Source organism: Pseudochaenichthys georgianus, unplaced genomic scaffold (genome assembly GCF_902827115.2).
Source record: "Pseudochaenichthys georgianus unplaced genomic scaffold, fPseGeo1.2 scaffold_997_arrow_ctg1, whole genome shotgun sequence".
In the NCBI taxonomy this organism is placed as follows: Eukaryota; Metazoa; Chordata; class Actinopteri; order Perciformes; family Channichthyidae; genus Pseudochaenichthys; species Pseudochaenichthys georgianus.
This window is the reverse complement of record NW_027263517.1, coordinates 1-52548: the sequence shown is the minus strand read 5'-3', so window position 1 is coordinate 52548 and position 52548 is coordinate 1. Positions and strand designations below refer to the sequence as shown.

General features: G+C 43.2%; 3 long non-coding RNA genes, 2 other non-coding genes and 4 pseudogenes across 9 annotated transcripts; 1 reads left to right on the top strand and 8 right to left on the bottom strand.

Annotated features, from left to right (window-relative positions):
* Positions 1–17585: 17585 nt before the first annotated feature.
* Positions 17586–30475, bottom strand: LOC117444916 (uncharacterized). 5 transcript variants are annotated; one of them, XR_004551894.2, is made up of 5 exons: positions 30179–30475; positions 20427–20491; positions 20038–20112; positions 18600–18664; positions 17586–18485 (listed from the first exon to the last, which is right to left on the bottom strand). It is a non-coding gene; the product is annotated as an uncharacterized lncRNA (long non-coding RNA). The 5 variants fall into 5 exon arrangements; XR_004551892.2 differs by lacking the exon at positions 30179–30475 and adding an exon at positions 27149–27834; XR_011643080.1 differs by lacking the exon at positions 30179–30475 and adding an exon at positions 23732–23758.
* On the bottom strand, positions 18753–18827 carry LOC117444918 (small nucleolar RNA SNORD36). Its single transcript, XR_004551897.1, has one exon. It is a non-coding gene; the product is annotated as a small nucleolar RNA SNORD36 (small nucleolar RNA).
* On the bottom strand, positions 20198–20263 carry LOC117444921 (small nucleolar RNA SNORD36; annotated as a pseudogene).
* Positions 20576–20642, bottom strand: LOC117444919 (small nucleolar RNA SNORD36; annotated as a pseudogene).
* On the top strand, positions 28821–30136 carry LOC139433696 (uncharacterized). The gene is made up of 2 exons (XR_011643081.1): positions 28821–29082; positions 29610–30136. It is a non-coding gene; the product is annotated as an uncharacterized lncRNA (long non-coding RNA).
* Positions 30476–41869: 11394 nt separating the features above from the next.
* On the bottom strand, positions 41870–47327 carry LOC117444917 (uncharacterized). Its single transcript, XR_004551896.2, has 5 exons — positions 47008–47327; positions 46133–46197; positions 45744–45818; positions 42701–42765; positions 41870–42586 (listed from the first exon to the last, which is right to left on the bottom strand). It is a non-coding gene; the product is annotated as an uncharacterized lncRNA (long non-coding RNA).
* Positions 42854–42928, bottom strand: LOC117444922 (small nucleolar RNA SNORD36). The gene has a single exon (XR_004551898.1). It is a non-coding gene; the product is annotated as a small nucleolar RNA SNORD36 (small nucleolar RNA).
* LOC117444920 (small nucleolar RNA SNORD36) lies at positions 45904–45969 on the bottom strand (annotated as a pseudogene).
* LOC117444923 (small nucleolar RNA SNORD36) lies at positions 46282–46348 on the bottom strand (annotated as a pseudogene).
* Positions 47328–52548: the final 5221 nt, after the last annotated feature.

The window sequence follows — 52548 nt, the reverse complement described above, 5'->3', positions numbered from 1 at the left end:
CAATATAACGTGTACTGCTAAAGATTATAACAAAATCTGTAAAGCAATTCCTCTACCACTTATTGAAATGATTCATAATACTTTACTGTACTCAAATGTTGTATCAGTTTTACCTAATTTGGAATTTATTGGCGATACTCTTAAGAATAACAAATCTATTAATGCTTCTTTGAAATCCCACTTTTTTCACAATTTGAACAGAGGCTTATTTCCACAAGGGACCGATTTAGACACTTTATCTGTAATGGAAAAAGCTCTCACTTATTTTATAAAATGGCCTATTTCTCCTAAAGCAAAAGAAACTCATTTTAAAATTGTTCATAAAATCTACCCGGTTTCTACTTTTTTAAATTCAAGATTTAAATTTGAAGTGGAACCATGTTCCTTTTGTAATCTATCTGATGAATCGTTGGAACATTTATTTTTCTCATGCCCTTTTTCCAAATTGTTTTGGTCGAATGTGAGAGATTGGTTGTTACTTAAATTAACAAACATTCCGGCCTTCAAAATATATCACATTTTATATTATATGGATAATTTGGATTCTCCCATATCTGATTTGGTAAATATAATTATTATTTTGGGTAAATATCATTTACATTGTAGTAAATGGAGAGGAGGCAAGCCCTCCTTTCACTGTTTCATAAATGAGTTCAAGTACTTTTTTCTGTCCCTTAGGAAAATACAATCTTGTAACATGTCTATAAAGATTTGCAATGACATTTCCAAATGGTTATTATTTTAAGTAAACTTAATGCCTCTCAAATGTTGTTGTGCCTTTATGCTTTTTTCTCTCCCCCTGGCTCTTATTGGATGTATTTTTGTTGTCTTATTGTGAATGGATGTCTTGCACTTATGTTGATAAGTTGATGATATCCTCACCGAGCTTTTGTATGTTTTAAAAATGTTCAATAAAAAAAAAAAAATATTAAATAGGAAAATAAAAAAACTAAAAAAAAACTGCGCCAACTCGCCTCGCTCTCAAGGCTGCGGGCGTCTTTGTCCCGCGAGATTTCAAAGTCTCATGTGGGCGAGCCTCCAGAGCAAGTCGGACAAAATGACTAACCAACGCACTAGGCTTGTTTGAGACAAGCAAGACCTGCGCAGACCTGCGCAGTTGCGATCAACGTCTTGCTAGTGCGTTGCATGATGGTTAGTCATTTTGTCCGACTTGCTCTGGACGTTGATCGCAACTGCGCAGGTCTGCGCAGGTCTGCGCAGGTCTTGCTTGTCTCAAACAAGCCTACTGATGGGTCCTCCACGGCTGCTTCGTGGATGCATTTCCGGCAACAGAGATGTTTCAAAGAATCGTGACGCACGGCCGGACTTATCTCAGCCAATGACAGCTCTGCATGCATCCCCTGGATATTATTGTATTAACTGCTTTCATCGCGACGTGATGTTTACAGTGAGAACAGCTGTGAGGTCCGTGCAGAAAGCAGAGCAGTGTGTATAATATATATCACTCAGTATAACAGGCCTATCTCTTTATTTGCTTTAGTTTAGTAGATATCTACAAACAAAGAGTTGATATTTTTCTAAAAAACCATTTAGTGCTTCACAATAAAATACACCATGGCTGTAGCCTGTTTTATATGCGTGTGTGTGGTGTAGGTGTGTGTGGTACAGTGTGTGCATAGATGCAGCGGACAGACAGGTGTCAGTTGGTTTGGTGTACTCTGCTTACTTTTAATACTTGTAAATAAAATCTTTGGCCCGTAATTTATTTTCCACATTGTAGCGACCAGAGGGGAGAGGGGGGGGGGGGGGATATATCCAGTCTCTTACGTTATTATGAGAGTGCTCTGCTTGATTCTGAAATTGTATATATTTATATAAATATATACATATATATATATGTGTGTGTGTGTGTCCGCATCTGTAGCCATTACTGTCTCATTATACCGCACTGTGAATGAATCAAAGTAAATATATAAGTGGTCATGAACACATCTGTCCATCAGACAGAGGGCTCTGTGCCTCCTGTCATCATTAATGGACGTCTCTTTAAAACAGGGGTGGGGAACCTTTTTCCTCTCAAGGGCCATTTCAATGTTTTCAACATCCTCCGAGGGCCGTACAAATTATTACCTCAAAAATCACAGCCCATTAATTTGGCCTTTCTTTCATGCTGTGCAAAGAAAAAGCAACCTCTTAGTCCAGATATCTTGCCATGACTCGCGTATGCATGCACGGTTGTGGCATGACCACCAAACAGAAATATATGGACACAAGATGTGTGCAAATGTATTTAGTTTCCTATCCATGTAAACATGATTTAAGTGTGGGGGGGGGGGACCTAACCTCCTCTAGGGGGGTCCGGGGGGGCATGCTCCGGGAAGTTGAAAGCATCAATCTGGTGCACTTTGAGAGCAAAATGAAGAGATCTATGGATACATCTCTCAACACCCAGATGAAACAGAACTGTAAGCAGATTTACTTTTTCTTTATAAATATTTTCCAAATCACTCCTTTTAAACTGTATTCTTGTTTATTAATAACAACTTGTTTTTACTGTCATATAGTATTTTATACCTGGTTTTATACCTGGTTTTATTTTAAAGATGTGCCTTTACCTCACTGGTTGGAGAAAAAGCTTCTCATATTCGTTAGCATAGCTAGCTAACCAGATGCTAATAACAACACAGTTATTGACTATATGCTCAGTATTACTGAAGAGTTTATCGCCGGCCACAAGAGGGCAGCGTCACTGCTGTCGCTGCCCGGATATGCCGTGCTTTGACCCGGTAGTGCTTAGCGGCCATTTTAGTTCACATGTTGTTCATTCACTCCGCCTCGAGTTGAGACGTTCATCCACTCACTCATGTAAGACTGTTTCCACTGCTGTTTAGTGTGTCTTTAATATATGTAATTTAATATATGTGTATTGGTCATGACATGCATGTATGTAATACTTTGTCAGCTTATCCTGCGGCATTGCTCTGTTTCAGGGTGTCGTCATCTTTGTCAATAAAGTACCAAGACTGACATTGAGGAGTGTGTTTCTTCATGACGACACCATGGTCATTGTTGGATGCCCTGTCCCCGGCTGCGAGTTCGAATCCCAAGATTTGTCTGAAGCACTCGTCATTGCTATATTGACGATTCATGGATTTAGCCACCAGCACGCAGCGCCTGTCATGGCCGCGCCAGCCCAGGCCCCAGCCCCTCACGGCCCGAGACTCGGTCGGCCCAAAGTTGATGTGGGCGTGTCGATAGAGGAATGGAACGTGTTCATCCGCCGATGGGACGTATTCCGCGCCGGCTCAGGCATAGGGGATGCCCAGGCCCCCTTCCAGCTGTTTCAGTGCGCTGGACCTGTACTTGGAGACAGCCTGTTGAAAGCCGCTCCCGACGCCGCTTCCGGACCCTTGCCAGACCTAATCACCGTCATGCGTTCCCTAGCTGTCATCCCAGTCGCTACATGCGTCCTGCGCACCGAGCTACTTCAGCTCCGCCAGGAACGCGATGAGACATTCCGTGCATTCGCTGCCAGAGTGCGGGGTAAAGCAGAGACATGTGCATATAATGCGGTATGCGAGTGTGGTAAGGACGTGGACTATACCGACCACATCATCCGTGATGTTCTGCTCAATGGCATTTATGACTCGGACATACGCCGCGAGACGCTGGGGACACCTGACGTCCTGGTTAAGCCAGTTAATAACGTAATTGCACTCGTCGAGAACAGAGAGATGGCCCGTAACGCTCTCCCGTCGTCCTCCCTATCAGCCATGTCGTCATTCCGGCGCCTGAAGACGACTCCACAGACGAGCCCCGCCCCGAGCCCTGCGGACGGGGCTAAACGTGCCTCGTGCCCGGAATGTAAGAGCGTCTTTAACGTCTTCACGGAGGGGCCTCGCGGGTGGAATCCTAAGCCTTACCAGGTGTGCATCGGCTGCTATAGGGCCCGCCGACGACAGAGGCGTCAACAGCCGTCGTCCGACAGTCAACAGGCCGCCATGGGGTCGGAGCCGGTCTCCCAGGTCTCATCGGTGCAAGCTGGGGCCCGCCCTGGCCGACGTCACAGGACCCATCGCCGACGCCGCGCCCCGACGTCGCACGGATGTATCAACAGACAAGCACCTATCAGACTCGAGCACCACATCTTCTCCAAGGGCGAATGGAGACGGGCCAGGCTGAGAGACCACCCCCGAGCATTAATCACCATCTCGATGGACATGCCAGTCGGGCTGAGGGATGGCACCGGCAACCGGGGCTCGGCCGACGGAGCTCGGATATCCGCCGTCGCGGACACTGGCGCGCAGTCGGACCTTTGGTCGCTGGAGGAGTTCCTGGCCTGCGGTTTCTCGCGGGACGACCTGCGACCCGTCAGCCTCAGCCTGTCAGCCGCCAACCGCTCCCCTATATCCATCGAGGGGGCGTTCTTCGCTAGGCTCTCGACAACCTGCAGTGGGGGGCGTGTCACATCCTGCCGTTCCATGGTATATGTGAGCAGCTCGGTCCGGGCCATGTACCTCTCCTACGAGTCGTTGCTCAACCTCGGCCTATTGCCCGTGAACTTCCCATCGGACGACGTTGCAGGGGGGCACAAGGAAAGGCGTAGCCCTGACACGGCTGACACGCCAGACCAGCCCTTGTCCGTCAATGCGACGAGGTCAGCCAACGGCGGCTGTGTGGGGCCAGGTGACCCCCGGGACGCCCAGTGCACATGTCCTCAGCGTACGGTCCCCCCGGCACGCCCCGTAGCACTGCCGTTCCCTTGTAAGCCAGAGAACAATAACAGGATGAAAGATTGGCTACTCGGGAGATATGCCTCGTCAACGTTCAATACTTGCCCCCATCGAGCACTACCATGCATGGAGGGGCCACCTATCGAGATGCACGTGGACCCCGCAGCTACGCCTAGGGCATGTCACACCGCGGCTACAGTGCCTCTACACTGGCAGCGGAGGGTCCACGATGACCTACTGCGGGACGAAGCCCTTGGGGTCATTGAACGTGTGCCATATGGCGAGCCTGTGACGTGGTGCCATCGTATGGTAGTCACTCGGAAGCACGACGGCTCCCCACGCAGGACCGTGGACCTCTCCCCCCTTAACAAGTTCTGCCAACGTGAGACCTTCGCCACTGAGTCCCCGTTCCACCTTGCACGCCGCGTCCCTAAGGGCACCTGGAAGACCGTCACAGACGCCTGGAACGGCTACCACAGTGTCCCCCTGCGTGAGTCGGATCGCCACCTCACTACCTTCATCACACCCTTCGGCCGTTGGCGCTACACCAGGGCACCACAGGGTTTCCTGTCATCAGGGGATGGCTACAACCGTCAGTTTGATGCCGTCCTCTCGGACTATGAACGCAAGGAACGTTGCGTGGATGATACCATCCACTATGACACCGACCTGGAGCAACACTGGTGGAGGACCATCGACTTCCTGACGCGTGTCGGCCGGTCAGGAATCGTGTTGAATTCAGACAAGTTTCAGTTCGCGGAGAGGTGCGTCGATTTTGCTGGCTTCAGGGTGTCGGAATCTACCATCGAACCGCTCCCGAAATACTTGGACGCCATCCGGGACTTCCCCACCCCTAGCTCCACGACGGACATCAGGAGTTGGTTCGGCCTTGTCAACCAGGTGGCCAACTACGCCCAGTTGCGTGACACGATGGCTCCATTTAAGCCGTTCCTCAGCCCACGCTGTGTGTTCCTATGGTCCCCCGTTCTGGAGGAGGCCTTCCAGGCGTCCAAGCAAGCCATAATGGAGGCCATCCGTGAGGGCGTGGAGATCTACGACATGCAGAAGCGTACCTGCCTCCGCCCTGACTGGTCCATGCGTGGCATTGGCTACTTCCTGCTCCAGCAACATTGTCACTGTGCCTCGGGCATACCGGACTGCTGTCCAGGTGGATGGAGGATCACCCTCGCGGGCTCGCGTTTCCTGTCCCCTGCGGAGCAGCGCTATGCGGCCGTCGAGGGAGAGGCCCTAGCTGTGGCCTGGGGTCTGGAACAGACGCGGTACTTCACGCAGGGGTCCGACAACCTCGTCGTGGTCACCGACCATAAGCCGTTGGTGAAGATCTTTGGCGACCGTACGCTGGATGAGATCACAAACTCGCGTCTGTTTAGACTCAAGCAGCGCACCCTCCCATGGCGCTTTGACATTGTGCATCTGCCTGGCAAGAGCAACTATGCCGCTGATGCCACGTCGAGGCATCCTTCCCCCTCGGGCTCAGCGAACGGCCTCTCATTGGGGCTGCCGAGCGGGCCTGACGCCGTGGAGTCAGCACTCATGGCCTCCATCCGCGACGACGCACGGGAGCTCGGAGCCGTCTCTTGGCCCCTCCTCGCACGGGAGACAGCAGCTGACGGATGCCTCGGCCACCTCCTCCAACTCATCGAGCAGGAGGGTGGGATTGACGTAAATGACCCTGCCCTGGCGAGTCTGTCATCGGTCTGTGAGTCCATCTACGCACAGGACGGCGTCCTGCTCTATCGGGACCGCGTCGTGGTCCCCCCATCCCTCCGTGGGAGAGTCCTTCAGCATCTCCATGCCGCCCACCAGGGAACCTCAGCGATGGGGCAGCATGCCCGAGCCATAGCTTACTGGCCCGGGATGTCCGGGGACATTCAGGCCACCAGGGACGGATGTGCAGACTGCAACCGCAATGCTCCGTCACAGGCGGCTACACCCCCCCTTCCGTCCTCACCCCCGTCCACGCCATTCGAGGCGGTGTTTGCTGACTTCTTCGACTATGGGGGCCGCCACTACCTAGGTGTCGGGGACCGTCTCTCGGGCTGGGTAGAGGTCCTGAGCTCTACGGCGGGTACTGCCCTGGCGGGCTCAGCTGGCCTGGTCCAACACCTCCGTTCATTCTTCGCCACCTTCGGCGTACCGGAGGAGCTCTCGAGCGACGGTGGTCCGGAATTCAAGGCGAGCCACACTGAGGATTTCCTCCGCTTATGGCACGTCAAACACCGTGTGTCGTCCGTTAGCTTCCCGCAGTCTAATGGGAGGGCAGAAGTTGCGGTTAAGACCGCTAAGCGCCTCCTTATGTCCAACACCGGCCCGTCGGGCGGCCTTGATCAGGACCGCTTCCTGCGTGCTATGCTGCAGCTGCGAAACACGCCTGACCCCGACTGCAACCTCTCGCCAGCGCAGATCATCTTCGGCCGCCCCCTTCGTGGCTCGCTCTCCTTCGTGAACCGCCTCGAGAAGTTCTCGAACCCGCACATCCGCCTGCTATGGCGCGAGGCATGGGCGGCGAAGGAGGACGCCCTTCGGACCCGTATGTCCCGTACCACCGAGTCTCTGGGGACTCACTCAAGACCGCTCCGCCCATTGGCACTCGGCGAAAGGGTATTCCTCCAGAACCAGCAAGGCCCAAGCCCCCATAAATGGGACAGGTCAGGGATCGTGGTGGAGTCGCCGGGCCACGACCAGTATCGGATCAGGGTTGACGGTTCGGGACGTTTGACACTGCGCAACCGGCGCTTCCTCCGTGCCTATACGCCGGCCACACCCTGCGCCCGTGAGCAGCCGGCTGCGCCCTTGCCGCCGCCCGCTGCTCTGGACCATCAGCCCCCACCTATCCACCCGGGCTGGGCGACGCCCCAGGGGATCGCTCAGCGGCCGGCTGTTGGACCCCGCGACTCGGCTATGGGCGCTTCCCCACCGGCACCTGCCGGTGAGGCGTCCTCTGACCTCACCGTTCCTACGGGTGCCTTCCTGGGCGCACCGGTGCCGCAGTCGCCGCCGATGCTGCCCCAGCCTACTCGGCCAGGCCGCGTGAGGAGGCCGCCTGCACGTTACGAGCCCGAGTCCGGCAGCTGGATTTAGACCGTTAACCTATTCCGTCCCATAGCTTTCCGGTCTGGGGGGGATGAAGAGTTTATCGCCGGCCACAAGAGGGCAGCGTCACTGCTGTCGCTGCCCGGATATGCCGTGCTTTGACCCGGTAGTGCTTAGCGGCCATTTTAGTTCACATGTTGTTCATTCACTCCGCCTCGAGTTGAGACGTTCATCCACTCACTCATGTAAGACTGTTTCCACTGCTGTTTAGTGTGTCTTTAATATATGTAATTTAATATATGTGTATTGGTCATGACATGCATGTATGTAATACTTTGTCAGCTTATCCTGCGGCATTGCTCTGTTTCAGGGTGTCGTCATCTTTGTCAATAAAGTACCAAGACTGACATTGAGGAGTGTGTTTCTTCAATTACAGATGAACAGATCGCCACTGGGCCTTCAACTAAAGACACAGCCACGCAGAAACTGCGGCATGTGTACGGCTCCTTATGGGTGCTGCAATTTTTAAAGTCCCGGAGCGGCGTTCTGGTGCTCTCCGTCAGAACTGCACCCCTGTCAGACGAGACATATAACACGTGATGACACGTTAGGCTCGTGTTGTGTTCAAGGACCATGACCTTTGCCAGGAAAAACAAGTATTCGCTTGTTTAATTATTTTGCGGTCTAGATTTCTTAATTTTTTTTCTTTTTTGCGTGTGTTTATAAATTACCTCGATGGCCATACCAAATAGTCTCGCGGGCCGTATACGGCCCGGGGGCCGGAGGTTCCCCACCCCTGCTTTAAAATGACCACTCAGAGGAGAGGAGTTCTCATTTCTCTAACCGCCTGCTGCTTCCCCTCCTCTCTCCTCGGCTCCTCCGCTCGCATCTCCTGTGGGCGGGACTAAGTATCGAGGATAGGAGTCGAGGAGGGAAGTTAGAGAAATGAGAAAGGGCCCCTGTCACTACCCGATCCGTCCCCCTGCCCGATCGGTACTGCGCATGTGCGAGATGGTCCGCCATATTGGACAACTCCGGACGGCAACTCACGATGGACAGTTGACACAGTGGCTTTTAGCAAAGCTCAAAAAGAAAAACCGAGAGAGATGAGTTATTGTTATTACAACGTGACTTCACTATTATTAAACAACTCTTTTTATTGGGGTCTTTTATTTTGGGTTAAGTACATTGTCAGAATAAGTGAGAAATGAATTTAACTTCTGTTAGACAGCCATATGCCATACATGTTTGCATACATTCACAGTAAATAATAAATAAATATTCAGTATGATAGCTGTCTAACAGAAGTTAAATCCATTGCTCACTTATTCTGACAATGTACTTAACCCCAAATAAAAGAACCCAATAAAAAGTGTTGTTAAATAATAGTGAAGTCACGTTGTATTAACAATAACTCATCTCTCTCGGTTTTTCTTTTTGAGCTTTGCTAAAAGCCACTGTGTCAAGTGTCCATCTTGTGTTGCCGTCCGGACTTCCGGACCATCTCGCACATGCGCAGTACCGATCGGGCAGGGGTAGTGACAGACCCCCCTCCTTCATCACAACACCTCCACTACGATACGCACAATGGACGACGAGGTTTTCATCATGGAAGTGGAAAAACAAACTATTTTATATGATGTAACCAATGCTTACTACAAGGACAACATCAGAAAGGACAAGGCCTGGTTTTTAGTCGCTGCAGTTTGTGGAGTGGAAGGTAACAACTACATATTAATGTTTTAAAGTTAATTAATACTTGTAGGTACAGTACAGAGCCATTCAGTAGTTTAACATCTTGTGAAAGTCGTTAAAAAACTGTTCAGTAAACAATAAAGTAAGATCTTATTTCATATATCAAGATTATAATATTATTATATTATTATTATTATTTTGTATTTATATTTTTATAAATATTGGTTTTTTAACTATACTTTATCTTATGAATTTCGCCCAGGGATCAATACAGTTGTGTTTAACCCTTTATAATGATATTATATTTTTGTATTAATTTGTTTTTATTCATGTGTTATATAACAACTACCCAAAGTACTGTCAATAATGTTTAAATACAGTATGCTGTGGTGGAAAACCTTGCTTTTATAGTCAGATAAATTGTGAGGACAGACAAGAATAATTTGGCAGTCATTTGTCAGACAAAACTATTTATTATAAATTGTATTACATACAGTACAATAACCTTTTTGTTCATCAATTTGTCAGTGTAATAACTGTTGTGTGTTCCATCAGCGGCCCAGCGTTCCACACGGGACACAAGGAGGAGGCCACAGAGCACAAAAAGTCAACTTTAGAATTTACATAATCAAATGTACTGCTCATGCACAGGCACGCACGAGCTTCAGTGAAAGTCATGGCAACAGAGCATTACGTTCTAACGAGGCTATAAAATGCTGCAGAGCTTCAATCAGTCATTTGCACTCAGACTTGACACAAGTTCACATGCGAAAACTGGAGAGTTGAATTTTGATCCCAAAAACTTCTAGAAGAACCAACAGTTTGATAACTGAGCATCAGTAACACCTTAAGTAAATCTACAGAAAAAAACCTATACCAGCTGTTAACATGGCTTCAGGACCCCCTGCGGAGGAACACCTGCTGACCCGTGTCACACGGTGGTTCAATGGCTTTGCTGGTAATACATCATTTAATTTCATGCCAAATATATTTATAAATGTTTATTTAGTCACTTTGAGTTATTTTAAGTAAGAAATGTGCATTCAATTACGTGAAATTGTTAAATATTTAGTGATGGGTCGTTCGCGAACGATTCGTTCTTTTTGAACGAATCTTTGAAGTGAACGAGATGAACTGATTCCTCCCACAAAACGATTCTTTTGTTTGAGTCGCCGCCTTCCGCCAAAAGCTAAAGAGAAGCTGTTCGCGAACGACGAACTGAAAGAACTGGCGGAAACAGTTCAGAACTGTTTCCTACAGTGTACTGTAATCATAGCCCTCTCACCTGAGCTCCGACACACACACACACACACACACACACACACACACACACACACACACACACACACACACACACACACACACACACACACACACACACCGCTAATGTGAAACACACACACAGCGTTAGCGGGACATTCTCCTCCCCCTGTCGGCACTAAAAGCTTCAGAGGGCGGATAGCTGGGCTCCGTGGCGTCCAGCTAGCTTAGCCGCTAGCTTAGCGATAAATACACACAGCGTTGTATTCTCCTCCCCCTGTCGGCCCTAAAAGCTTCAGATGGTGGATACCTGAGCTCCATAGCGTCCCGCTAATGTGAAATAAACACACACAGCGTTAGCGGGACATTCTCCTCTCCCTGTCGGCCCTAAAAGCTTCAGAGGTCGAATAGCTGGGCTCCGTAGCCTCAAGCTAGCTTAGCCGCTAGCTTAGGGATAAATACACACAGCGTTGTATTCTCCTTCCCCTGTCGGCCCTAAAAGCTTCAGGTGGCGGATACCTGAGCTCCATAGCGTCCCACTAATGTGAAACACACAAACAGCGTTAGCGGGACATTCTCCTCTCCCTGTCGGCCCTAAAAGCTTCAGAGGGCGGATAGCTGGGCTCCGTAGCGTCCCACTAGCTTAGCCGCTAGCTAAAGGTAAACATAGATGGGTACATACTATAGAATATGAATAAATCGTCACCGATGTAGAGGATATACTTTTGTATTCACTTTGAACTCGGCCAAATGGAGTTTAATGCTTTGGGGTTTAAGCACATAGTACATGCATGGGTTTGAAAGTATAACGTGCTAGCCTGCTGTAATACATCGTATAGTCAGGCACACATTTATGAGAGATTTAACAATGGCCAATTATATTTCTTAAATAATATGTAGCCTATTCCCAGAGCATAATTCATGGGGCAACAAGGTGAGGTGTACAATGTGTTTTAATATCATAAATGTTACGCCAGAAAACTTCTTGTACGGACTTCGGCAGTAGTGAAGATTCAGACATTATGGAATGTTGGCTTGAAAGTTGGAAAAACAAGATTTGGGGTCACTCAACGCTTTTTCGGCATAAAATGAAAAATATACGATAGAACTGGGAACACTTTAGCGGGACAGTTGTAGAATGGGTTAACAAAGCTGTAGTGATTTGAAAACCTGGTTATTTTTTGTTTAACGGCCTCATATTGACGAATTAAGTGTCGAAAATGAACAAAACAAAATGGCGACCAGCACCATGGTGATAATAGAACGTGCAGGTCTAGGTCGTTTCTCTGTAGGGACAGTTGAGTTTTGGGTTAAATGTATCTGGAGATATGTTGTGGTTTTCTTAAGTTCAACAATATCACATTTGTTTACTATATTTCCATCTAACATTTAAATATTCTAAAGTTAATATATAGTTTGTGTTTTCTGAAGAGTGTTCCGATATGCTGTTTCCGCACATCATTATTTGTATCTCAAAATTAAAAAGAGTTACCAATTATAAGTAATTCATTTGCCTTGCCAAAACACACATTATGGATGTGGTTATTTTGGAGAAGCCAATGTAATTTAACGATGAGCAGGATTATTGTGTTATTAAATTGACTTATTATTGCCTCACTAGGCTACAGTATGTCATACAACTCAAACCAACTGAATACAACTCAACCTTATTCACTTATGCTCTACAGTCCCTGTTACAGCTATTGTGCTCATATAGGGAAGATACAAATGTATAAATATAAATATAGCATTGTCATAATTTGCTCTTATTTTAAATGACCAGATAAATAGTAAAATAGTTGGCCTTCATTACAGTTTTCAGTTACACCCGTCTGATTTGGCTGGCAAATATGCAACACCAATTTTCATAATACAATTTTTAGAAATAACATGATAATTACACAACAGCACCTTACCTGTATTTCGTCATGCGTTATCAAACCACACAAATACCAGTAGCTGAATTGCACACTATTTGATAATAATCTTAGAGGGGGCAGTGTTAAGTGGTGGCTTTTCTACTAACTGATTAATGATGCGTTTAGACCATGGTTTAGACCAACTGATTAGGTCTGTTTCATAGAAGTGCAGAATGTGACTTTTTTCAAATACCTGTCTTGTTCCTCAGGTGGCTCCCTGTGGCCTGTGACCAACGCTCGCCCTGATGCTGCGACTCCTCTCAATGACCCGGTCCTGCCTGAGGTCGATGAGGAAGAGCTCGGCGCAGTTGGAGTGGCCGCTGTGGACGGGCTTTATGAGGCTCAGGCTGAGCCTCATGGAGGTAATGGAGACAGTGAGCAGCCCCCTCCTGCTGCTCCTTCTCCTGTTTATTACACTATTCCCTATTATGTTCCTTATGCTGTTCCCTATTATGTTCCCTATTCTGTTCCCTATTATGTTCCCTATTCTGTTCCTTATGCTGTTCCCTATTATGTTCCTTATGCTGTTCCTTCCCCTTACTATGCTCCTTGTTCTAATCCTTATGCTTACCCCCACGCTGCTGCTCCTTCTGCTTACGCTGATCGTTATGCTGACCCCCACGCTGCTGCTCCTTCTGCTTACGCTGATCGTTATGCTGACCCCCACGCTGCTGCTGCTGCTGCTGCTCCTGCCTACCCTCATTCTGCCCTTTACGCTGACCCTCCCCATGATGCACATCCTTTAGATGATGTTGATAACGATGGTCTTGATGAGTATCTTCACAGGTACTTTGACGAGCAGTCGTCTGAGGATGAGGATGAAGAGGAAGAGATCGACGTCGTCGGACTCGACATCCCTGTTCTTGATGTTGAGGAAATCGGGCCACTCTTCCTTGAAGATTCCTCCGAGGAGCCCGAAGACGCTCTCGTTCCTGGATCTCCCTCAAGTTCTCGCTCCGGCTGCTCCACAAGAAGATGCAGGGAAGACAGTGAGGAAGAGTCTGCTGCGAAGAGGCCGCGGTGGTCAGAGCACAGCGACGAGGATTGAGTCTGCCATGGTTGGGTTGATCCTACTTGTAACATCAGAGCAATACCTGCCCTCCATCACTTCCTCTTCACAGCAGGACCACATTATTCAGCTGGTAGCCTTAGCGTCTTGCGTGGCAGATCCAGTTAGCATCCTGCTCCTACTTGATTGACACTTTTCTAAATAGTGTCTGGCTGGGCAAGCATAGCCCCAGGTAGCCTTTGCGTCTTGCAGGGCTGCCAACAACCCAGGACGCGTTTTGCCATGGGATTTTCTTTGGTGTCATTATTTGTAGCTCAATCTTTCTTTCTTTGATTCTGTGGGCAGACACTGCTCCAGGTAGCCTTTGCGTCTGGCAGGGCGGGTCCAGGAAGCGTCTTGCACTGATTTGATTGACCTTTTTCTTAATGCCGGGGCTGGCCTTTGCGTCTGGCTGGGCAAGCAAAGCCCCTGGTAGCCTCTGCGTCTTGCGGTGCTGGCAAATACCCAGGAAACGTCCTGGACTGGGGATTTTTGGTGTGCCATCTACCAATTTCTTTGCAGAGTGGATCTACGTTGGACCTTGGAGCCTTCACCTTGATGGTGGGTTTGCTTGAATAACCATAATAATAATGTCATGCCCTCACAGTGAAGCTGACAGCACTGTGTGTCCTAGAAGACTCTGCAGTCTGCTGTCTATTGCTCTCAAGGTCAACACGAAAATAAATCACTGGAAACCACTGCACTGACATAAGGAGAAGCAGGAAGAAGTCAACAAAACCAAAGAGAACACATGGCACTTGACTCTCATAGCACCTTTACTCACCAATTGTTAGGCAATGCACTGGACACCATCAAACGTCGCGATATTCTGATTTCATTTAAGCCAGCATCTCATTTGGATGCCTCCTGAATATTTTTTCTCCACAGGGGCGGGTCCAGGTAGCGTCTTGCACTGATTTGATTGACACTTTTCTACATGGCGGGACTGGCCTTTGCGTCTGGCTGGGCAAGCAAAGCCCCAGGTAGCCTCTGCGTCTTGCGGGGCTGCCAACAACCCAGGAAGCGTCTTGCATTAGGGGTTTTAGGAGTCCCATCTCCTCATTTTTTTGCACGGTGGATCGACGTTGGACCTTGGAGCCTTCACCTTGATGGTGGATTTTCTTGAATAACCCTCATGTCATGCCCTCACAGAGAAGCTGACAGCACTGTGTGTCCTGGTCTGGAAGACTCTGCAGTCTGCTGTTCTCAAGGTCAAACGAAAAACATCACTGGAAACCACTGCACTGACATAAGAAGAAGCAGGAAAAGCCACAAAATCAAAGAGAACACATGGCACTTTACTCACCAATTGACAGGCAATGCCCTGGACACCTTCGAAAATATATAACATCAAACATGAGCAGACTTTATTGAACAAAAAAACCCTCCAAAAATAAGATTTAATTTTAGCCTGCTAAAAAATAGGCATCTCATAAGGAAGCCTCCTGAATGTTTTTTCTCCACAGCTCAAAATTATTAAAGGGATAGTTTGGATAGTTTGAAGTGGGGATGTACGGACAGTCAGGGTCTTACCTACAGTAGATTGTGGTCAACACACCCTGTTTGAAGAAACAGAAAGGCCATACAGCACCACAGCGAAGCAAAGTGTTTATATGGAGCCGGGACAACAGCAACATATTTTTTAGCCACCTGAAAGAAATATTTAACCCAGTATACCTTCCCTTTCCAACGGGAAAGTGAAGCACCTATCTATTCTTTCTTAAAAGCCACCACACTTCACTCACAGAACACAGGAGCTGCTGGTCTACCGTTGCCACAGTCTGTTAGTTAGTTTATGTAATTGTGTGACTTAAACTCGCTAGTTTGGATTCACCAAGCAGCCCCTATACACGGCAGTACATGACTTTACTTCCATGCACGAACTCTGCCTCATTTTACGAACTCGGGACGTGCCGACCCCCATCTACTGAAAGTAATACACTGACTATGGGGAATTACCTCAAACAATCCTTCCTGTCCCTTTTAATTTGGCCAAAAAAGGTACAGTAACCATATACAATATATTATATTTTTAATATTCAATAATTCAGAGATCATTTGTGTTACTAACCATCTTTTTCCTTACTTCACTCTTTTCTAACTCCACTAACTGAGATGCTGTTGTTCACCGAAGACAACAAAGATAAGTATGAGCTTCTGTCCTGTAGAGAAGGGGTCCTGGAATAGTCTATACTATAAAAACACAAAGTATTATCATGTAACGTTCCTACAAACTGAATGCGAAATCTAATTGTTTATATAATATCACTTGTTCAGTAATTCACAGCTGACTCAAACTAAAAAGAAATCCACTGTATATGCTTCTCTTGTTTGCCTTTATAACATCACTAATTCAAGTTTCTCTTTGAGATTGCAGCCATTCTCTGTGGACATCAAGGTAAGACCGAGCTTCTGACTCAACATAGAGAAAATAATGTTGTTGTGTAAACTAGTTCTCTGTGATATCATTGATTCAAAATTGAAATATTATATGTTTTACTCATCATTTCATATATTTTTCCTTTCTTTCCTCCACCACCTGAGCTGCTGCGCTACACTGAGGATAGAAAAACAGTAGAGTAGGAGGATATAAAAAAGAACAGCACATGTAACGTTTTATGTAAACTATCTGCATTCTGTAAGCTACACTCATTCATACATGCATCGATTATTTGAACTAACCAGTATTTCTCTGCACTCCACCACCTGAGCTCCTGCTGTTCCCCGTGCAGTAAAGGTGAGTGTGAGCTTCAGACTGACATAAAGTGCAGTACATGCAGGGTTACCTTGACGACTCAAAAGGAAATGCAGACCTGCAGGAGAGAACAGACGGAGGTAACAATCAATAAAAACATTCAGACATTTCCTATAAGTTTCAATTTAGCTTTTTTATAATTCAGATTGTTGCTCATTGTATTTTACTCTGAACACCTTTCATTCATTTCTCATACAGAGACAGTGTTCCTGCAGAAAATCCATGCTTACCTCTGCATAAGTATTTTAACATTACAACGAAAGCAATAGCCACTTAAAGAGTTAACATATGCTGAACTCTTACATAATGCAAGGAGAGAACACTTTGTCTTCTTGTTTCAGGACAGGACTCCTCCTGTAAAGCTTTTTAAAAAGGTGTATTGATCGCTGGTCTCAAAATATAGTGGCTAAAATGCAGCCAAGTCTGCTAAGCACTGAGTCTTTGGACTATTTGTAAAACACAGAACACGTTTTTTTTCTTTAAGTAAATAAAACCATTAGAGAAAGATACACACTTCACTATATTATCTCTACATTTTCCATCAACACAAATCTAGATATACTATAAGAATCAATAGATGTAGAAATGTAGTTTACACATACAAGTATAGTGAGGAAACGGCTCTGACAGGCTGTATATGTTGTGATCATAGCAAAGGTTGTGTAGGAGCCACATATGAAGCCATTTCTGAGTTTGTTAAGATACATGTTTTTTGAGTCACTATAGGTGGTGGGCGTGTCATTGCATTGGGGTGGTGACGTTTGTGCTTATATCCGGTTGCTTTTACCTGTGCAGCTGGCTATAGATGGGGGAGTGAGCTAGAGAAGGACAATTTGTTGACCGCACGCACTCACGCAGGCACTCAGGCACGCATACAAGGAGATACGTACGTATATGGAATATTGCATTTTTGGAAAGGAAATAAAAGGTCAAACGCATACTGTGTTGGAAAGACTGAGTTTTTGCACGTCCACAGTGTTTTTTCTCTAGTTTAGTCCCTCGCGGCACTTTGTTTAAGATTACTGCCGCAATAGGTTGTTTGGCCTGAAACAAAGCAGTTCAGTTGTGTAATATAATATCAATTAAGTACTTCTGGTTTGAATGCAAATCGAAAAGGAAGGGTTCTGCACACATGCAATAACAATTATAGACACCTGAGGATGTGAAGATTTCTTGGATCACAAGCAGATTGTCTATATAAATCACAAGGGAGGAAAACCGCTGGAAAAGACGAAGTTTGACCAGAGGGTGGCGCCAGAGGAACATGTGATTACATGACTTCAACAGAATTCATTTCTCTCTGTAGAGAAAATATGTTTTGCTTCAGGAGATCCATATTACATTGAAACATCAGCATGTTGAGTGTTTAAAGGGGTTCAGTGTTAAATTGACAAAATACAACCGCTGTATAAAAGAAACGACAGGAAGAGATGTTGGCATGCTACACACTTCCAAAAACATCTGGACATTTTTATTTTTGTAAATTTCACCAATCCAGTGACAATCAGGAAATGCTAGTGGCCCCATACTCAATAAACCTAATTTGAAAATAGTGTATGAAGTGGCAACACATTCTAAATGTCTTAAAAATGCTCAAGCAGTGTTATTATCCCTTTTCTTGAGGTAGGGGTTCAAGTATAACGTTATTGAAAGGACAATTTGATATGCAATACATTTACAGTCCTAACTGCAGCTCAATCTGAAGAGAATTCCTCCAACATTCACCTACAAATGTAGAATAGCATTTAGATACCAACATATTTGTAATATTCAAATGACGACAAGTTTCCTTTAGATACATTGTTTAATAATGCAAACAGTTTAACATCAAATCACACATTAACGTCAAAATGTTCAGGCATAGAATTATAACAATCCAAATGACAAAAAACATAATATGGAAATGTATAACAAAGAATCTAGGAGGATGTTTGTGACAAGCCCCAACCATAAGCTTTATCCTAAGGGAAGTCCTCTCCATGTAGAGCGCCTCCCAAACAAACAGTGGAGCCGGTTTCACAGAAGAGGATCTCCATGCCACCTCATCTGTGACCACGGATCTGGAAATAAGTCGGATAAATGATTAAAATGATGGATAGTGTTCCTTGCCAATTTGTTGACTGAAGTGCAGATCTATTTAGGCATGCACATTTGTAAAGAAAAAGCATACTCACAGGTTTTTCTGTAAAAGGCCACTGATGGTAAGGGTTTGTGCACCAGTCTATGGACCAGAGAATAGCTGACAAAGCAGGGGCACAGGAGAACACTTTAGTATTTTAAGAACAAAGTAGCAACTTAAAGTGTAAAAATAATGTTTGCTTGCAGTCTCTGCTCAGGGTTAAAAGCTCGAAAGCTTGATCCACATAGAGGATTCAGGTGAAGAAATTCATACATCATTGCTAGTGACCACTAGACTCAGGCTGCGGCCCCACGAGGACGAAAACGGCTAAACGCATAGGATTAACGCAAACGCAATCGCAAACGGCTTCCGTCCACATGCAATAATTATCCGGATAGTGTCTGTCCACACGAGACCGCTCCGTTTAGCTCCAACCGCTGGAGAAGCTGCAGTACATATGCAGGAGCCTCTACGTGGCGCTGTAACTTCCTCCACAAAAGCAGCGAAGAAGCATGGTTGTCATGGTTGCCCTTCTGTTTATTCTCCGCGGTGGGGGCCGAGGGAACCGGGCAGAGTTTTTCGCCAGTCAGCGTGTATTAAAGTTGAAATCTTCCGGACAAAATTATAAAAGTGCCGGACAAAGGTCTTCTTTATTATTTATTGAGCTTTAAAACAAATGAATAACGACTCTATATAATATAATGATAAAATACACGGAGCCTCTCTTTTTCCTCCTTCTCTTCGGACAGCGTCAGTGTCTGTCTCATGCAGCAGCTGATCCAGTCATGAGTGACCCGGCCGACAGTAAAAATAAACATATTTATAACTAGTTTAGGGAGTTTGAGAGGTAATTAAAATAGCTAAGGGTGATGATCTGACTTGAAGTGTGTGTTTTGCTGCAGCGGGAGGAGCTGTAGGTGAGCAGAGCTGCGTGTCTCCGTCCTGTCAGATTAGACTTCACTCGCGAGAGAAAGATAAATAATCTGAATTCAGGATGCAGTTTACTTTGACGTGGGGGTGAGCAGCAGAGGTGGGGAGAGGCGGGGCTATTGCCTCATCATTATTGCTGTAGATGTTGCACAAACAACTGTAGCATGGTCAATAGCGTCCGGAGCACGATAGCAACTCTGCGATCCGCCATTGTTGTTGTTGTTGGTGGCGAAACACTTCAGCACTGGCGCGGGGTAAACGGAGGTGAGCAGAAGAGGTGGGGAGAGGCGGGGCTATTGCGCAATCACTATCAGTGATCTGAAAATGTCCGTATAGGGCGCATACACGGAGCCGTTTGACCCCCCAGAGAGTGGCGTATGCATTTCTATCCACCTTGGGACCTGTTGTCGTTTCCTCAGTCGTTTAGTGCCATATTCGGTCGTCCTCGTGTGGCCGAACGGTCTATATGACACTAAACAGTAACGCAAACGACCGAATTCGTCCTCGTGGGGCCGCAGCCTCAACTGTTTTAGTACCAAAGCAATGAGTCACAATCAGCTTACTTCGAGTGGATCCATATGGTTAGAAATGATGACGAGCTGGGTCTTCTTGCTCTCCAGAGGTGACCGTGTTCTCACCTGCAAAATAGTGTAGAAATACAATCATTTTCTTCCTTGCAAACAACCTTCCCTTTTTCTTCAACATATTTAAACTACTTTGGCCAATGCTCAGGGTTAAAAAGCTCAAAAGCATCAGGTATCAGGTGAAGAAATTCATACATCACTGCATTAAGGCCATTCAAGAATAAAGACGAGTCACTGTAAATACATTTACTTCCAATAATTACCAGGGCTTTCTGTAGTTAAATCCACATACAATATATGCATAAATCATTGCTAGTGGTCACGGTCACCTGTTCCACCGCTGCAGAAAAATAAAGAAACAAGCTTACCTCAATTGGATCCACATGACGAGCTGGGCCTTCTTGCTCTCCACCAGAGGTGACAGTGTTCACACCTGTAGAGTAACAGGAACATTTAACTTTCCAACCAGAAAACACCCTTTATTTCCCCATCAGTTACATTCAGTTTTACTTTGGCCAATGCTCAGGGTTAAAAAGCTCAAAAGCATCAGTAATCAGTTGAAGAAAGTTGTGTCATCATTGCATCAAGGCCACATTTTAGAAGACCTCATAGGAAAGTCCAAACCAACAATACTATAATTGATTGTGTCTTCATCTACACCAGGGGTGGGGAACCTTTTTCCTCTCAAGGGCCATTTACATGTTTCCAACATCCTCCGAGGGCCGTACAAATTATCGACCTCTGCTTAAAAATACTAAAATCACAGCCCATTCATTTGGCCTTTCTTTCATGTTGTGCACAGAAAAAGAAACTTCTTAATCCAGATATCTCACCATGACTCATGCACGTGCACGGTTGTGGCATGACCACCAAAACAGAAAGATATTGGACACAACATGTGTGCAAATGTATTTAGTTTCCTATCCATGTGAACATGATTTAAGGGGGGGGACCTCACCTCCTCTAGGGGGGTCTGAAAAGATATTTTTTAAATGTTGAAGTTAAAAGCATCAATCTGGTGCACTTTGAGAGCAACATTAGGAGATATATAGAAACATCTCAACATATGAAACAGAACTGTAAGCAGATTTATTTATGGACATTTTACAAATCCCTCCCCTTTTAAACTGTATTCTTGTTTATTAATAACAACTTTTTTTACTGTCATATAGTATTTTATACCCGTTTACTTTATTCACTTGTTTTTTATAACTATAATGATCATATAAAGATGTGCCTTTACCTCACTGGTTGTAGAAAAAGCTTCTTATATTCGTTAGCATAGCTAGCTAACCAGATGCTAATAACAACAAAGTTATTGACTGTATGATCAGTGTGACAGATGAACAGATCGCCACTGGGCTTTCACCTAAAGACACAGCCACGCAAAAACGGTGGCATGTGTACGGCTCCTTATGGGTACTGCCATTTTTGGACGGTCTGGCACTCTCCCACCACAGACGACATATACCACGTGATGACACGTTAGGCTCGTGTTGTGTTCAAGGACCCTGGCCAGGAAAAACAGGCACTTGTAATTTGTTTGCAGTCTAGATTTCTTAAATTTTTTGCGTGTGTTTATAAATTACCTCGAGTGCCGTATCAAATGGGCCCGGGGGCCGGAGGTTCCCCACCCCTGATCTACACCTTTACTCTGTGTGACATTTCAGCATCACCTCTGACTGATCACTGTGTCATCTCTTTGTCCTTTTTACAATGCAACTTCAGTCCCAATCTTAAACCTATATGGAAATTCAATAATAGTCTTTTGGAGAATGCAGATTTTTGTAAAAAGATCAAACAACTGATAAAAGAAACTCTGGCTTTGGATATGTCATCTCTCAGTAAATGGGAATGGTTTAAATTTAGTGTGAGACAGATTGCGATAAATTCCAGTAAATACTCCTCTAGATTAAAGAAACAAAAACAACAAGAGATGACAAGTGAAATTAATAATGTATGCCTTAAAGCTGAGTTATCATTGGATGAGCAAATTAAACTGAACAATTTACAAACTCAATTAGACAATATGTATTTGGAAAAAGCTAAGGGCGCTTTTATTCGTTCGAGAGCCCGATGGATTGAGCAAGGAGAGAAAAACACTTCTTATTTCTTCAATCTTGAAAAGCAAAGACAAGTGAAAAAGAAAATCACAAAACTGAGTGTTAATGATGTCACTATTGCAAATCAAGACCAGATAAACGAAGAAATTAGACTTTTTTATAGCAATTTATATAACTCAAAGTTTTCTAAAGAAAACTGTGATAACTTTTTTAGTAAAATTACAGAATTCAAAAAGACAATAGATGATCCTTTTAAACAGTATATGGACGATCGACTAAAAATTGAAGAATTAGATAGTGCATTACTGCAAATGTCTGGTGGCAAATCACCAGTGTTGGGAAAGTTCACTTTCTACATGAACTAGTTCAGTTCACAGTTCACACATTTTAAAATGAACTAGTTCAGTTCATAGTTCATAATTCAAAATGTTGAACTAAAGTTCATGGTTTCAAAAATGAACTAATTTATAGTTCATAGTTCTTTTTTCAATACGTTGTTGCGAGCTATTATTTGTCTCCTGTACGATGTTAATGGGCCATTTCAATGTTTACAATATCCTCAGAGGGCCGTACAAGTTATTGACCTCTGCTTAAAAAAACTAAAATCACAGCTCATTCATTTCATGCTGTGCAAAGAAAAAGCAACCTCTTAATCCAGATATCTCACCATGACTCGCGTATGCATGCACGTGCAGGGTGTGGGGTGACCACCAACACAGAAAGATATGGACACAAGATGTGTGCAAATGTATTTAGTTTCCTATCCATGTGAACATGATTTAAGTGGGGGGGACCTAACCTCCTCTAGGGGGGTCCGGGGGGCATGCTCCCCTGGCAAGATTGTTTGCACTATGAGAGCAACATTAGGAGATCTATGGACACATCTCTCAACACCCAAACACAACTGTAAGCAGATTTTCTTTTAATTTATGGATATTTGACAAATCACTCCCCTTTGAAACTGTATTCTTCTTTATTAATAACTGTCATATAGTATTTTATACCTGTTTACTTTATTCTCTTGTTTTTTTTATAACTATAATGATCATATAAAAATGTGCCTTTACCTCACTGGTTGTAGACAAAGCTTCTTATATTCGTTAGCATAGCTAGCTAACCAGATGCTAATGATAACAACACAGTTATTGACTGTCTGATCAGTATGACAGATGAGCAGATCGCCACTGGGCTTTCAACTAAAGACACAGACACGCAGAAACTGCGGCATGTGTATGGACTTATCGGTACTGCAATTACTGAAGTGCTGGAGTGGCGTTCTGGTGCTCTCAGTCAGAACTGCACCCCTGTCAGTCGAGACATATACCACGTGATGACACGTTAGGCTCGTGTTGTGTTCAAGGACCCTGACCTTGGCCAGGAAAAACAGGCACTAGCTTGTTTAATTTTTTTGCGGTCTAGATTTCTTTCATTTTTTTATTCTTTGCGTGTGTTTATAAATTACCTCGAGGGCCGTACCAAATTGACTCGCGGGCCGTATACGGCCCGGAGGCCGGAGGTTCCCCACCCCTGCCGTAGAGTCTCACTCTGAGCGAGTGCTGCTCCAGCTGCTCTCGGCTTCGTCCATACTAATTCATTCATTCAATGCTTACCGGTTCCGCGGTTCCACATTGTTTGTTGTGAGGAGTCTGATGACGTATATTATAGTGCGACAGCCAGGGGTGACAGGCGCGCGTCACAGGCAGCTTGCTGTTGCCAGATTGGGTGGTTTTCCGCATTATTTGAAGCCTGTTTACGGTGTGTTTTAACTGGGTTTTCGGCTGAAAGGCATATGAAATCTGGCACACTTTTGAACGCCGTTATAATACAGTGCTGAGAATGAACGCACTTTTGAACGCCGTTATACAGCGCTGAGAATGAACGCGTTCTCAATTACGTTCATCTAGCGGAAATACAGTACGTTCAGTTCACGTTCGCCCAAAATATGAACGCGTTCATGAACGATCGTTCATTGAACGCGTTCAGGTACATCACTGCAAATCACCAGGGCTGGACGGTATAACCATAGAGTTCTACAAATATTTTTGGTCAGATGTGCGAAAAATGCTTGATAAGGCTTTCACAGATTGCATTTCAGCAGGAAACCTTTCGCCAACCATGAAACATGGCCTTATTACCTTAATTCCAAAACCAAATAAAAATAATCTTTTGTTGGATAATTGGAGACCTATTACCCTACTATGTAATGATTACAAACTGTTAGCACATGTTTATGCTAACAGGTTAAACTCAGGTCTGAATCAACTAGTAGATGAATGTCAATCAGCCTTTATTAAGGGCAGAAGTATTCATAACCATACCAGACTGATACTGGATATGCTCGATTACCAGGAGTTTATTGATACTGATGGTCTCGTATTATTTCTGGATTTTTATAAGGCTTTTGATACTGTTGAACATTCCTTTTTAATGGAAACTCTAACATTTCTGGGTTTTGGTGAACATTTCTGCAACATAATTAGGATGCTCTATTCGGACATAGATAGTTCTGTATCTTTGAACCCTGGAATGAGCCCTAGGTTTAAGGTTTTACGTGGTATTCGACAGGGTTGCCCTATTTCCCCAAAATTATTTATTCTGACCACCCAAGTTTTAACGACGCTTATTATAAAGAATCACAAAATATTAGGCATTACCCTCTTTGACAAAGAATTTAAAATTAGTCAATTCGCGGATGACACATCCATTTTCCTAAAGAATAAATCCATGGTAAAGGAAACTCTTAACACAATTTCAATTTTTTCAAAAGCATCAGGGTTATCTCTTAATCTTTCAAAATGTGAATTACTCCCTATCCATTCATGTGATGATTCCGTTATTGACTCTATTATGCCCCTTTCACACCAGCGCCTTTTCAGCTCCGGCTCGGAGCTAGAGCCTGAAAAGCGCCGGGTTTTCCAGTTCACACCGGAGCTGCGCCGGCTCTTAGCTCCGGAATCCGCTTCATTTCCAGCTCCAAAAAATTGTCGGTCCAGAGGCAAGAGCTTTGGAGCTAAGAGGTGACGTCGCTTACGTCTCTCTTACGTCGAGGCGTGCAGGAAACTAAACCCACCTCCCCTGGGTCGACTGTTATGCCTGCCTACAAGCAGTAGTGCCTATAAACACACTTTATAAAGTCAGGCAGCACTAACCAGGCTTCGTGTGATTCTGTTTATGTGTGCCTTACTTTGACCATCCGTTCACTGTTATCGATCATTGTGGAGAGAGGCAGACGTGTTGTTTTGTATTATTGCAGCTATCGGATGCAAGTAGTCAGTTTAGCTTCGGTTGCTATGCTAACATCACCCGTTTTATACCAGAGAAACTTTCATAACAGCGTTGTGATACCAAACAGTGTCAATTCAGACTGACACACATTCACTTAGGCTAAGGGGAACTGGGGATATGCATCAGCTGCTTGTGTGAGTCGGACAGTGAATACTTTAGAGCGGCCGCTGCAGTGTGAGCTAACCGGGAGCTAACGGGAGAATAAACTCCCGTGGAAGAGCAGCCAGCACTGCAGCGGTCGGTAAATGCTGCAGAAACACATTAATAAACAATGAACCACGGCACTCTGGAGCAAAGCATAAGGTTGGAGAAGTCGTTATTCAATTTATTCTGGCTTCGTGTGATTACAAGCAACACGATCATCGACCCGACGCAGTTGTTGTTGTTGTTGTGAGCTGCCGTAATGGCTGCCGTTGGGGGGCAAATCAGCGATGTAAACGGTGACGTCATGACGCAGCAAGGGCAGCTCTGGGGCGCCAGTGGGCGGTGTGCACAGAGCGGGAGCTGAAAAGGGAAACCGGAGCTAAACCAGAAAAGCTCCCGCTCGGAGCTAGAAACTGAAAAGCGCTGGTGTGAAAGCCGCATTAGAGTGGTACCTGAAGTGAAATATTTAGGAATAACATTATCTAAAAATTATATCAGGAGAGAAGATCTTAATATTTGTAACCGTAACACAGATATGAAGAAATCTCTCAGTCGTTGGTTAACTAGAGATCTTACTATTTTTGGCAGAGTTCTTCTTACTAAAGCAGAAGGTATATCTAAACTTATTTATCCATGCCACTCGTGTTTTGTCTCTTCGGCCAATATTAAAAAAAAAAAATTAAATAGGAAAATAAAAAAAATTAAAAAAAACTGCGCCAACTCGCCTCGCTCTCAAGGCTGCGGGCGTCTTTGTCCCGCGAGATTTCAAAGTCTCATGTGGGCGAGCCTCCAGAGCAAGTCGGACAAAATGACTAACCAACGCACTAGGCTTGTTTGAGACAAGCAAGACCTGCGCAGTTGCGATCAACGTCTTGCTAGTGCGTTGCATGATGGTTAGTCATTTTGTCCGACTTGCTCTGGAGGCTCGCCCACATGAGACTTTGAAATCTCGCGGGACAAAGACGCCCGCAGCCTTGAGAGCGAAGCGAGGCGAGTTGGCGCAGTTGCTCTCCACGAGCTGCGGAAGCTAAATGCTTGATGGGAAACGGCTCGCTGGTATCTCGAGCTGAGCGCTCATTGGTGGTTTTTACCACGTGCTGCTGATGAAACTCTCCAATTGGCTGGCAAAAGTTTGTTGTTGTTTTGTGTCAGTTTTACGTCGCCACATCCATTCCCATTTTTCATCATTGTTCCACAATGTTTATCATCATGAAATTAATATCTATATATTTTATACTATACTGCTTACCGTTTTCATACTTTATATATCTTAGCATATTCATACACACTGTTCATACTGCTCACAGGCTGATATCTAGTGTATTCATACCCCACTGTTTATTCATCATTCTATATGTTATTCTGTAGATTGTGTACATTACTTTCCACTTCACTGCTTGTTGCACCTGGTTAGAAGCTAAACTGCATTTCGTTGTCTCAGTACCTGTAATCTGTGCAATAACAATAAAGTTGAATCTAATCTTGAGCAGGAACAAATGTATTTACTTAGTACATATCTGACATTAACGATTAAACACGTGTGCATTCTTTATAAATGCAAACCGAGTCAAGCCGACTCCGGAGGTGGCGGTATGCACCTTAAAGTTGTTTGCAATCCGCCAAAAAACCGAGAGAAGAAGAAGAAGAATGCGAAGAAGAAGATGAAGAAGAAGAAGCCGACTCGGAGCTGTCCGACTTCAGGCGAGCTTTTTGACACCTCCCCCGGCTGCGATCGGCTACTCTCGTCTACTTTCGAGGCGAGCCGCAATGTGTCTCAAACAAGCCTACTAGCAAGACGTTGATCGCAACTGCGCAGGTCTGCGCATGTCTTGCTTGTCTCAAACAAGCCTACTGATGGGTCCTCCACGGCTGCTTCGTGGATGCATTTCCGGCAACAGAGATGTTTCAAAGAATCGTGACGCACGGCCGGACTTATCTCAGCCAATGACAGCTCTGCATGCATCCCCTGGATATTATTTTATTAACTGCTTTCATCGCGACGTGATGTTTACAGTGAGAACAGCTGTGAGGTCCGTGCAGAAAGCAGAGCAGAGCAGAGCAGTGTGTATAATATATATCACTCAGTATAACAGGCCTATCTCTTTATTTGCTTTAGTTTAGTAGATATCTACAAACAAAGAGTCGATATTTTTCTAAAACCATTTAGTGCTTCACAATAAAATACACCATGGCTGTAGCCTGTTTTATATGCGTGTGTGTGGTGTAGGTGTGTGTGGTACAGTGTGTGCATAGATGCAGCGGACAGACAGGTGTCAGTTGGTTTGGTGTCCTATGCTTACTTTTAATACTTGTAAATAAAATCTTTGGCCCGTAATTTATTTTCCACATTGTAGCGACCAGAGGGGAGAGGGGGGATATATCCAGTCTCTGATAGTGTTACGTTATTATGAGAGTGCTCTGCTTGATTCTGAAATTGTATATATTTATATACATATATATATATGTGTGTGTGTGTGTGTCCGCATCTGTAGCCATTACTGTCTCATTATACCGCACTGTGAATGAATCAAAGTAAATATATAAGTGGTCATGAACACATCTGTCCATCAGACAGAGGGCTCTGTGCCTCCTGTCATCATTAATGGACGTCTCTTTAAAATGACCACTCAGAGGAGAGGAGTTCTCATTTCTCTAACCGCCTGCTGCTTCCCCTCCTCTCTCCTCGGCTCCTCCGCTCGCATCTCCTGTGGGCGGGACTAAGTATCGAGGATAGGAGTCGAGGAGGGAAGTTAGAGAAATGAGAAAGGGCCCCTGTCACTACCCGATCCGTCCCCCTGCCCGATCGGTACTGCGCATGTGCGAGATGGTCCGCCATATTGGACAACTCCGGACGGCAACTCACGATGGACAGTTGACACAGTGGCTTTTAGCAAAGCTCAAAAAGAAAAACCGAGAGAGATGAGTTATTGTTATTACAACGTGACTTCACTATTATTAAACAACTCTTTTTATTGGGGTCTTTTATTTTGGGTTAAGTACATTGTCAGAATAAGTGAGAATGAATTTAACTTCTGTTAGACAGCCATATGCCATACATGTTTGCACACATTCACAGTAAATAATAAATAAATATTCAGTATGATAGCTGTCTAACAGAAGTTAAATCCATTTCTCACTTATTCTGACAATGTACTTAACCCCAAATAAAAGAACCCAATAAAAAGAGTTGTTAAATAATAGTGAAGTCACGTTGTATTAACAATAACTCATCTCTCTCGGTTTTTCTTTTTGAGCTTTGCTAAAAGCCACTGTGTCAAGTGTCCATCTTGTGTTGCCGTCCGGACTTCCGGACCATCTCGCACATGCGCAGTACCGATCGGGCAGGGGTAGTGACAGACCCCCCTCCTTCATCACAACACCTCCACTACGATACGCACAATGGACGACGAGGTTTTCATCATGGAAGTGGAAAAACAAACTATTTTATATGATGTAACCAATGCTTACTACAAGGACAACATCAGAAAGGACAAGGCCTGGTTTTTAGTCGCTGCAGTTTGTGGAGTGGAAGGTAACAACTACATATTAATGTTTTAAAGTTAATTAATACTTGTAGGTACAGTACAGAGCCATTCAGTAGTTTAACATCTTGTGAAAGTCGTTAAAAAACTGTTCAGTAAACAATAAAGTAAGATCTTATTTCATATATCAAGATTATAATATTATTATATTATTATTATTTTGTATTTATATTTTTATAAATATTGGTTTTTTAACTATACTTTATCTTATGAATTTCGCCCAGGGATCAATACAGTTGTGTTTAACCCTTTATAATGATATTATATTTTTGTATTAATTTGTTTTTATTCATGTGTTATATAACAACTACCCAAAGTACTGTCAATAATGTTTAAATACAGTATGCTGTGGTGGAAAACCTTGCTTTTATAGTCAGATAAATTGTGAGGACAGACAAGAATAATTTGGCAGTCATTTGTCAGACAAAACTATTTATTATAAATTGTATTACATACAGTACAATAACCTTTTTGTTCATCAATTTGTCAGTGTAATAACTGTTGTGTGTTCCATCAGCGGCCCAGCGTTCCACACGGGACACAAGGAGGAGGCCACAGAGCACAGACCTGGGAGAGCAGCTGATGTCTCAACTGCACCACACATGCCAGACTCAGAATTAGAGGAGTCATACCACTTTGCTCTCAGTCTTGTGCCCATGTTGCAAAGACTGGACAAAGACAGAAAACATCAGGCAAAAATCTCTATTTTAAACACCTTCCACAACTTGGAAAGAGACACCCAACACCAGCAACATTGGCAGCCCATTGACCATTGGCCACTCAACATTCCATTCACACCTCCAGGCCAGTAGCCTTTCGGCCAAGTGTACCCCAACCCCCACGCGCCCAATCAACACCTACAGGGCCATCAGACATACTGTCCTCCAGCAGGAGTCTTTTTACGAACAATTGTAGTTGAGCAATTTGAGGTCATTGGTTTTTTACTGTAAATAGTTCCTTTTTTTGTGTTGATTGTTTATATTTGATGTTTCTGTTTAAAATGTTGTTTGAGGTGAAATTGTTAAAAATAAAACGTTTATTAAATTTGTGGTCAGTGATTTATTGTCTGTGAAATGTGCATTTTACCTCAGTGCAACAGCCAGTCTCTGCTAGGGTTTAATGGCAGCTCTGTAATTTGTGGATTGTCTGGTCAGTTCAGGGCCCAGGAGGGACAGCAGTTCATCCATCTGCTCTGCACTCATCCGAAGATATCGATGATATCTTTGGCTGTCCAGCCTCAGCTCAGCCACGAGGTGATGAAAATCACCTTGTTGTCTTCTTTGCTGGTTGAGGGGGTGCACCCAAAACCGGCTCTTTCTCCTCCCCCCATCCCCCTGTAGTCTTTCAAGTAGGAGAATAAATGCCAGCGTTCTCCTCCGGTTTACAGGCACTGCAAATTATATATATATAGAATAATTATGATGATGAATGCATTTGTTTACCACTAAAATACAGCAACACATATTTGATTCATGTAGTTTATAACGAGACTATTACAATTATTAACTGTGTCTGTAGACTACAACACAACAAAATAGGAAATGTATAACAACAATAAACACAATTTAAACAGACACAAAAATAAAACATTTAACTACGTAGCCTACTTACTTTCTTATAGAAGTACACATATCCAGAATGCCCGAATCAATAACAAAACTGCGAGCCTGCACGCACGACGCTACGCTTCTGGGACGCGTCCGGTGGGTTATAGCGCTAGAGGAGGTCGGACCAAAACCGCGGCGCAGACGGACCCGGTGGAAACTGCCCCTGAGATCAGAACGCCACATTTACTCAATTATGAAACAAAAAGTCAACTTTAGCATTTACATAATCAAATGTACTGCTCATGCACAGGCACGCACGAGCTTCAGTGAAAGTCATGGCAACAGAGCATTACGTTCTAACGAGGCTATAAAATGCTGCAGAGCTTCAATCAGTCATTTGCACTCAGACTTGACACAAGTTCACATGCGAAAACTGGAGAGTTGAATTTTGATCCCAAAAACTTCTAGAAGAACCAACAGTTTGATAACTGAGCATCAGTAACACCTTAAGTAAATCTACAGAAAAAAACCTATACCAGCTGTTAACATGGCTTCAGGACCCCCTGCGGAGGAACACCTGCTGACCCGTGTCACACGGTGGTTCAATGGCTTTGCTGGTAATGCATCATTTAATTTCATGCCAAATATATTTATAAATGTTTATTTAGTCACTTTGAGTTATTTTAAGAAAGAAATGTGCATTCAATTACGTGAAATTGTTAAATATTTAGTGATGGGTCATTCGCGAACGATTCGTTCTTTTTGAACGAATCTTTGAAGTGAACGAGATGAACTGATTCCTCCCACAAAACGATTCGTTTGTTTGAGTCGCCGCCTTCCGCCAAAAGCTAAAGAGAAGCTGTTCGCGAACGACGAACTGAAAGAACTGGCGGAAACAGTTCAGAACTGTTTCCTACAGTGTACTGTAATCATAGCCCTCTCACCTGAGCTCCGACACACACACACACACACACACACACACACACACACACACACACACACACACACACACACACACACACACACACACACACACACACACACACACACACACACACACACACACACACACACACACACACACACCCCGCTAATGTGAAACACACACACAGCGTTAGCGGGACATTCTCCTCCCCCTGTCGGCACTAAAAGCTTCAGAGGGCGGATAGCTGGGCTCCGTGGCGTCCAGCTAGCTTAGCCGCTAGCTTAGCGATAAATACACACAGCGTTGTATTCTCCTCCCCCTGTCGGCCCTAAAAGCTTCAGATGGTGGATACCTGAGCTCCATAGCGTCCCGCTAATGTGAAATAAACACACACAGCGTTAGCGGGACATTCTCCTCTCCCTGTCGGCCCTAAAAGCTTCAGAGGTCGGATAGCTGGGCTCCGTAGCGTCAAGCTAGCTTAGCCGCTAGCTTAGGGATAAATACACACAGCGTTGTATTCTCCTTCCCCTGTCGGCCCTAAAAGCTTCAGGTGGCGGATACCTGAGCTCCATAGCGTCCCACTAATGTGAAACACACACACAGCGTTAGCGGGACATTCTCCTCTCCCTGTCGGCCCTAAAAGCTTCAGAGGGCGGATAGCTGGGCTCCGTAGCGTCCCACTAGCTTAGCCGCTAGCTAAAGGTAAACATAGATGGGTACATACTATAGAATATGAATAAATCGTCACCGATGTAGAGGATATACTTTTTTATTCACTTTGAACTCGGCCAAATGGAGTTTAATGCTTTGGGATTTAAGCACATAGTACATGCATGGGTTTGAAAGTATAACGTGCTAGCCTGCTGTAATACATCGTATAGTCAGGCACACATTTATGAGAGATTTAACAATGGCCAATTATATTTCTTAAATAATATGTAGCCTATTCCCAGAGCATAATTCATGGGGCAACAAGGTGAGGTGTAAAATGTGTTTTAATATCATAAATGTTACGCCAGAAAACTTCTTGTACGGACTTCGGCAGTAGTGAAGATTCAGACATTATGGAATGTTGGCTTGAAAGTTGGAAAAACAAGATTTGGGGTCACTCAACGCTTTTTCGGCATAAAATGAAAAATATACGATAGAACTGGGAAAACTTTAGCGGGACAGTTGTAGAATGGGTTAACAAAGCTGTAGTGATTTGAAAACCTGGTTATTTTTTGTTTAACGGCCTCATATTGACGAATTAAGTGTCGAAAATGAACAAAACAAAATGGCGACCAGCACCATGGTGATAATAGAACGTGCAGGTCTAGGTCGTTTCTCTGTAGGGACAGTTGAGTTTTGGGTTAAATGTATCTGGAGATATGTTGTGGTTTTCTTAAGTTTAACAATATCACATTTGTTTACTATATTTCCATCTAACATTTAAATATTCTAAAGTTAATATATAGTTTGTGTTTTCTGAAGAGTGTTCCGATATGCTGTTTCCGCACATCATTATTTGTATCTCAAAATTAAAAAGAGTTACCAATTATAAGTAATTAATTTGCCTTGCCAAAACACACATTATGGATGTGGTTATTTTGGAGAAGCCAATGTAATTTAACGATGAGCAGGATTATTGTGTTATTAAATTGACTTATTATTGCCTCACTAGGCTACAGTATGTCATACAACTCAAACCAACTGAATACAACTCAACCTTATTCACTTATGCTCTACAGTCCCTGTTACAGCTATTGTGCTCATATAGGGAAGATACAAATGTATAAATAATATAAATATAGCATTGTCATAATTTGCTCTTATTTTAAATGACCAGATAAATAGTAAAATAGTTGGCCTTCATTACAGTTTTCAGTTACACCCGTCTGATTTGGCTGGCAAATATGCAACACCAATTTTCATAATACAATTTTTAGAAATAACATGATAATTACACAACAGCACCTTACCTGTATTTCGTCATGCGTTATCAAACCACACAAATACCAGTAGCTGAATTGCACACTATTTGATAATAATCTTAGAGGGGGCAGTGTTAAGTGGTGGCTTTTCTACTAACTGATTAATGATGCGTTTAGACCATGGTTTAGACCAACTGATTAGGTCTGTTTCATAGAAGTGCAGAATGTGACTTTTTTCAAATACCTGTCTTGTTCCTCAGGTGGCTCCCTGTGGCCTGTGACCAACGCTCGCCCTGATGCTGCGACTCCTCTCAATGACCCGGTCCTGCCTGAGGTCGATGAGGAAGAGCTCGGCGCAGTTGGGGCGGCCGCCAGGGCTGGACTGGGACAGCAAATCGGCCCTGGCATTTAGACCCAGACCGGCCCAAATCCATAAAACAAACAAATAGTAGCGGTTATTGACAAGAAGAATAACTCAGTATAATTTAAAAAAACGCTATTATTATCCTTTTTACGTACCAGGGGCAAACTAAACTAATACATACAACAAGTATGTGTAACTATCAATCATTAGAAATTAGACCTTCAAACCCTCTCACAAAGCGAACAGTGACCGAGCACTAATAGGGGGGTCTGATGGTGGTGGAGGCGGGGAGGGAGCGGATCAACTCAACATTGTAAATAACCAACAAAAGACGATCACCGGTTCATCTTGTTTTTGGCTTGAGAATAGTTTGGGCAGCGTGAGAGCGTGAGATTGAGAGTGAAAGCGTGTGTCACACGCCAGATGCGTGAGAGTTGGCAACCCTGGATTACCTGCTGCAGGTGGGGCCGACCAGTTATACAAGAGGGAGACAATAGCTGTACTTATTTTTTAATGAGCCACATGCCATGATGCACCAACTTCAGACTTCCTCACAGAGCCACTCCTCCACCACACACGAACATGACCAATGAGGGCACAAGAAAATGGTGGAATGAGCTCCCCATTGAAATCAGGACAGCAGAAAGCTTACACATCTTCCAGACTGAAAACTCATCTCTTTCGACTCCACTTCGAGCGATAGAATTATTAACAAAGCACTTATATACTAATAAAGGGTTGGCTTATCTAAAGCCAGTTGAGTAGCACTTGACATGCTTGGCTCTATGAAACCTGATGTACTTATATGATTCTGTTTTCCTCAAGGTTGTGTCTTCTTGGTCGAATGTACTTATTGTAAGTCGCTTTGGATAAAAGCCTCAGCTAAATGCAATGTAATGTAATGTCTGTAAGAAAAGTTTTAAAAAATAACCCCTTAAATGATGACTTCTAGTTAATTTAAGGGGGGGGCCCTATAGTGCCCTGCCTCCCCTTTCTATGACAACACGATAGAGATAGGACCAGATGAGTCTACAGGATGAGTCGACGGCATCTTTTCTTGGGCTCGTTTCTCCCACAGATCGACCCTCTGATATGACTCCCTGATAAACACTGCTATGTCATTGATTAGGTTGAAAAGTGCTCCACATTCGATGACATTTTGGGTAGTTTCAGCCAGGACAAGATTAAGAACATGAGCATAGCACCACACATGGACATGAGTGGGTGACTGGGAGGTCATCAGTGCAGAAAATCCTTTGTACCGGCCTTGCATATTGGATGCTCCATCTGTTGCATTACCTATACACACATGCCCTTGTCCAGTTTCAGATGCATGAAGTATTGTCCGGTGGATGCATGGCACTTCACTAAAGCCACAAGCCTCTTGCACAGTCTCATTGACATATTTTAAGATTACTGAACACTGATCCTGAGAAGTTATGTCTTGTGTTGTGTCCAGCTGAACAGAAGACATCCCGGCCTTCTGGACATCACTGGAGATACTTTCTTTGATTAGACTACGAACAGTTTCTATGATGGAGTTAACAGTAGTTTTAGAGAGTAGGGGGATGAGAGACCCTCTACCTTTTGTTCCACTGGATTGGTGCAATTTCTTGCTCTTCTCTACGCAATCATCCAGATGCTCTTTTAAGCAGATATCATACTTTCCTAATAAAAGGATGAGCTCCAAAATGTTACCGTGGTCCACGGTGTTGTCAGCTAGCATATATGCTCCCTCATTCTCTACCTGCTTGCACTTTCACCACACGCTCCAAAACCTGACGTCTCTTTCGGACTTGTTCCCTATGAGCCGACATCTGACTGCCAGCAAACATGCTTTCGATGTCTGCTTTAGAGCACCGTAAGAAAAAAGCTTCAGCACAGGTTGAATGTGTAATGCTCTTTCCGTGCTCCTCTGTACGCTGGTGTGCGTGCGTCCAATCTGACATTCCAGTTATAAATGTGCCAGTGTCAGTCCTCTTCCCAAATGCCAGACATACAAAACAACATATGACGTCCCTTGCAATATGACGCCACTTCCTGCTGGTGCCATCTTTACAGGTGAATACCGTCTGCACAACTGGACTTCTGGTATGTTGTTGTGGGTGCTGTTCTAAAAACATCTGTAACATAGATGGCTCGGGGCGGGGAAAGTAATCTATGTCCTCCTGCTCTTTGCTCTCCTCACTCTCCTCCTCTGGGGTGCTACCTGGCTCAACACGATGATACAGAATGAATGGATTCCCTGATAGAGGTCCATACAAATAGGCATTGACATAACAATACCACACAGTTAATGGTCAAAACTACATGTGTGCCTCCATTTTTTATCTATTTCTATATTATTCATTCTATATATTGTCAATCAAAACTACCACAACAAGCTGACTATAAACATTTTCTTCAGGTCCCAAAAGACCACTGTTGCCCTTATAACCAAATAAGTAAATACACTAAACGAAACAAGCTGCCAGCTGACAGTAATGGTTCATGAATGTTGGTTAACTTTCAATGAGACAACGTATCAGAGTCCCATTAAGCTATATTTTAACTTGCCAGGGAAGACCTAAAAAAGCCAGCTTACTAGCTTGTAGGCTAACGAATGTTTCTCTTATAATATTTGTCTTATTAGTGCTTCATCAAGGGGATATTAATGGATTCCAGAACTACAGAGTATCATAACCTTAATAATAATCTTTTCCTAATTTTCTTAGCTTCTGCTTACCGCCAGTTCTCCTCGCTCTCCCCACTCGCGCTGATCTCTCTCCCTCTCATCATCTTCCTCACCACCAATATCGGCCACGGGTTAGAAGAAGATGGACCTGCACCTGTACTAAACATGTCGGTTATTTTGACACAAGCGGCAGCATCAGCACGAAGGGCCTGCTTTTTTCTTGCCCGCAATTGTTCTGCTCTCCCTTTTCGCTTGGCCTTCGCCTTCGCCATTTCTAACTCGAACTTTTTTTTTTCTCGAAAAAAAAGGCAGTTTGGCTTCAACGGCCGGCTCACCTCCTGGGGGCGTGATTTAATGATGCACACCGAGCAGCCCAAAGGGGGAGGTGATTAAAGATTTGATTGGGCCGGCCCAGTGTCAATTACTAAAAACATTTAAACAGAGGGCCAATATACCCGTCTTATGGGCCGGGACTTCAGGAAGAAAAAAAAAAAATGACGTGTCGGCCCAAAAGGCACGTCGGCCCACCGGGAAAATGCCCGGTTTGCCAGATGGCCAGTCCACCCCTGGCGGCCGCTGTGGACGGGCTTCATGAGGCTCAGGCTGAGCCTCATGGAGGTAATGGAGACAGTGAGCAGCCCCCTCCTGCTGCTCCTTCTCCTGTTTATTACACTCTTCCCTATTATGTTCCTTATGCTGTTCCCTATTATGTTCCCTATTATGTTCCTTATGCTGTTCCCTATTATGTTCCTTATGCTGTTCCTTCCCCTTACTATGCTCCTTGTTCTAATCCTTATTCTTACCCCCACGCTGCTGCTCCTTCTGCTTACGCTGATCGTTATGCTGACCCCCACGCTGCTGCTGCTGCTGCTGCTGCTGCTGCTGCTCCTGCCTACCCTCATTCTGCCCTTTACGCTGACCCTCCCCATGATGCACATCCTTTAGATGATGTTGATAACGATGGTCTTGATGAGTATCTTCACAGGTACTTGGACGAGCAGTCGTCTGAGGATGAGGATGAAGAGGAAGAGATCGACGTCGTCGGACTCGACATCCCTGTTCTTGATGTTGAGGAAATCGGGCCACTCTTCCTTGAAGATTCCTCCGAGGAGCCCGAAGACGCTCTCGTTCCTGGATCTCCCTCAAGTTCTCGCTCCGGCTGCTCCACAAGAAGATGCAGGGAAGACAGTGAGGAAGAGTCTGCTGCGAAGAGGCCGCGGTGGTCAGAGCACAGCGACGAGGATTGAGTCTGCCATGGTTGGGTTGATCCTACTTGTAACATCAGAGCAATACCTGCCCTCCATCACTTCCTCTTCACAGCAGGACCACATTATTCAGCTGGTAGCCTTAGCGTCTTGCGTGGCAGATCCAGTTAGCATCCTGCTCCTACTTGATTGACACTTTTCTAAATAGTGTCTGGCTGGGCAAGCATAGCCCCAGGTAGCCTTTGCGTCTTGCAGGGCTGCCAACAACCCAGGACGCGTTTTGCCATGGGATTTTCTTTGGTGTCATTATTTGTAGCTCAATCTTTCTTTCTTTGATTCTGTGGGCAGACACTGCTCCAGGTAGCCTTTGCGTCTGGCAGGGCGGGTCCAGGAAGCGTCTTGCACTGATTTGATTGACCTTTTTCTTAATGCCGGGGCTGGCCTTTGCGTCTGGCTGGGCAAGCAAAGCCCCTGGTAGCCTCTGCGTCTTGCGGTGCTGGCAAATACCCAGGAAACGTCCTGGACTGGGGATTTTTGGTGTGCCATCTACCAATTTCTTTGCAGAGTGGATCTACGTTGGACCTTGGAGCCTTCACCTTGATGGTGGGTTTGCTTGAATAACCATAATAATAATGTCATGCCCTCACAGTGAAGCTGACAGCACTGTGTGTCCTAGAAGACTCTGCAGTCTGCTGTCTATTGCTCTCAAGGTCAACACGAAAATAAATCACTGGAAACCACTGCACTGACATAAGGAGAAGCAGGAAGAAGTCAACAAAACCAAAGAGAACACATGGCACTTGACTCTCATAGCACCTTTACTCACCAATTGTTAGGCAATGCACTGGACACCATCAAACGTCGCGATATTCTGATTTCATTTAAGCCAGCATCTCATTTGGATGCCTCCTGAATATTTTTTCTCCACAGGGGCGGGTCCAGGTAGCGTCTTGCTCTGATTTGATTGACACTTTTCTACATGGCGGGACTGGCCTTTGCGTCTGGCTGGGCAAGCAAAGCCCCAGGTAGCCTCTGCGTCTTGCGGGGCTGCCAACAACCCAGGAAGCGTCTTGCATTAGGGGTTTTAGGAGTCCCATCTCCTCATTTTTTTGCACGGTGGATCGACGTTGGACCTTGGAGCCTTCACCTTGATGGTGGATTTTCTTGAATAACCCTCATGTCATGCCCTCACAGAGAAGCTGACAGCACTGTGTGTCCTGGTCTGGAAGACTCTGCAGTCTGCTGTTCTCAAGGTCAAACGAAAAACATCACTGGAAACCACTGCACTGACATAAGAAGAAGCAGGAAAAGCCACAAAATCAAAGAGAACACATGGCACTTTACTCACCAATTGACAGGCAATGCCCTGGACACCTTCAAAATATATAACATCAAACATGAGCAGACTTTATTGAACAAAAAAACCCTCCAAAAATAAGATTTAATTTTAGCCTGCTAAAAAATAGGCATCTCATAAGGAAGCCTCCTGAATGTTTTTCCTCCACAGCTCAAAATTATTAAAGGGATAGTTTGGATAGTTTGAAGTGGGGATGTACGGACAGTCAGGGTCTTACCTACAGTAGATTGTGGTCAACACACCCTGTTTGAAGAAACAGAAAGGCCATACAGCACCACAGCGAAGCAAAGTGTTTATATGGAGCCGGGACAACAGCAACATATTTTTTAGCCACCTGAAAGAAATATTTAACCCAGTATACCTTCCCTTTCCAACTGGAAAGTGAAGCACCTATCTATTCTTTCTTAAAAGCCACCACACTTCACTCACAGAACACAGGAGCTGCTGGTCTACCGTTGCCACAGTCTGTTAGTTAGTTTATGTAATTGTGTGACTTAAACTCGCTAGTTTGGATTCACCAAGCAGCCCCTATACACGGCAGTACATGACTTTACTTCCATGCACGAACTCTGCCTCATTTTACGAACTCGGGACGTGCCGACCCCCATCTACTGAAAGTAATACACTGACTATGGGGAATTACCTCAAACAATCCTTCCTGTCCCTTTTAATTTGGCCAAAAAAGGTACAGTAACCATATACAATATATTATATTTTTAATATTCAATAATTCAGAGATCATTTGTGTTACTAACCATCTTTTTCCTTACTTCACTCTTTTCTAACTCCACTAACTGAGATGCTGTTGTTCACCGAAGACAACAAAGATAAGTATGAGCTTCTGTCCTGTAGAGAAGGGGTCCTGGAATAGTCTATACTATAAAAACACAAAGTATTATCATGTAACGTTCCTACAAACTGAATGCGAAATCTAATTGTTTATATAATATCACTTGTTCAGTAATTCACAGCTGACTCAAACTAAAAAGAAATCCACTGTATATGCTTCTCTTGTTTGCCTTTATAACATCACTAATTCAAGTTTCTCTTTGAGATTGCAGCCATTCTCTGTGGACATCAAGGTAAGACCGAGCTTCTGACTCAACATAGAGAAAATAATGTTGTTGTGTAAACTAGTTCTCTGTGATATCATTGATTCAAAATTGAAATATTATATGTTTTACTCATCATTTCATATATTTTTCCTTTCTTTCCTCCACCACCTGAGCTGCTGCGCTACACTGAGGATAGAAAAACAGTAGAGTAGGAGGATATAAAAAAGAACAGCACATGTAACGTTTTATGTAAACTATCTGCATTCTGTAAGCTACACTCATTCATACATGCATCGATTATTTGAACTAACCAGTATGTATATTTCTCTCTGCACTCCACCACCTGAGCTCCTGCTGTTCCCCGTGCAGTAAAGGTGAGTGTGAGCTTCAGACTGACATAAAGTGCAGTACATGCAGGGTTACCTTGACGACTCAAAAGGAAATGCAGACCTGCAGGAGAGAACAGACGGAGGTAACAATCAATAAAAACATTCAGACATTTCCTATAAGTTTCAATTTAGCTTTTTTATAATTCAGATTGTTGCTCATTGTATTTTACTCTGAACACCTTTCATTCATTTCTCATACAGAGACAGTGTTCCTGCAGAAAATCCATGCTTACCTCTGCATAAGTATTTTAACATTACAACGAAAGCAATAGCCACTTAAAGAGTTAACATATGCTGAACTCTTACATAATGCAAGGAGAGAACACTTTGTCTTCTTGTTTCAGGACAGGACTCCTCCTGTAAAGCTTTTTAAAAAGGTGTATTGATCGCTGGTCTCAAAATATAGTGGCTAAAATGCAGCCAAGTCTGCTAAGCACTGAGTCTTTGGACTATTTGTAAAACACAGAACACGTTTTTTTTCTTTAAGTAAATAAAACCATTAGAGAAAGATACACACTTCACTATATTATCTCTACATTTTCCATCAACACAAATCTAGATATACTATAAGAATCAATAGATGTAGAAATGTAGTTTACACATACAAGTATAGTGAGGAAACGGCTCTGACAGGCTGTATATGTTGTGATCATAGCAAAGGTTGTGTAGGAGCCACATATGAAGCCATTTCTGTGTTTGTTAAGATACATGTTTTTTGAGTCACTATAGGTGGTGGGCGTGTCATTGCATTGGGGTGGTGACGTTTGTGCTTATATCCGGTTGCTTTTACCTGTGCAGCTGGCTATAGATGGGGGAGTGAGCTAGAGAAGGACAATTTGTGTTGACCGCACGCACTCACGCAGGCACTCAGGCACGCATACAAGGAGATACGTACGTATATGGAATATTGCATTTTTGGAAAGGAAATAAAAGGTCAAACGCATACTGTGTTGGAAAGACTGAGTTTTTGCACGTCCACAGTGTTTTTTCTCTAGTTTAGTCCCTCGCGGCACTTTGTTTAAGATTACTGCCGCAATAGGTTGTTTGGCCTGAAACAAAGCAGTTCAGTTGTGTAATATAATATCAATTAAGTACTTCTGGTTTGAATGCAAATCGAAAAGGAAGGGTTCTGCACACATGCAATAACAATTATAGACACCTGAGGATGTGAAGATTTCTTGGATCACAAGCAGATTGTCTATATAAATCACAAGGGAGGAAAACCGCTGGAAAAGACGAAGTTTGACCAGAGGGTGGCGCCAGAGGAACATGTGATTACATGACTTCAACAGAATTCATTTATCTCTGTAGAGAAAATATGTTTTGCTTCAGGAGATCCATATTACATTGAAACATCAGCATGTTGAGTGTTTAAAGGGGTTCAGTGTTAAATTGACAAAATACAACCGCTGTATAAAAGAAACGACAGGAAGAGATGTTGGCATGCTACACACTTCCAAAAACATCTGGACATTTTTATTTTTGTAAATTTCACCAATCCAGTGACAATCAGGAAATGCTAGTGGCCCCATACTCAATAAACCTAATTTGAAAATAGTGTATGAAGTGGCAACACATTCTAAATGTCTTAAAAATGCTCAAGCAGTGTTATTATCCCTTTTCTTGAGGTAGGGGTTCAAGTATAACGTTATTGAAAGGACAATTTGATATGCAATACATTTACAGTCCTAACTGCAGCTCAATCTGAAGAGAATTCCTCCAACATTCACCTACAAATGTAGAATAGCATTTAGATACCAACATATTTGTAATATTCAAATGACGACAAGTTTCCTTTAGATACATTGTTTAATAATGCAAACAGTTTAACATCAAATCACACATTAACGTCAAAATGTTCAGGCATAGAATTATAACAATCCAAATGACAAAAAACATAATATGGAAATGTATAACAAAGAATCTAGGAGGATGTTTGTGACAAGCCCCAACCATAAGCTTTATCGTAAGGGAAGTCCTCTCCATGTAGAGCGCCTCCCAAACAAACAGTGGAGCCGGTTTCACAGAAGAGGATCTCCATGCCACCTCATCTGTGACCACGGATCTGGAAATAAGTCGGATAAATGATTAAAATGATGGATAGTGTTCCTTGCCAATTTGTTGACTGAAGTGCAGATCTATTTAGGCATGCACATTTGTAAAACAAAAGCATACTCACAGGTTTTTCTGTAAAAGGCCACTGATGGTAAGGGTTTGTGCACCAGTCTATGGACCAGAGAATAGCTGACAAAGCAGGGGCACAGGAGAACACTTTAGTATTTTAAGAACAAAGTAGCAACTTAAAGTGTAAAAATAATGTTTGCTTGCAGTCTCTGCTCAGGGTTAAAAGCTTGAAAGCTTGATCCACATAGAGGATTCAGGTGAAGAAATTCATACATCATTGCTAGTCAATCAATCAATCAATGTTTATTTATATAGCCCAATATCACAAATGTTACATTTGTCTCAGTGGTCTTCACAGTGTGTACAGAATATCAGTATGACAATACGACACCCTCTGTCCTTAGACCCTCACATCGTACAAGGAAAAACTTCCAAAGAAAACCTAGTTTAAAGGGAAAAATGGGAGAAACCTCAGGGAGAGCAACAGAGGAGGGATCCCTCTCCCAGGACGGACAGACGTGCAATAGATGCCGTGTGTAAATTGAAAAGATAATACATTTGCAACATAGGTAGTCCAAATGTTTGGAAATGCATGTGTGTATATTAGGAAGATGAATCCACGAGGATATCCATCCAGGACCGATGATCCAGGACCACAGCCACGACTCAAGATCCAGCGCTCGCGATCCAGGACCGCAGGATCATCCATGACTCCGGATCCCAGCGTATATAGACACCAAAAAGAAAGACATTTGGGGAAGCTGGGTTAATCGGAACATGAGTGTACACGGGTATAGACAGAGAGAAGGAAGAAGTAAGATGTCCCCCGACAAACTAAGCCTATATCAGCAAAACTAGGGGCTGAATCTAATCAGCCCTAACTATAAGCTTTATCAAAAAGGAAGGTCTTAAGCGCACTCTTAAAAACGGATAGGGTGTCTGCCGCCCGAACACAAACTGGAAGCTGATTCCACAAATGTGGAGCTTGATAAGAAAAGGCTCTGGCTCCCATTGTACTTTTAAAGATTCTAGGAACAACCAACAACCCTGCATTCTTGGAACGCAATGCCCTAGTAGGACAGTAGGGTATAATGAGTTCTTTAAGGTAAGATGGCGCCTGCCCATTAAGGGCTTTGTAGGCGAGAAGAAGAATTTTAAATTCTATCCTGTGTTCTATAGGGAGCCAGTGTAAGGCAGCCAGAACAGGAGTAATGTGGTCCCTTTTCCTAACTCTGGTTAGTACACGAGCCGCAGCATTTTGAATCAGCTGAAGCGACTTGATTGACTTCTTGGTACTCCCTGATAATAAAGAGTTACAATAATCCAGCCTAGAAGTAACAAATGCATGGACTAGTTTCTCTGCATCGTTTTGAGGCAAGATATGCCTGATTTTTGCAATGTTACGTAGATGGAAGTAGGCGGTCCTTGAAATTGATTTTATGTGGGCGTTAAAGGATAAATCCTGATCAAATATAACACCAAGATTCCTTACAGTCTCACTGGAGGCCAAATTAATGCCATCCATAGTTAGTATGTCTTTAGATAATTTGTTTCGTAGATTCTTCGGGCCAAGTACAATAACTTCAGTTTTGGTCGTGTTTAACATCAAAAAGTTTAAGGTCATCCACGTTTTTAAGTCCTTAAGGCAGTCTTGAATTTTATTTAGATGATTAATTTCATCAGGCTTGATTGATAAATATAGTTGAGTATCATCCGCATAACAATGAAAGTTTACAGAATGATTCCTTATAATATTGCCTAACGGAAGCATATATAATGTGAACAAAATAGGTCCGAGCACTGAGCCCTGTGGCACTCCATGGCTAACTTTGGTTTGCGTGGAAGATTCATCGTTAACACGTACAAACTGAGAGCGTTCAGATAGATAGGACCTAAACCAGCCTAAAGCAGTTCCCTGTATGCCAACTAAGTGCTCTAGTCTTTGCAATAGGATATCATGGTCGATAGTATCAAATGCAGCACTAAGATCGAGCAAAACAAGAATAGAGACAAGTCCCTTGTCTGAGGCTATTAGAATATCATTTGTGACTTTAACCAGAGCTGTCTCTGTGCTATGATGTGTTCTAAAGCCAGACTGAAAATCTTCAAATAAATCATTGTTTTTTAAGTAATCACACAACTGTTTTGCGACCGCTTTCTCAAGAATTTTTGAGAGGAACGGAAGATTAGAAATAGGTCTATAGTTGGCTAAAACCTCTGGATCGAGGTTGTGCTTTTTAAGAAGCGGTTTTATCACTGCTACTTTGAATGATTGTGGAACATAGCCTGATAATAAAGACATATTCATAATATTTAATAAAGAAGTGCTAATTAATGGAAAAACTTCCTTTAACAGCTTAGTTAAAAAAGCACTAGCAGCTGATCCAGTAATGAGTGACCCGGCCGACAGTAAAAATAAACATATTTATAACTAGTTTAGGGAGTTTGAGAGGTAATTAAAATAGCTAAGGGTGATGATCTGACTTGAAGTGTGTGTTTTGCTGCAGCGGGAGGAGCTGTAGGTGAGCAGAGCTGCGTGTCTCCGTCCTGTCAGATTAGACTTCACTCGCGAGAGAAAGATAAATAATCTGAATTCAGGATGCAGTTTACTTTGACGTGGGGGTGAGCAGCAGAGGTGGGGAGAGGCGGGGCTATTGCCTCATCATTATTGCTGTAGATGTTGCACAAACAACTGTAGCATGGTCAATAGCGTCCGGAGCACGATAGCAACTCTGCGATCCGCCATTGTTGTTGTTGTTGGTGGCGAAACACTTCAGCACTGGCGCGGGGTAAACGGAGGTGAGCAGAAGAGGTGGGGAGAGGCGGGGCTATTGCGCAATCACTATCAGTGATCTGAAAATGTCCGTATAGGGCGCATACACGGAGCCGTTTGACCCCCCAGAGAGTGGCGTATGCATTTCTATCCACCTTGGGACCTGTTGTCGTTTCCTCAGTCGTTTAGTGCCATATTCGGTCGTCCTCGTGTGGCCGAACGGTCTATATGACACTAAACAGTAACGCAAACGACCGAATTCGTCCTCGTGGGGCCGCAGCCTCAACTGTTTTAGTACCAAAGCAATGAGTCACAATCAGCTTACTTCGAGTGGATCCATATGGTTAGAAATGATGACGAGCTGGGTCTTCTTGCTCTCCAGAGGTGACCGTGTTCTCACCTGCAAAATAGTGTAGAAATACAATCATTTTCTTCCTTGCAAACAACCTTCCCTTTTTCTTCAACATATTTAAACTACTTTGGCCAATGCTCAGGGTTAAAAAGCTCAAAAGCATCAGGTATCAGGTGAAGAAATTCATACATCACTGCATTAAGGCCATTCAAGAATAAAGACGAGTCACTGTAAATACATTTACTTCCAATAATTACCAGGGCTTTCTGTAGTTAAATCCACATACAATATATGCATAAATCATTGCTAGTGGTCACGGTCACCTGGTCCACCGCTGCAGAAAAATAAAGAAACAAGCTTACCTCAATTGGATCCACATGACGAGCTGGGCCTTCTTGCTCTCCACCAGAGGTGACAGTGTTCACACCTGTAGAGTAACAGGAACATTTAACTTTCCAACCAGAAAACACCCTTTATTTCCCCATCAGTTACATTCAGTTTTACTTTGGCCAATGCTCAGGGTTAAAAAGCTCAAAAGCATCAGTAATCAGTTGAAGAAAGTTGTGTCATCATTGCATCAAGGCCACATTTTAGAAGACCTCATAGGAAAGTCCAAACCAACAATACTATAATTGATTGTGTCTTCATCTACACCAGGGGTGGGGAACCTTTTTCCTCTCAAGGGCCATTTACATGTTTCCAACATCCTCCGAGGGCCGTACAAATTATCGACCTCTGCTTAAAAATACTAAAATCACAGCCCATTCATTTGGCCTTTCTTTCATGTTGTGCACAGAAAAAGAAACTTCTTAATCCAGATATCTCACCATGACTCATGCACGTGCACGGTTGTGGCATGTCCACCAAAACAGAAAGATATTGGACACAACATGTGTGCAAATGTATTTAGTTTCCTATCCATGTGAACATGATTTAAGGGGGGGGACCTCACCTCCTCTAGGGGGGTCTGAAAAGATATTTTTTAAATGTTGAAGTTAAAAGCATCAATCTGGTGCACTTTGAGAGCAACATTAGGAGATATATAGAAACATCTCAACATATGAAACAGAACTGTAAGCAGATTTATTTATGGACATTTTACAAATCCCTCCCCTTTTAAACTGTATTCTTGTTTATTAATAACAACTTTTTTTACTGTCATATAGTATTTTATACCCGTTTACTTTATTCACTTGTTTTTTATAACTATAATGATCATATAAAGATGTGCCTTTACCTCACTGGTTGTAGAAAAAGCTTCTTATATTCGTTAGCATAGCTAGCTAACCAGATGCTAATAACAACAAAGTTATTGACTGTATGATCAGTGTGACAGATGAACAGATCGCCACTGGGCTTTCACCTAAAGACACAGCCACGCAAAAACGGTGGCATGTGTACGGCTCCTTATGGGTACTGCCATTTTTGGACGGTCTGGCACTCTCCCACCACAGACGACATATACCACGTGATGACACGTTAGGCTCGTGTTGTGTTCAAGGACCCTGGCCAGGAAAAACAGGCACTTGTAATTTGTTTGCAGTCTAGATTTCTTACATTTTTTGCGTGTGTTTATAAATTACCTCAAGTGCCGTATCAAATGGGCCCGGGGGCCGGAGGTTCCCCACCCCTGATCTACACCTTTACTCTGTGTGACATTTCAGCATCACCTCTGACTGATCACTGTGTCATCTCTTTGTCCTTTTTACAATGCAACTTCAGTCCCAATCTTAAACCTATATGGAAATTCAATAATAGTCTTTTGGAGAATGCAGATTTTTGTAAAAAGATCAAACAACTGATAAAAGAAACTCTGGCTTTGGATATGTCATCTCTCAGTAAATGGGAATGGTTTAAATTTAGTGTGAGACAGATTGCGATAAATTCCAGTAAATACTCCTCTAGATTAAAGAAACAAAAACAACAAGAGATGACAAGTGAAATTAATAATGTATGCCTTAAAGCTGAGTTATCATTGGATGAGCAAATTAAACTGAACAATTTACAAACTCAATTAGACAATATGTATTTGGAAAAAGCTAAGGGCGCTTTTATTCGTTCGAGAGCCCGATGGATTGAGCAAGGAGAGAAAAACACTTCTTATTTCTTCAATCTTGAAAAGCAAAGACAAGTGAAAAAGAAAATCACAAAACTGAGTGTTAATGATGTCACTATTGCAAATCAAGACCAGATAAACGAAGAAATTAGACTTTTTTATAGCAATTTATATAACTCAAAGTTTTCTAAAGAAAACTGTGATAACTTTTTTAGTAAAATTACAGAATTCAAAAAGACAATAGATGATCCTTTTAAACAGTATATGGACGATCGACTAAAAATTGAAGAATTAGATAGTGCATTACTGCAAATGTCTGGTGGCAAATCACCAGGGCTGGACGGTATAACCATAGAGTTCTACAAATATTTTTGGTCAGATGTGCGAAAAATGCTTGATAAGGCTTTCACAGATTGCATTTCAGCAGGAAACCTTTCGCCAACCATGAAACATGGCCTTATTACCTTAATTCCAAAACCAAATAAAAATAATCTTTTGTTGGATAATTGGAGACCTATTACCCTACTATGTAATGATTACAAACTGTTAGCACATGTTTATGCTAACAGGTTAAACTCAGGTCTGAATCAACTAGTAGATGAATGTCAATCAGCCTTTATTAAGGGCAGAAGTATTCATAACCATACCAGACTGATACTGGATATGCTCGATTACCAGGAGTTTATTGATACTGAAGGTCTCGTATTATTTCTGGATTTTTATAAGGCTTTTGATACTGTTGAACATTCCTTTTTAATGGAAACTCTAACATTTCTGGGTTTTGGTGAACATTTCTGCAACATAATTAGGATGCTCTATTCGGACATAGATAGTTCTGTATCTTTGAACCCTGGAATGAGCCCTAGGTTTAAGGTTTTACGTGGTATTCGACAGGGTTGCCCTATTTCCCCAAAATTATTTATTCTGACCACCCAAGTTTTAACGACGCTTATTATAAAGAATCACAAAATATTAGGCATTACCCTCTTTGACAAAGAATTTAAAATTAGTCAATTCGCGGATGACACATCCATTTTCCTAAAGAATAAATCCATGGTAAAGGAAACTCTTAACACAATTTCAATTTTTTCAAAAGCATCAGGGTTATCTCTTAATCTTTCAAAATGTGAATTACTCCCTATCCATTCATGTGATGATTCCGTTATTGACTCTATTATGCCCCTTTCACACCAGCGCCTTTTCAGCTCCGGCTCGGAGCTAGAGCCTGAAAAGCGCCGGGTTTTCCAGTTCACACCGGAGCTGCGCCGGCTCTTAGCTCCAGAATCCGCTTCATTTCCAGCTCCAAAAAATTGTCGGTCCAGAGGCAAGAGCTTTGGAGCTAAGAGGTGACGTCGCTTACGTCTCTCTTATGTCGAGGCGTGCAGGAAACTAAACCCACCTCCCATGGGTCGACTGTTATGCCTGCCTACAAGCAGTAGTGCCTATAAACACACTTTATAAAGTCAGGCAGCACTAACCAGGCTTCGTGTGATTCTGTTTATGTGTGCCTTACTTTGACCATCCGTTCACTGTTATCGATCATTGTGGAGAGAGGCAGACGTGTTGTTTTGTATTATTGCAGCTATCGGATGCAAGTAGTCAGTTTAGCTTCGGTTGCTATGCTAACATCACCCGTTTTATACCAGAGAAACTTTCATAACAGCGTTGTGATACCAAACAGTGTCAATTCAGACTGACACACATTCACTTAGGCTAAGGGGAACTGGGGATATGCATCAGCTGCTTGTGTGAGTCGGACAGTGAATACTTTAGAGCGGCCGCTGCAGTGTGAGCTAACCGGGAGCTAACGGGAGAATAAACTCCCGTGGAAGAGCAGCCAGCACTGCAGCGGTCGGTAAATGCTGCAGAAACACATTAATAAACAATGAACCACGGCACTCTGGAGCAAAGCATAAGGTTGGAGAAGTCGTTATTCAATTTATTCTGGCTTCGTGTGATTACAAGCAACACGATCATCGACCCGAAGCAGTTGTTGTTGTTGTTGTGAGCTGCCGTAATGGCTGCCGTTGGGGGGCAAATCAGCGATGTAAACGGTGACGTCATGACGCAGCAAGGGCAGCTCTGGGGCGCCAGTGGGCGGTGTGCACAGAGCGGGAGCTGAAAAGGGAAACCGGAGCTAAACCAGAAAAGCTCCCGCTCGGAGCTAGAAACTGAAAAGCGCTGGTGTGAAAGCCGCATTAGAGTGGTACCTGAAGTGAAATATTTAGGAATAACATTATCTAAAAATTATATCAGGAGAGAAGATCTTAATATTTGTAACCGTATCACAGATATGAAGAAATCTCTCAGTCGTTGGTTAACTAGAGATCTTACTATTTTTGGCAGAGTTCTTCTTACTAAAGCAGAAGGTATATCTAAACTTATTTATCCATGCCACTCGTGTTTTGTCTCTTCGGCCAATATTAAAAAAAAAAACTCAATTATTTTCCAATTCTTGTGGAGAAATAAAACTCACTACATTAAAAAGTCACAGCTTGTTAAAGAATATGATAAAGGTGGAATTAAAGCTTTAGACTTTGAATCAATGATTGGAACAATTAAAATAAAATGGTTGAAAGCTTTTTTGTCCCAGCCAGAATCCATGTGGTTCCATATTCCAAAGGCCATATTTAAACGTCTAGGAGGGTTTGATTTTCTTTTAAAATGTGATTTTGAGGTTAATAAGATTCCGACCAAATTGTCAAATTTTCATAAGCAGATACTTCATTATTGGAAAATGATATTTACCCACAATTTTTCTCCTCATGGATCTACTTTATGGAACAATAGAGTGATTATTATAAACAGAAAATCCTTGTTTAGGAGTGATTGGTATGAGAGGGGTATTTTGTTTGTTAGTGATTTACTAGATTGCAATGGTAAACTGCTAGATGTTTTGGCTTTTTCAACGAAATACAATATAACGTGTACTGCTAAAGATTATAACAAAATCTGTAAAGCAATTCCTCTACCACTTATTGAAATGATTCATAATACTTTACTGTACTCAAATGTTGTATCAGTTTTACCTAATTTGGAATTTATTGGCGATACTCTTAAGAATAACAAATCTATTAATGCTTCTTTGAAATCCCACTTTTTTCACAATTTGAACAGAGGCTTATTTCCACAAGGGACCGATTTAGACACTTTATCTGTAATGGAAAAAGCTCTCACTTATTTTATAAAATGGCCTATTTCTCCTAAAGCAAAAGAAACTCATTTTAAAATTGTTCATAAAATCTACCCGGTTTCTACTTTTTTAAATTCAAGATTTAAATTTGAAGTGGAACCATGTTCCTTTTGTAATCTATCTGATGAATCGTTGGAACATTTATTTTTCTCATGCCCTTTTTCCAAATTGTTTTGGTCGAATGTGAGAGATTGGTTGTTACTTAAATTAACAAACATTCCGGCCTTCAAAATATATCACATTTTATATTATATGGATAATTTGGATTCTCCCATATCTGATTTGGTAAATATAATTATTATTTTGGGTAAATATCATTTACATTGTAGTAAATGGAGAGGAGGCAAGCCCTCCTTTCACTGTTTCATAAATGAGTTCAAGTACTTTTTTCTGTCCCTTAGGAAAATACAATCTTGTAACATGTCTATAAAGATTTGCAATGACATTTCCAAATGGTTATTATTTTAAGTAAACTTAATGCCTCTCAAATGTTTTTGTGCCTTTATGCTTTTTTCTCTCCCCCTGGCTCTTATTGGATGTATTTTTGTTGTCTTATTGTGAATGGATGTCTTGCACTTATGTTGATAAGTTGATGATATCCTCACCGAGCTTTTGTATGTTTTAAAAATGTTCAATAAAAAAAAAAAAAAATTAAATAGGAAAATAAAAAAAATAAAAAAAACTGCGCCAACTCGCCTCGCTCTCAAGGCTGCGGGCGTCTTTGTCCCGCGAGATTTCAAAGTCTCATGTGGGCGAGCCTCCAGAGCAAGTCGGACAAAATGACTAACCAACGCACTAGGCTTGTTTGAGACAAGCAAGACCTGCGCAGACCTGCGCAGTTGCGATCAACGTCTTGCTAGTGCGTTGCATGATGGTTAGTCATTTTGTCCGACTTGCTCTGGAGGCTCGCCCACATGAGACTTTGAAATCTCGCGGGACAAAGACGCCCGCAGCCTTGAGAGCGAAGCGAGGCGAGTTGGCGCAGTTGCTCTCCACGAGCTGCGGAAGCTAAATGCTTGATGGGAAACGGCTCGCTGGTATCTCGAGCTGAGCACTCATTGGTGGTTTTTACCACGTGCTGCTGATGAAACTCTCCAATTGGCTGGCAAAAGTTTGTTGTTGTTTTGTGTCAGTTTTACGTCGCCACATCCATTCCCATTTTCATCATTGTTCCACAATGTTTATCATCATGAAATTAATATCTATATATTTTATACTATACTGCTTACCGTTTTCATACTTTATATATCTTAGCATATTCATACACACTGTTCATACTGCTCACAGGCTGATATCTAGTGTATTCATACCCCACTGTTTATTCATCATTCTATATGTTATTCTGTAGATTGTGTACATTACTTTCCACTTCACTGCTTGTTGCACCTGGTTAGAAGCTAAACTGCATTTCGTTGTCTCAGTACCTGTAATCTGTGCAATAACAATAAAGTTGAATCTAATCTTGAGCAGGAACAAATGTATTTACTTAGTACATATCTGACATTAACGATTAAACACATGTGTGCATT